This window comes from Strigops habroptila, chromosome Z (assembly GCF_004027225.2).
Source record: "Strigops habroptila isolate Jane chromosome Z, bStrHab1.2.pri, whole genome shotgun sequence".
In the NCBI taxonomy this organism is placed as follows: Eukaryota; Metazoa; Chordata; class Aves; order Psittaciformes; family Psittacidae; genus Strigops; species Strigops habroptila.
Window position 1 is genome coordinate 84,792,697 of NC_044302.2, and position 72,089 is coordinate 84,864,785.

Consider the following 72,089-nt stretch of genomic DNA (forward strand, 5'->3'; position numbering starts at 1 on the left):
AGCTCTGCTTTGGTCTGTGTCACTTATTTCTGGAAAACTTTTCCGCCCTCTCTCTCTCTCTCCCCCACGAACACACCTTGCCCTGTTTTGTCTGCCAGGAGAAAGAAAAACAAAAAAACCCCAAAACAACGATAAGGGGGGGGGGGGGGGGGAGAGACACTTCAGCAAAAATCCTGTTTTGCAACCTTCCTCCTTCCTTCTCTCCCCCCACCACACACCCCAGGAGAGCCGCGGCGGAGAGCGGCCGGATCGCTGCTCTTGTACTGCCGGTCCCGGAAGACCCGGCCCGGCAAGAGAGGGAAGGCTGCGACACCTTCCCCCCTCTTCCTCTCCCTCCCAGCCTCTGATGAGCCCCGAGCACTTGTTTAGTGGCTCTCAGCCGCGGCAAGAAAGTTCAACGAAATTCAAACGAAACGGGAGACTGACGTAAAAGCTGAATCGCCGGGCTGGGATGCTGCAGAGGGCGGTGCAGAGCGCCTGCCCCGACCCCGGCACGGGCAGGAGGCTCCGGGAGTGGAACCGGTTAATTTTGCACCCCCGCGGCAGATGCCGTGCGATATGGAAAGGTCGGTCCTACACGGGCGAGCCTCCTCCATCCCCCCCCGCCCCGGTGCCTGCCTTCTGCCTGCGCTTCACAGGTCCCGGGAGGTGAGGAGTGATCCTCCAGCAGGGCCGGCACACTGGGAGCTGTTAAGTTTATGTTTGTGGCGCCTGAGCTCAAACAGTCATTCAGTGGCTTGCTCTGTTATCAAGAAAACAACAATCAGGAACAATCAGTAAACAGGATCTCTTTCCAGCCCCTGTATTAACTACTTACAGTTCCACTGAAGCACGCAAACCGCCCAGCAGTGGCACTTCGCACCGTAAAACGCTGCCTGCCTCTCGGGCGTGCAGAGGGGGCGAGGGCGGCTGGGTGCCTGTGAAACCCGCCCAGCACCGCGGACTCTGCACCCGCTCCGGCTGTGGCTCTGTCCCGGGCGCTGCACTGGGGCAGCGGCGGCCCGAGGGCCGGCACCGGCGGGGGAGCCCTCATTCTTTCCCCGCTGCCCATCTCTGGCTGACCCAATGTGGATTTGTTAAAATATGTACGTATACATATGCATATAAAGCAAGCACTTACTGTTGAGATGTTCAACTGATCTCAGCGCTGGAATTCACGTCCCTGGCGTCTGTGTCTCGCTGCTACGTTGGCTGGAGATGCTGAGCGCTAATTAACCTGGTACAAATATTGAAATTAGAAGAGTTTGAATATTGGTCTCTGCGTGTGCAAACAGAATTCTCAGAGAAATTACGTTAGGGTTTAACAGGCCTTACTTGACATTACAGGATGCTGGAGCAAGAAAACTGGAGGACCTGGGTCTGTTAATTGCCGCCTGTATCCGTATCCAAAAGAGGAACCGTAGCAGGAAAGTGCACAGAGCACTGTAAAGACACGCATTTCACCAAGAGGATGTTTTCTCTCGCTTGCACAAATCCTGCCAGAGCTCAGGAAGGGTGTTCTCCTGAAGGCATTAGGAGGGACCGCTCGAAAGTTTGCCTCTATTCCGTGGCGGATAATACTCACTGGAGGTTGGAGGAGTGGGGGGAAATATGCCACAAGTATATGAAGTGGAAAAAAGACCCAAAGGCCATAGAAGAATCCCCTCTCCCCCGCAAGAGAAATGGTGGTGTATTTGGACGAGTTGCTCTTAACTGAATGTTCGCGGGAGAAGGCTCCGGTGACCCCGGGCCGCAGGTCTGCGCAGCGGGCGGCCCGGAGCGGGGTGGCGGCAGCCGGGAGGCGCAAAGACCCCGAAAGACCGCCGCAGAACCGACCACAGCCCCCGCGGAAGGCTCGGAGGGGGCAGGCCCCTCGTCGGAGTGCAGGAAAGAGCCCGGCCATAGGTGTGAATGCAGGCACATCCCCAGCAGGGCTCCCACCCGCAGCCCTCCGAAGACACGCTGCCCTATGTGTTTGGAGGACCAAGACGCTCCCTTTGGCAGCCCAAACGCAACTCTCTGCCTCCCGCCGGGCCGCTTATCTCGGCGGCAGCCCCAGCCGCCGGGAGGGCGCGCCGGGACAACGGGGCGCCGCGCAGCACCGCGCAGGGATATGGGGGCTCCCTCCTGGCAAGGAGCGACAGCCAAAATCCTCCTTTCCCTCCCATGTGGCCCTCGGAGACGACAGACCCTCACGACACGAAGGTCCTGCCCTGGGAGAAGTGGGGGGATGTGTCACAGCAACCCTCCGGCACGCAGGTTGCGTTTCCGCGGAGTCACTCCCGCCCCAGCGTAACCCTGCGCCTCTCCCCGCGGAATGGCAGCGCTTTCCCCCTACGCGTTAGCTCCCGGGCGGCGAAGGGCGAACGCAAAGGCCCCTGCGTTGCCCTGACCTTACAGGTTTCCAGTGACACTTGAAGACACCCCCTCAGATCGGAAAGTAGGTCTCCAACCTCCCCAACCCCCTTCTTTCCCCCGGGTCAGTAAGAGCGACTCAAACAACTTACAGGTTAAACCACCGGAGAAATGACACCCTTTCTCCCTCCCACCACCCGAAACGTGGTACCAAGCCTCTGATCCTGCATAAAAACACAAAGGTTACTGATCACACAGTTTAAGGTAGATTTCATATTTATTTAAATATTTATCAAGTACTCAAAAATGTATTACACTTGAGCATACAAAATGAATCCAGTTTCTAATCAGGATGATTGAAATCCTTGTATTAGACTTTTAGCTTTTTTTTTTTTTTTTAATGTTCTCTGTACTGTCGAAATGGTTTGTCTCTATAGCTGAGCTTGCTCAGGGTGGGCTGAGATGGTGAGGAGGGAGGAAAAAGAAGGTTATGTTAAAAAACCATTAGAGTTTGGAGTAACTATCATGCAAGCCAACTTGTCTTTGTCAGACTAAAAATCTCTGTATATTCCAGTTAAGGGTTTTTTAAAGCGAGCCTTTGTCTTGTGCTGGCCGGGAGCACTAGGGAGCACTCGGAGCAAAAACAACCCTTTTTTTTTTTTTTTTTTTGTCTTTTTTTTTATACTTTTCCCCAAGAAATCGCCCACGTTTCTAGCTTTCACCACCTTCTCCCCCGCAAATTAAAAAAGGAAGAAAAGAGGGAGTGAAGAGAGGGAAGTCGACAGAAAATAAGGAACACTATTCGTGCAATTTCATAGCAATATCCCCATAACGTATACCTCCTGCAGCATTATTCAATCGTTTTGACAGCAGACACTGATAAATAATGGTCATACTTGACTTGTTAAGCAAAAAGCGTCCCTTTTATCAGGAGCTTATATTTAAAGTACAGGTCACTTCAACAATCTCAACAACGAGGCTTTGGTATACAGCACTTTCTTTTTTATTATTTTTAAAAAATAATAGAACTCAGCAAAAAGCCTGAGCTCCCGGTTTTTTAGATGTCTTAACGTTATGTCAGATTATGCCTAGAGTAATATCACTTTTAGGGCAAGGGACGGGGGGACGGGGACAAGAGAGTTTCTAATGTTATCGATTGAAAGCTAAGGCATCCAAACAGCCCTGATATAGTTGTTGAAACGGAAATTTACAAGCTGGTCGTTAATACTTGCAATAAAATATCACACTCCTTTTATTCACTAACGACCTGCTTTGCATGCAATATTTTATTTCAGGTATTTTAGCTGCTAACTTGTAAATATTTAAAAGAAGGAACTTTGTTCATTATTTAATATTAATATTATTATTATTATTTTCTCTATTCTGAATGCTTATTTAGTGAGATAGTCCTGAAGATATAATAATTCTACATATGGCGCTTTTAGTTCACATAATATTTAAGGAAAAAAAAAAAGACAAAATCCACATAGAATTAGACATATAATTCAAAGACCACGGTACAACCTTTCCTTTTTTTTTTTCTTTTTCTTTTACTTCAGCAAACAAAAAATAGTCAAATGACATGAAAAGTGGCAAGTCTTCCGATAATAAATAATAAATTACTTTATAATTTTGCAATGCAAGAGCAAACAAAAGGATTTTTTTTCTTTTTTCCTTTTCATTTTCCTTTTTTTTTTTTTTTTTTTATTTTTTCTCTTTATTTCTAGAGAGTGAGAGAGAAAGGGAAAGAGAGAAAAACAGTCGTTTTAACCAATGACTATACACGTCTTTGGGGAAGGGGAAGGTTCTTGGACAGACACATTTCAAACACAATCCCGAGACGCTTTGTGGCAAAATAGAGGTATAACTTGTTGCAATGTTTTTATAAATTGGTTTTTAAAGAGGAATTCAAAAACCTATTTTTAAATCGCTTCAGACTTGATAAAGAGAGTGGATCTCAACCAAACAAAACCAAAACCCCGCTACAGTACATGCTAGAAGAGACCCAGGAAATATCCCCATATTAAGAGTCAACTAAAAACAACATTGCAAACCAATGCAGCTCCACCTTCCTGCAATGAATCTTTCAACAATTCAGGGCTACATCGTCTCTTTCCTGATGATGGAAAACCTACTGGAGCTCCTTTTGGCAAGGCAATCACCAATATAGAAACAGCACCGTTCTGATTGGGAGAGACTGGATAGAAGGTCCCTCTACCTTGGTTTCTTCCTAAGATGTGCAGTCAAATGAACAGATAATTTTTTTTTTAACTTTTTGTTTTGTTTTGTTTTTGTGAGCCACGAGTACGAATCCTTTACGTTTTGAAAACGTCTTTTCGATCCTCCTCTGATCATTGAATAGCGCGTGGTTTGTTGTTGGGTTTCTTTTTCTCTTTTTTTTTTTTTTTTTTTTTTTTTTTTTTAAGTATTCTGGTAAGATCCCATGATTGTCTTCACAGTGTTGCTACCATATTACCTTGTCTTTTCAAACATGACTCCGTTCATTTCATGGAGCGGTTCCTTGCTAGGTTCATTACAGGGTTGTTAAATACTTTTCCCCCCCTAAATTTCGGAGTCCCAACACGATCACTTTCCCACTCTCTCCAACAGGGGTGAGGGTAAGGGCAGAAACAACAACAGAAATCTGAATGAACGTTCCTCATGCCTCAATAGGACTGGCTACCATGCTGTTAGGTGTATCTGGAAGCTGAGAGGACATTGATGCTACTTCACTTCCAGTAGAATTGGAACCGGGTCCTCCTTCTGAAAAATTAACCTGCCAAAAAAAAAAAAAAAAAAAAAAAAAGGAAAATAAAAAGAAGGGAAAAAAAAGGAAAAATAAGAAAAAGAAGTATTGTTACAACTGTAACAATCAAGGATGAGTACCAGGCAAAGAAGAACGCAAAAATAAATACACAGGCATGCAGCCGAACGGCCTGACATATCTCCACAGGAGGCTGTGTCAGAGTTTGTTGCTTTGTTTAGCTTCCCCACTGACTTCACAGGAATCTTCTTCAGGCCTTCGGCCAAATCACCGGAAAAAAAGCAGGTTAAAAAAAAAAATAAAAAAATCAATATAAATGAAAAATCAAGCAAGTAAACAAACAAACCTATTAATGAGGCCTTCTTCCCTGTCTTGCAAGAGTGGCAATCCCAACAGGATGTTCTAGTAAATTATTTAAGAGTGCATGTGTTTTTTTGACACGAAACTGAAAGGTTACTTTTTTTCTTCTTTTGTGCACATACTAAAATAAATCTGGAAGGAGCATCCAGGAGCAGAAGGCATTTGAAACTAGCCATCCTCTTTCATTTGTGATTTGAAGCGGGTGCTATCTCTTTTTAACGACAGTCTGTTTGATAAAGAAGGTCACACTTCTCCATCCTAACGTGCCCCGCGGCTCCCGTAGGTTTGGGAGCAGCGATGGGTAAAGGCATGATTTGAAGGGTGGAGGTTTACTAATGCAAAAGTTTTTCATTGGCACCTATTTAGCTGGCCGATCCTGTGATTAAGGCCTTCTCCAGATTAGAGACGTTCTTTGAACGGTCGATGAACTGTCTGTTCCATCCACTGTTCTGTATTTTAACTCTTTTCAGTATCGGACATTATGTTATACATATATATATATATCAATCTTGATGTGTCTATCTAAAGGTCTACCTACCTATACGTGTGTGTGTATTTGGGCTATCCATCTTCTGTCCTTGCCCGCCGCCCCTCTTTTTTTTCAGAACTACTCCATACAGAAACTCACTGCATCAGAAGTTTTTAAGGTCACCTATTCTGTTAAGGCACAATAAGTAAGGCAGCCGAAAGAGATTATTTTTTTCTTGTGTCTGCTTGACAGCTTGACTAAAGTAGAAAAACCGGTGGTTGCTCTAGAGGTAAAATGATGCAAACAGCCCTGATTCTGTGTTAAAGTTTCCCGGGAGAGCACAGTGTGGCAGGGGAGGGAAGCAGGCTGCAGCTCGCCACCGGGCAAAAGAAAGCAATCCTGCAAGAGGGAGTGGCACTGAAAAGGTCTGAAAATAATCCTTGACATAGCTACAAGCCTACATCTTCCATTGCTTCATGTCCGAAAAATGCCCAGCAGATCGACAAATGGTCTATATGTTAATTTTTCATCATTAGCTTTTGGGTTTTGAATCACTGAAAAACGTACCTTATTATTTTAAAGATCCAGTTTTAACGCATTTAGGCCAAGAAATTGAATTAAGGCTGAACTTCTGTCCTTAATCCACCTTGTTGGGCCTAAGTGTTAGATTCTATGGTCCCTTATAAGCTACCAAGTGATGTAGGCATGAGGAAGTGAGTTAAGAACAGAATTATTCTAAGAGGTCTGTTTTCTTTCGGCTTGAGGCAGTTTGTTATATTGTTCGAATTTTTCACCTGAATATGTACTAATAGTTCCCTTTCCAAGCAACATTTAATGTAAGCTATATGTATGTATATGTTTGCACGTATATATGCATATATAGCTATATGAAGTCATATCTAGAAGTATCTGCTTAAAACAAGGACTTCAAAACTTTAATTAAGCTATTCGTGTTTGTGTGAAAAGAACAGCTGCACCGGCTGACATTGCAATCACCTATTTAAAATTTACCCTACCTCAGAAAGGCAAAATTGGTCCGAAGGGGGGAGGGGCGAGTTTTAGAAAAGGCTTTCACAAATGTGCATACAATTGACAAGTGAAGAATGTTTTAGTTCTCTGGATCTCTCAGTTTTCAGGGGTGTGCGAGCTGAGTTAAGTCTCAGACCTGAGTCAGGCCTGATCCATCTCTCTCTCACCTCAGCAAGAGCCCTGCTGTGCCCTAAGCTAGGTTTCACACCAAGAGCTGTGAAATCAATCCAGTTCGCCACGTTTACAGAGTGTTGTCATGCTCACCTTGCAATTTCAGGAAAACCCGGCTAGTCTGGATGGCTCATCTCTCTGAGGGCATCCGGTACCTTTAGGGAATCCCCCATTGCTCTGCCCCGGGTACCGGCTGGCCTGCTCCGACTGGGAACCGACACTTACTAGTTGCTGAAAAGCAGGTTGGTCTATGTCACTCTGCAGTGCGAAGTCGCTCAGTACTTTCCAGGGCGGCTGGTAACTCTGCACCTCCACCGGGTTCGCCTGTAAACCACCGTCATGTCTCTCCGGACTAGCAGCCACCATCGGAGTTCCTGTCATCCCCTGGATATTCTGTAAACAGCCCAGCAAAAGATGTTTATGAGCTTGGTTAACTTTATTGTATATAAGCGCTGAGTCAATAAACTGCTTTCTATCTTATCTATACAGTCGCTTGTATTTGCTTTGTTAATCTGCTGTGAATGTCTTACTCTATTCTACTCTAGGTCAGCCTATTTCTACCTGCTGCATTTATCACGGTGGAAGTTTACTTTCTTTCCCTTTAATCCTCCTATTTCTCTCAAGGCATACCCCCTCCACCCCAAGCTTTCTTAAACACGAACACTCTCTATCTTGGCTGCCGAGGCACAAGAAACGGTTAATCATGCTGCCTTCCTATGCCTTTCTATTTCGCATCCAGGCGGGTTTTGTTTTGCGTGACCTTAACTGTATCGTATAACCACGGGACGGCACCTGGGGTACGTCTATCCAAAACACAAAAAAAAAAGAAACTTCAGCTCTCCCAGTACTCCCTGTGGTGCAAGCACTGTGTACAAAATAACTCCAAGCCTCGACGAATAGATTGTTAGGGCGAGTTAATAACATCGTGTTTTATTGCATTTCAACAGGGTAAAATGAAACTCCTCAAATTCCACTTAAATAGGCAGCCTTATGAATTAATAGTCATTCTCAGGTCAGTCAATATACACAGGGAGAAAAACAGACTCTTCTTCAAGTGGATTAACAACAAGGAGGGGGGAGGGAGGAGGAATTAAAAAAAAAGTTGGCTTAAAATGGAGAGAGCCAGTTTGCTCTGCTGTGCCCAGCGCTTTCCGCTTGTTTGCAGCACATGTGCGTATGTCCACAGGCAAGAACTCAATATATTTTTTCACCATGACTATATATAGTTTAAGTAACTTGTAAACACGACGATGATTCCAAAAACTTTGCATTGCATTTGCCTTTTTCTACAGTAAGTGAATTGACAAACACACACATGCACACTGTAGTATGTAAAGTGCTAAGAAAATACATCAAAATTCCCTTTTACTCATGGGTTTTACTTCTGGGTTTACTCCCGCGTAAAACCATTGAAGAGGGCGAAAGCATCATTTTCCCCTCGAGGACTGCTTTGCGTTTGCAATATAAATATCACACAAGGCTGGGCTTATTATATCCCATAAGCTCTGCAGGTCGCAATTCATGCTGCAGAGAAGTTACTCTAATCTGCTGCGTATCCTTCAGCCCCACAAAAAGACATGCGTTGGCTTGAGCAGCCTATACCGGCTTCTCGCTGTGGTTTGTTTTAATTGCACTGGCGACAGAAACAAGCGGATGATAGTTAAGCAGTATCATTTTCTTTGTTCTAAGGGAGCTCCCGCAAAATCAAAAGCGTCAGACCGACCCCGGAGGCTGGCCAGGCTGGACGCAGCCCAGGCGTTTCTCCTTGGGAAGGGAGGCAATGCACGGCCAGAAGCTGAAGCCACTTACAGTTTTGTCATTGGGTTGCTGCTGCTGAAGTTGCTTCATCATAATGCTCCTTTTTTTGTCCTTGCACCGTTTGTTTTGAAACCAAACCCTGATGACCCTCGGGCTGAGGCCAGTCATTTCTACCAGTTGCTCCTTCATGAGGGCGTCAGGTCTGGGGTTGGCAGCGTAGCATGTCCTCAAGGTGTGAAGCTGTTTTTCATTAAGGACAGTCCGGACTCGGGTGGTCTTCTCGGGCTGCTTGTGAACGTGGGGTCGCAGAGCTGGCTGTCTGGCAGAGATAGGTTCTGCTGTAAGGGAAGGGGAAGGGAGGAACAGAATCCCCATGAGTAGGAAGCAGGGAGTCTGCAGAGGCTATGAATCTAAGCTAGTGGGACAGGGGGAGGCGAGGTAGTGGGGGGGGTGGGGGGCTGTGTGTGGTGAACCCTCTTTTCAAAAGGCCTTTCAAGCAGCCAGATCTATCGGAGCTCCTGTAGCCTCCTCTGCTTTATACGCCGGTAGAGTGACAGGACTGACATTTCTGACTCCACAGATAATTAATTTGCAAAAACAAACCACCCCCCTAAAACCCTTAATGACAGAAGCTTGAACCTGTGTGAGATTTGTCAGGAGAGGGCGAGTTCGCCAAGGTGTGCGTGCGCTAGGGAAGGAGGGGGAGGGTTTTATGTATTTATTCCCTGACAAATCACCAAAACAGATTATTGGCCCTAAAATTAATGAAAGAATACTTCTTATATTAATCATATTTTGGGTCTGCTTCTTGTATACAGAACCTAGCTCAGTTTAGCCGAAGGCCGCGATAACGTGCAAGAGCTCCCGGCACTTTGATGCTTCCAAATAGAAGCAGAACAAGCCAAATCCACTGCATCATGACGTTGGAGGAAAATCCTGCTACAGCCCAGTATCCCAGAGCTTGGAAGACGTAGTCTATCTTAGAAAGTGGAGGTGCTAAATTAATTTATGTCGACTTTTGATAAATACTTGAAAAAAATAGGAATGTTTCGACAATTCTTTAAGCGGGAAGCAAGCCTAAAAACTTGTGGAAACCGCCAAGAAGGGCTTACCTACGCGTATTTATATCAAGAACTGAAAGTATTCGTGTGATTCTGGTATTCTTATGTGTATTGTGTAGCTGTACCTATGTAGATGTAATTTGAAACACACACACCCCTTCCCCCCCCCCCTCCCCCCCCCCCCCAAATCTGGTTAGCTGATATTCAGAAGTGTTCGCTTTTGTACAGTCGGGTTCCGACTTTTTTGACTATAACAATAAATCAGCAAATACTGATAAAGACGATACGAAGCTTCAGATCTTAGCAGTGTTGTACCTGCCGACACAGTATGCCTTTCGGAGACATGTACAAACATGCTGTAGGGAGCACGCAGCATCTCTACACAATTCTGCCGTGATCAGATACGGGATTAGTTCTCCCTGTATGTAGATATGTCACTTGAAAGTGGCTCAGAAGCGGGAAACGAGCCCGTTTAAACAGAGCTGTGTTTGTAAACAACTTTTCGAGTTACATCTACTTGCACAGCAATAACGCCGGCCAACCTTGCTTTGTCCAGCCTAGTTTACCTCAGAAGGGTGCCCTTCCTAAAGCTAAGCGTCTCTGAGTATCCGATGTGCTCATCGAGAACTAAAAATGTAAGTAAAGTTGTAAGGTGGGGCGACTGTGAAGTTACAATGCCGAGTTTTAAGATTAAATTCTCATCAAATCACATAAAACGTTTCAAGAAGGCAGAGTCACTTTAAAAGGCAATTACCGAAGATTAGCTTGTTGACAGTTTTAAATTACCGCCTAAGTGCTCGCCTGTAGTTATGAAGTCTATCTCTCCTCGGACCTCGCTTCCTCGGGTTCTTAGTTCCACACGCTCCGGAGGCAGAGAGCTCATTGCCGCAGACCTGTTCCCTGCAGCGGCTCGTCCCTCTCCGGCTTAGGCCACCGGCCTGTCCCGGGATGGGGTGGGGGGCACACACAGGACCCCCGCACCGGGTGCGCGGCCGGAGCGGGGGAAGGTTCGGGGGTGGGGGGCCGCGCTCCGCACAGGTGTCTCCACCTCACGCGCACCGCATGCGCGGGCTTTTCTCGTGGCCGCCACTCCGCGGGCGCGCACGCCTGGAGCCGCCTTTCCGCGGGGTTGCAGGACTGGGTGCAAGCGGCGGCCCCATTCCCTCCACAGCGGACGCCGCTCCGGGCTGCGCGAACCCCGCGGGGTCCCGCGGCGCCGGGTGCGGGGCAGTACCTGCCATCTGCAGCGGTCGGGCGGGGTGCAGTGGGCTGAGCGGGTCCCCGGCGCCCAGGCTGGCCCGCTCCACCACGTCGTGGTCCGCCCTGCAGAAGAGGCCGTCCTCCCGCAGCGCGAATTCATCGCCGGGGATGAGCTGGCGGCTGCAGGCCACGCAGCGGAAACACTCGATGTGGTACACCTTGGCGCGGGCACGCATCACGAAGTCATTCTTGCTGAAGCCGATGCTGCACTTGGCGCACTTGATGCCGTATAACCTGAGCAGGGCCCAGCCCAAATAGAAGGAGAAGGCAGGGAAAGAGAGAGAGCACGGGAGGGGGAAGGGGGAGAGTAGGGAATAGATGAGGGGGGAAGGAAAGGGAAAAAGAAAGAGAAAGGTTTTCACTCCCGCTCGTGGGCAGCCCCGTGGCCCCGCGTAGGCGCGCCACATACAGTCCACTAGTTAAACAAGCCTTAAAAATACAGAAGCCAGAAGACGAAGGGAATAAATCGGGTTTGTTTGCTGCCGGTGCCCTGCCGTGAAAGGCGATGAGGACCCGGGCACATCGGTGGGTAAGGAGAGGGGGTAGGGAAGGGGCGGCGGAGATAGAAGGAGAAACAGGGGTAAAAACAAAAAATCGACCCCCTTCCTTCCCGAGGAGATGCCGACCTCTCCCTCCCGCCCCAGCGCCCGGGCTGCAGCAGGCGAGGGGCCGTCCCTGCCCTCTCCTTCCCTCCCTCCCTCCTTATGGCGGGAGGACCTAACCTAGCCTGGGCTGAACCGAACCGCCCGGGTACACCGGCTAAACGCGAGGCTCGCGAAGCTGCCATCCACTCCTCACGCGGAAACATGCCAGCCTCTAAACCTAAAGGTGTTATTTTTGCAAGGAACGAACTCGGTACTTCACGCTTGATGCATGCCGGGGCTGCCGGCCACTCAGCCTCTGGGACCCCGCGGCAGGGGCGACTCTGCCAGCGGCGGGGGCCTCTTCCCCTTGTCCCCTGTCACCAGGTTTACTTTATACCCACACCTTCTTAGATATACATATATGCACGCTCACGTATATAGCAGTGAAAATCCCAGCCGCCCCCCACCAGAAGGCATTTTAGGTGCCTTGGCTCTGCAGCCTGCCCCTTTCTCAGCTCCCCCGTCCCGACTCCCCCACCCGACGCTCCCACCTTGCGCCGGGGCTCAGGCCCTCCGGCACGAGTGAAAAGGCAGCTTCTCGCTGACAGCCCCACGCCGCAAATAATGGGTTTCTGGCGTGAGCAGCAGGCGCCTCGTCTCCCGTGGAGGAGAGTGGAACAATTCAGCCATCAGCAGATGAACGTGAGAAAACGCTCCAACTCGGGTGCCTAGAACTGCAGAGTCTCTCGGCTCCCACCGAGTGCTCCTCTGACAGACTCCTTGGCATTAGGTAACATTAGCATCTTTCCGCAAATGTGCGAGTACACGCACATATGCACGCACACGATCGACAGAACTGTGAAAGCTTTTCCTAAAGCTGAGCTAATATTCAACCCATTTCCTCACCGGTACACTTCCTTAGAGATAGTCTGTAATGTATGCATGTGGGTGCAGATGTTTATTTACACACAACTTTATCTGCTGTGTCTAGAGAGGTGTACAAATCTATATGTAGAGCTACATATTTCTGAATTAAAAAGTTTTGAGAAGAACCCCCCTCCACAAACAAACAGCTAAATAGAAAAAGAACAGAGCGATTGCAGAGTGTATGCATTAACAGGTACAAAAGTTGGGGGGTGCCCACATGTCTGACAATTGTAGATTGGGTCACGGTCTAATTCAAAGACGACTTGCACGTAACGTACCTCTTATTTTAAATAATTGTAGCAAATTTAATGTTCCGAGTATTAACTTAAAAGAGATGCCCTTTTTCTTTTTTTTCACCCGCTGAGTTCTAGCAGGAGGTAGGTGAGCACGTTTCAGTACAAACGTTTTCCTTTCATTTGAAATTAGAGAAAGGGCAATATTTAAAAGCGCAGTTCCAAAGTGCGTTTAAAAGTAAAGAAAGAAATAAAAAAGGGGGGGGGGGGGAGAAAAAAAAAAGTGGTCTGTTTTTTGCTATGGTAAAACTTTGAGCAATTCTCACAATAGCTTGAAGGAATGAGCTGTTTATGAATTGTGCACTGGAGGAGTCAAGACTCAAGTGCTTTATTCAATTCAGGATTACAAAGAAACTAGAAAAGATACCTTCGGTGGATAGGTAGGTACTTGATCCCAAAACTTTCTGTAAAAAGATAAATACTGCCCATACCTCAGTGTCAGGCAAAGTTCTGGTTTGGCAAACCCAGTAGGCGACACTGAAACGGATCAGCATGACCCAGGAGCACAAATAATAAACACACTCGAAATTCCTCCTTTGGTTTCTCTATAGTGTCAGGATTGGCAACTCTCACATTTTATCAGTTACCAGATTTTAATGTGAGGAAGGAAGCAGTTCCATTATCTAAATATACCCAATTGTTCGCGAACAGATGATGGGCAATTTGATCTGCTCTGTCTAATTCATCAGTACAGATAAGATAAGAAAGAAAAGGCAGTCAGATATCACCAAAGGGGTTAATATTTAAAAAGATTAAATGTCAGTTATTTTAGAGAAGAAACATTTCGGTCTAGGTTTTAACCTCCCTATAAAAGGATCCTTCATTCTAAAGGAAACTTCGGTTTTGTTTTTGTTTTTCTTTTGCCTTTTTGTTTTTGATAGGCCGAGGTTAAATAGGGGGGGTTGTGTGTGTTGGGTTTTTTTTTTCTTTTTTTCCCCTGTGGATTTATTTTGCGGCATACATGCTCGAAGTACCTTTCTTATGAATGCCTTTATGCCTTTGGAAAAACTCAGAGGCACACATTTCTCAGGTTCTGTTAAAAAGCTATCAGTTCCGCGTTGCTCTTGCTATCTACACTAAGAAAATATGCTCCATTACCTACGATTTCCCACTTTGTTAGAATCACAGGATGCATTGCCCAAGTCCTCGAGAAGGTCCCAGTCCCTAGCTGTTCCGAAAGTGGGGTTTTTATACAGAAATTTGCATTTGAATCTGTGGAATAAAAAACTTGACAACTCTTTTTTCCTTGCCTGTATATCTATGGCAATATCACTTAGAAACATCACAGTTGTCTTCTCAGCCTCTTTCTCACAATTTTTCCTCTTCCTGCCTCCGTCAGATTTATAAAGTTAAATAAAAATTAAAAAGAGAAAATCACCAGAGAATTAAACAACGTAAATGGCGTACCTGATATAATCTCTTTTACAGTAGGTTTTGCCATCCCTAACAAAGCACGTACAGGTCTCGTCCAAATACTGATTACACTCTGCACACTTCAAACACGCCGCATGCCATTCCAAATCCGGAGAAACCCTCAGAATATACTGATCGTGAATTTGATTGCCGCAACCAACACATAGGGAAATCAGGCGTTTTTCTGGAATGAAAATAAATACATGATTGACTAACCGTTTGCTCTCCTACAGAGATAAACACACTTTTAGTGTCGTTCCCTTATAGGGCGTACTCTGGGAGCGTTGCTCTCTCTCTCTCTCTCTTTTTTTTTTTTTTTTTTTTTTTTTTTAAGAGTATCACACTTTTGGATGGTAATTGAAGTGTGCCAGCAAAACCATGCCTCGTTCAGAAAGGAGGCAGAACATATGCTAAAATGCAGATGTGAACAGTCTTCGGGGTGAAGGTTCTCATTTCGCAAGCCTTGCACGGAATCAAAACTCTAAACTCCCTTGTTGCTTTATTTTCATTTTATTGTTTGCTTGTTTGCATGCCTTGCCTTGCGGGGAGAGCACCTGTATGTTTGATTTCATTTTTTAAGAGGCTCTGACTGGAAACGATGGACGCATGTCTGGGTGCACTTCCCATTCAGCCCTGTGCCACCGAAGAGGGGACTAGAGGCTGCCGGCAAGGACAAGCATCTTTACGGTTGTCACTTGCTCTCTTTTGCAAGTCTAATGCCAATTCCCCTACACGGACGAGGTGCTGTGTAGTCAGACAGCCTCACTGCGGTCTAGCAAGAGAAGAATTTAAGGCTCCATGCTTGGAGATCCCGTTTAAATCCTGTCTGCTCCCCAAACTTTAAAAAGAGAGCAGGACCCCAGGCTATTAACATACAAGGCTAAGAAGCTAAACCATAGCAAGCACGCAGGCATGGCAACAAAGGCACCTTCTCTACCATTCAAATGAACTTCAGCTCTTTAGCAGTTCGCCTGCCTGACACGATTACAATAGATAGTACATTTATTCCAACAACGGTAAAAATTCCGCCTTACTTTTTGGTGGGTCTCCCATGTCTCCCATATCTGTAAGAGGGTGTAATGTCCACAGTGAAATGGTGTACGGTTTCGTTTTAAGACCCCAAAGTAGGTTTGAGAGCTGTCGCTAAAAATGAAAATAATAATTTAAAAAAAAAAAAGTAGAAGTATTAATAACAAAAGCGAAAAAAAAAATAGACACTCGAAATAAAAAAAAAAAAAAAATTAAAAAGCAAAACAAGACACCACCGGCGCGGGAAATACTGTCAGGGCTGTGGAGAGAGAAGGGGGCGTGCGGTGCGGGAGGGCGCGGAGCGGTGCGGGGCGCGGCGCCGGGGGGCGCGGCGGGGTCCGGCCGCGCGGCGCGGAGCGGTGCGGTGTCGCTGCGGTGCGGTGTCGCGGTGCGGTGTCGCGGCGGTGCCGAGCTGGGCGCTGGCGGCTCGGGCACTCGCCTCGCCCTTATCTCTTACTCAAACTTCTCTGCTCCAACTCAGCCCTCTCGCCATTGGCCTGACGTCACGCGCGTGGACGTCACGCCTGCGCGGCGCCCATTGGCTGCGGGCTGCGCGGCGCAGCTGCGCTGATTATCATATTTCAGCGTCTGGCGGCGCGGCGGCTCCGGCTCGGGCGCTCGGAGGCAACTTTTCCTCACTCCTCATTTGTATTTCCCTTTATACTTTCTTCTTGTCGCTCTCCTCCATCCCCGGCGCTTATCTCCCGTCACACCTTTCATTCTTCTTCCCGGCCCCGCTCCGGCTTCTCCACCCTTCCCCCTCTCGTGCTCGCCGTGCCACATTTACCATTTCCATATATATATGTATAACTTTTTTTTTGGTGGTTTTTTTTTTGTTTGTTTTTTTTTTGTTGGGGGGTGGTGGCGTTAATCCAACTATTTCCTTTCCCGGAGTTAATCTTTCCTAGGCGGGAGCCGCTGCCCCGGTTTGCCCAGGGGACGCTGCCCTGGCCGGGGAGCGCAGGGTGGGCTGGGTGGGCATGGCCCCAGCCCCTGCCCCGAGGCGGGACTGTTTATGTTTGTCCTCCAGCCTCCTTCTCTCTTAAAATCGCGGATAAAAGCTTCATGTATTTCTGTTAAACACAAGGTCGAAGAAGGTGCAAATATTTACCTTAAATTGTCTCTCAACACTCCCTCCGTTCTATTTACGTTTTCCAATCCCTTTTAGATCTTTTTCCTTTCTTTTTTCTCTCTCCCTACTCCTCCCCCCCCCCCCCAGTCTGCAAATAGAAAAGCATCCTGTGTTTAGGCGGTTTTGTAGATGGCTGGGAATGGAGATTCGCGAAGAGAAGTGAAGAACTTCTGCTTATATCAGTGGAGAATCCCCTAAAATTCTTATTTAAAATTAAAAAAAAAAAAAAAAAGAAGAAAAAGGTTGGGGTGGGGGGAGAAGAGGCGGACTGCGCGGCTCTGCGGCGCTGCTCCCTGGAGGCGATGTGGGGAAGCGGAGACCCGCAGTCGGGCGCGGTGCAGTGCCTGAGCTCCCAGCTGCTCACTGGCGCAGCGCGCCCCGCAGTCCGCCCCACCAGGCAGCGGACCCTCATGGCTTTGGGCTCCAGCTGCCCGTTATCTGAAATCATTCCGAACCAGGGAAAAGGCAACTTCCCGGTGGGCACGGATTTCTTTGTGTATGTTTTTCGAAGGGCAGGCTCCGCTCAAGCTGTATGGTGCCTTTCGTCTACTCTCTGCGCGGAACTGTACCCTCACTCCAGCGGGTCCACCCCAAGCTCTCCTAAATCCTCCCCCCACCATCGTAAACATGTCCTCTGAGTTTGTTTAGATCCCACTTTTGTGTTCTCTTCCATATGGACTATTACACCGCCCTCATCGACGTCGTGTGTAAGTGCCCTCCAATCACTACTCATCAGGAAAACGTATTTTTTTCAAAGTCCTATTTTGTTTTCTAAGAGGCAGCCGAATTTGAGTGGAAGAAAGGCAAAGCCATATTCACAGGGAATATCTTCCCTCGGGGAAATCTGGTTGCAATGAAACAGCCAAGAAAAAGTTCTGAAACTCACATTTTCTGACGAGACAGCTACTAAAAAACGGACCTCCCTGGAGTCCTAACTTAGTTTGCAAAATATTTTCCTTCCCAAAGCTGAGGGAGCCAACGCACCCTCCAGCTTTATTTCAGACAAAAAATGGGACCCAATGTTGCCACTTGTAGAGATAACTAAGCTGGCTTGAAGTGATCTCAAGATAGTGTCAGGACGTAAAGATACGGTTGCAAACACACACAGAGTTGTTTTACATATTCGACGTTTAAATAAACAGTAGGGAATGCAACTCTGCTAGTTGATCACTTCTACATCCTAGAAACTGGCGATATGCGTATGTGTGGGGGTGTCTCTCTACATGCGTATAAGTGTGTGTATATGTATATAGACAAAAGAGACTTGGTATACGTATACTTTATAATCCCGCCTGTTAGGTGAGTAAACCAAAAGCAGTTATCAGGAATTACTGCCGCTGCTGGCAGCTTCGGACAGCCTGGCACGTGTCTGGACGGGGCAAACCTCTAGCGATGGCCAGTTTCACCTCAGTCAGCTCAGGCTGCAGTGCCGGCCCGTGCTCTCCCCCGGGCTGGGGCAGCTCCGCCGTGCCCCCCCCTCCTCCCCGCGCCCCGCCGCCGGCAGCGGCTGGACGCCCACCCCGCACCCCCCGCGGGGCCGTACTGCGCGTTCCGGAGCTCGGCGTGAGCAGAGCACCGTCGTGGCGGGTCGGGGGGTCGCGCCCCACCGGGGTCCGGTCCACAGCCTGGTCGCCCAGTCCCCTGCCAGGCTCTCCCCGCCCCGGGGCGCGCAGGCAGCGCGCAGGCAGCCCGCAGGCAGCGGGGCGACCTCTGCTGGCCGAGAGACGACCAGCCGCGGCCCCGAGCGGTGGGCGCGTTTAGGACCTTTTGTGCCTTTCCGCCGGGCACTCTGCAAGTACCACCCGCTTCTCCCCATCCCCTCCCGGACGGGGCATGGCGAGACTCCCCTCCGGCCCCCCCGGTGACCTGGTGGTGAGTGAGATGGCGGAAGATGCCAGTAATTAACAGCAACAACAAAAGAGTCATCGCAGTGACTGAGAAAAAAAAAAATCAGCGGATTTTATGAGACTGAAACATCGAAGGTGCTTTCCCATACTGTGTCCTATGCATTTTCCCCCTGTGGATGTTTGTATTTCTTTAAAAAATTGGGCCTGGTTAAAGCACCCTCCCTCCCTGCTCTGATATAGCGCTTCTTATTTTCCACCGTTATACCTTTGTTTGAAAATAATTCAATATGATTTTAATTCTATTAACCCCCTACCCCCTAACTTTGGAGGGTTTACCTACTACTCGTGGGATAGGTGACTGCACTTTAAGCTTGATCTTTGCCAATGATGTGCAATAAACGAGAAACATGTCTCCGCCCCAGCAATACAGAATTGGGAAGAAAAGGAGGGCTTTGATCAAGGGTTTTTTTTCCCCTCCTGTGCCACTGATTTGCTTACTGTGTATTCGATTCGCGTTCCCAGGAAGGCGAAGCTCTATATTTAGCCACCATCAGAATCGGGTTTAAGGGAGTGGAATAATGAGTGGAACTGCCAGTTTCAATGAATAAGGTATTTAGAGAAAAACCCTGCTGAAGGATTTCTCTTTTATGGTATCAATATACATGTGAATGGGAAGACATAAACCGGGATTTGTACATATTTGAGACACTTCCTAAAATACATGTTAATGCTGATTTGATCCCCCCCCCCCCCTTTTTTCTCTTTGTCCTTTTCTTATTTATTTACTTTTGGGGAGGTAACTGGGGGAGCCAGCAAGAAGTCGGTGGCTCTACACAGCAATCAGTAGCTTTCATCACGTTGAGGGGCTCAAATGAGATTATATCCATCCGAGGGAAGGGAACGGGGAAGGGAAAAAAAAAAAAAGGAAAGAAAAAAAAAAACCAAACCCCAACCCGACGGTGGCGATTAACCCTTTCCGTCCCGTAAGAACAGCTATAAATTCTGTACTGAGTTTGCTTAGTGGCGAAAACTAGGACGGCTTCTCGGGAGGGGGGGAAAGGAGAAAAAAAATCTGCTTTGGGAGATGATGGAAGAGGTAGTGCTGGCTTCATCACGGAGGCACCGCTGGGGGCTGGGTGAGATGCCCTTGCCTGCCGAGCACCAGGAGCGGAGGGGCGGCGGGGGCTCCCCACCCGCCCGGCCGGGCCCGCCGGCGTCACCATGCCGGGGGTCTGGGCGGGGGACTGGGCCGCGGGCGGCAGCGAAGTCCCCCCGCACACGGTGATTCCCACTGCGCTTGGGAGGGCTGGTTTTGTCCCGCTGCATCTAGGTGGCTCCGCGCAGCCTCGCCGCTCGGGCACTGGGAAAGGCTCCTCCGGCCAGCTCCGGTTTAAAGCTTTTATTGACGAGATTTGGGCCAGAAAGATGCTTTGCAAGAAGAGTCAGGGTTCAGATTTTCCCTTGCTGCCTTAAGGAAAGCGGCGAGAAGACCAGGGCTAAGTCCTTGCAATGTGCCGAGAGGGGAGAGGGGTTTCGCGCTAGGCTGAAACTGGAAAGAACGCCGCGGGGAAGTCAATCACGAAACGTATTAGCTCCTCCAGAGTGTAGGCTTTGACTCATGTAGAGGTGCGCGATCTTTAATCTTCGAGACTTAGCTACTGCATGTGAGGGAGAAGTGTACCGTAACAGTGCTAAATCTATCAAAACACAAGAAAACCGTCAGTGGGCTTCTGCGCGCCCAGGAAACCCTCGTGATTTAAAAAACCAATTTGGCTTATTAAATCACTCTATGAGTTCAAAAACCAAAAATTAAAACAGCCATCCTTTCTGCCTGAGAGCCTTCCCGAAGTGCACTAACTGCCACAGGACGGTCCAGCGGCGTCGGCCCCGCTTTAATCCGGTCAGAAATAGGCACACTGTAACGGGGAGGGCAGGCAGGGAGGAAAGGTCTTTGGCAGTTGGAAGAAAATAAACCCTCAAAAATTCGGGGGTTGAGGTGTTGGAATCCCCAAAATGGTGTTAAGAAGGCTGCAGAGAGCGGGTCGGGCCGAGCGGTCCGGTCCAGGACAGAGCTGGAAAAGTCGAGTTTCTTCTCAGCCGAGTGCCGCCTGGCCTCAGCGGCGGCAGATACGGGCGCACACGGCGGACGAGGCGGGTCGCCGATATTTATTGCTTTAAACTTTCCCCTTTGTTATCTTCCCCGTGTCAGGAAGTGTTCGAGGACAGGAAATACGGCGGCGATTTTGTCTCCGGGGTGAACAGAAATCTATGGGTAGCGAGGGAGTTTAAGGCCCGCTTTCCAGTCCCGGCTCTGGAGTGGGTCCCTCCGGGGGAATTGGGCCTTTTCGTTTTCCCCGCGGACCGTGGGGAGACGTGGGGGGCCTAGGGGAGGCAGTGAACCGACCCCGGTCCCAAAGGGCGCCCAGCTCACTTCGGGGGGACAAACTGCCTGGAGGGGGGTGGAATGCAGAGCAGCGGCATAACCCTGTTCACCCCCCCGAGTCTGTCCTGCCATGAGTGTGAGTGGGGGACAGCCCGTTCTCATGCCTTTGTAAATAGGCTCGTTCTCACTGGAAAGTTTCCTGGCCAAAATAACGTAAATCAGCGTCCCGGCTCACTGCTGCTACAAGGGTCACTTCTTCAAGTCTCAGGAAAAAGACCAGGCGCCCGGCTCTGGCGTGCGGCTTTGGAAAGAAAAGAAATAACAAAAACAAAAAGAAAGCAACAACCACCCAGACAAACTCCCACCTAAATACTTAATAGCATCCTCCTCATCAACAAGAGTAACACAGCACCACGAGCAGCAGTCGAGGCGGGCGTGGTGAGACGCTACTGTCGAGGCCTGGTGTCGCTCGCAGGCTGCGGGGCGGGCTGGGGGCACCTCGCCCCGGCCGGGGTACTCCGGGGTACCCGATGGATCGCGCCTCTCTGGGCAGCAGGCAGCGGGCAGCTCTGCTCTGCTCCGCTCCAGGCTCCGCAAAGGCGCTGCCCACCCAGCGCAGTTCCGCGGGGGAGCCCGGCTGCGCGGGCCGCCCGCCCCGCTGCCCAGGCGAGGGGCGCAAGGCGGCGGGGGGAGCTGCAAAGCCTCTCGGTGCGAGCGGCACCAGCTGCCGCGCAAAGAGCTCCTCCTGGCTGAGCGAAGGCGCCGTCCCTCGGAGGCAATTAGGCGTTCATTAGTGTCACCCACTCCTGATCACAGCCGCGTCTTTAGTGCCTCGCCAGCTCTGAAAGCGGTGTGGAAGGCACTACCCGGTTGTCCTTCCGAGGGGCTCGCCCTCCTCCCCCGCGCCTTACTGACCTTCGCAACGGGGTTTCAAACGGTACCAGAACATTAACAGGACAGCAGCAAAGGGGAAATAACACCGAAAAAAGGCGGGAGCGTAGCAACTAGAATAAACTAAGTTCGACGACTGGCAGCAGATTACTTGCCTGACGGGCAATGATCTACTTTAGACCTAGCAGAGGATATACCACCCGTCTTTGGTCATTATATTTGTTGCTTCCCAAAAAAGCACAACAAAATTGACAGCTGCAATAAAAAAAAAAAAAAAAAGAAAAAAACCAAGCAAAAAACCAAAGCAAAAAAAAAAAAAAAAACAAAAAAAAACACCCAAAAAAACAACAACAAAAAAAGCCCAATAAAAAAACCCCCAAACCAAACCGAACAACACCCCCCCCGCCCGAAAACTCCCAAACTCAAACAAAAAAAAACCCCAAGCAAAATTCCAAACCACAAAACAAAACCCAACAAACCACCACTCCCCCCCCCAAAAAAAACCCAAACCCAAAACCTCATTTTAAAAACAAACACACAGTTATCTGCATGGAGGCTAGACAGGTCGAGTTAACTAGTCAAAGAAAGTAGATATGTGCAAGCACAAAATGATGCCCTGTTAAATTAGCTATTATTGCTTAGATCCTGAAAATAAATCTTGCAAAATTAATGACCAGAGAAGCAGTAGGGAGACGTAGAAAAGAGATGAAGTCTAAAGAGGTAACAGTTAGAACTCAGTGTACATAAATACTGTAAGTACGGTGTGCTCACATGAATATCCCTCCAATGCACACATTTTGTTATACTTGTTCTGAGGACATGTTGTCTCACTACAACAGAAAAAAAAACCAAACCAAATCAAAACAAAAAACCCTTAAGAAAATTTGCATGATGCCAACGCTGCAAGTTTCAAAACTTGTTAAAGTGGCTACATGCAAAATAGGAGAATCCTAAGTTAAAGTAGTACAATCAGCATGTTAGAGGGATGAATTAAAGATATACCGTGACCTTTTGCACAATCATTTCTCATGCATGAAAGCAAAAGAAAGGGGGGGGGGGGGGGGATTTTTATGTACTGTCCACTCCTCAGTGGTCTCTGTTTTGAATGGGGGCAAATAAAAGCCATCAATAAATCATAAATCTTACACTAAGAACAAGCACGCACAACATACTTACAGCTTGGCATTTTTTCCCTCTAGTGGGACATATGCCATCCATTACATATGAAGATGAAAGCTATATCATACAATACAGTGGTATTAGGTTATATACGCATATAGATAGAAAGACAATCAGAGTATTAGTGCAATAGATTCCACCAATACATGTGTTACACATTTGTAACATTCATCTGGAGCATATAATCATTATTAAAGCTACTTGTGCTTTCCTTCTTATTGCTCAGAATCCTGCATTCAGCCCCAGCTCATGAAAAGAAATATCGTGAGTAAGTGTAGCAAGAGCTTAGGCTGCCTGTCACTGTGCTTTTTCTCTATAGAATGTGGATTTAGCATCACAGAATGGTTTGGGTTGGGAAAGACCTTAAAGATCATCTAGTTCCAACTCCTGGCCATGGGCAGAGACAATTTCTGCCTGTGTGGTTATTTACATACACATATTGTGACTTTTCTAACTCTGTTGCATGGCACTTCTGTTTTCTTGTGTGTGTAAACAAACACGTAAAGGATGAATTGAGCATCTTAAGACCCTGAAAGTATGATGTATACTTTAACAGTTTCATTGTTAAATATGTGTTCTGCAGATCAGGAATTTTTAAATGGTATCAACTTCCTATCTGCACCTAAAATATATCGCCTGAACTGCAAATCAGAGGAAATCTGATGTCTTTACAACAGTTTTCCAGTTTGCCTGTAGATTGTCTGCTATGCACTAGTCCACTTGGTTTCATGAAAGATTAGAAAGAAAAGAAAACCTCTTTGGAAGAGACAGGCCAATAAATCCGGTTCTAGCCCCAGGACTGTACTTGATGGTATGTACTCTGGGCTGTGTTGCAAGTGTAATTAGTGAAGAGGCCATGCCATTCCCACCATTGTGAAGAGCACCAAAATGAATGAGGGCCTTGAAAGAGGCTAGGCATGATCCGTTATGATCTGATCTGAAGACCATATGCCTTGATCGGAAGACTGTATTTGTGCCATGTTGTAGGACAAAATCTGTGTGTGAGGAGTGACTACAGTAAAGAGAATGAAGGCTAGCAGAAAAAATAAAAAAAGGAGTAATGTGACTGTAAGGTTAGGAGAAGCATAAGCAAAAGTATAAGGAGGGATAAGTAAAACCACAGAGGGGCAGAGGTGAGAGAAATAATTAATAAATTGAATGTAGTCCTATAGGAAACTGATAAAATAAGGAGGGAGGAAAGAAACTGATGCTGAAAATCCTACTAAAGAAAGAGCATGGCAAAAAAAGGACTGAAGGGAAGGAATTTGGAGGCAGGGCAGGAAAACATACAGAAGAAAAGCTTCTTCCTTGGAGATGCTGTGTGTGTCTGTGTTTGATGCTGAGGCTGTGACAAATCAGATGCTGCCACCAATGACAATGATTTGGCACTCAACCACAAAAGTTTTCCAGTCTCTCTGAAAATGTTTTTTTTTTTTTGTTGTTGTTAGGGCTATAATCAATCTTAATATATTTGGCATAACAAGGCTGGGTTTACATTCATTGTAACAGTCTAATTGTTTAATTATTTGCCACTTTCAGATTTGCATAATATTTCTTTCTCCTAAAAAATAAAACACCTTTTTGTTTGTTTTGTTTACTTTGTTTTAAGAAAGCTTTGCTCTTTTAAAAGGAAATAGCCCCTAACCCCCCAACCTCCCTCCCTAAAAATTTCCCTCTCTCTGTAACTCCTGTAGGTCAAAGAGGACCCCTGCTCCACATATGTGCAGAAACTAGCAGGCCTATAAAAACTTGATGTGAGTCAGCACTGCTCCATAAAAGGTCAATTGCAGCTGAATCAAGCTACTCTTAAAAGGCATCTACCACAAAGCAGAAATACGAGACAGACAGGAACAGTATAGAAAGGGATAGGTATTAATCAGAGCAAAAGGTAGAAGGCAAAGAACAGAAAACTCTGCCAAGCCTTAATACTTTTCCACTAATATGTTCAACAATATCTGTATATCCTACACAGGCTGGCTGGCTAAGGGCAGGTTGATCTTAGCTATGCAAAAGGAAGCATCTGTCAGCTATAGTATGTGGCAGATGGAGAACTCTTATCAGATTTTTTAAAACCTGAAATTACTTTTTTTTTTTTAAATTTAGAAATTGATCTGCTCTGTGATATTAGAAACCCTAATACTGGCACCACATGTTGCAGTGAACCATCTTCCACCTCTGTGTGACAAGATAAGAATGTTTTTATGATGTGTGTATGTTTGCTATACGTGGATGTTCAAAGATAATTGGAGTCAGCCTTATTTGCTTCAGGCCTCCTACCTCTTCATCTGGACTGTGCTACAAATATTACTCTGTCGATACTGAAACTATTGGGTTTGATAACATTTGCTTTCTGGTGGAAAGGAAAAAACAGTTTTATTGTAGGCATTATGATGGGAGGTCAGAATAGATGAGCTGAATAGTCCTCCCTCTCCTTCAAATCTCTGTTAGATAGCTGGCACTGTTTCTTGGTGGAGCTTCACTGATATTTGTTGTAGCACCCAGGACTCAAAAGTTGAGCAAACAGCTAACATTTTAAGGCAAAAATGAGATGTGTCAGATGCATGAAGCACCTGTTTAGAAGAACAACTGAATGTGATTTTAGAATATACTTTGAAACAAGGATGTAATTGTTGGCTTTAATGATAATGATAATACTGTGCTCATCTGTTGATTTCTCAGGGTCTCAAAGACTCAACACGGTCGTCATAACTTGGGGACTCAGTCCTTCATAATAGGGAATTGTGGATATCTGTGCACAGAGGGGCATCTGCAGGATTCAGTCATAAATTTTTAGCTAAACAACATGGTGAAGCAGGCAATAATCATTATACCCATTTCACAGATACACAGAACTGTCCTTCAGGTGAAAGAAGGTGAAACTCTACTGCCAATATTGCCAGTGGGAAGTTGTTATTGATTTATAGTGCAACATCCTGACATCTTTCTCATCCTTAAAAATCAACTGTCTCTGCATCTTTACATTTCAGCAAATAAATGGTATAATAAGGACTCCTGGGCTTAAAAGCTCTGTTTATAAAATGGCTAAGCAGTTGCCTATTTTTAAGGACTCAAGTCAGTCCAGTCTCATAAATAGCCTGAAACATAGGTTTGAAGGTAGGCACATAAAGTATACAGCTTCATGAATCTCTGTCACCTTTCATTAATTTACAATATTGATATAATTAATTCACACAGTTAATAATTGTACAATAAATTCGAATTATCAATAATAGTTACATATATAATATATAACATACTGTCATCATCATAAAAATCAAATTTTTAGTTTATTTGGGTGAAATCTTGCCTCTACACTTCAGAATTCTTACGAAAGAGGAAGAAAGGGCTTTCTGAAAGTCAGCAGTTTGAACTGTTAGTTGACTTCATGTCTTTCCTTCTTTTGGAAGAAGTGTTTCGATTATACAGGTTGGCTGTATCTAAACTCATTTTACATCTGGAGTCTTCTATAAATTTAAGAGCTCAAAAAGAAACACAGCCATGTATTTCAGAAGGACTGCTTTTTGATTTAGAGAAATAACAGAACAATAGTTTCATGATCTTTATAGAAAGCCAAGCAGGTATTAGGCAAAGGGTCTTGCAACTTGCTTCTGTTGTATGAACGTGTTTCACCTTCATTTCCTGTTATCTTTTCTTTCTGTGAGTTACTCCTATTCAGTACAGTTAAGTGGAAGAAAAATGAATGATTGAACATACACGAAGACAGCTTAGATTAACAGGAATATCTATAATAGTCAACCATGACAGTCCAGAACTGTAGAAACACATATTTTGGGGTCTAAACATGCAAACCTTTATTCAGATGACCAATGACATTGATGGCAGCCAGGTTATAGCTTTATTCACTTACCAGTATCTGCGTTATAAAAGTTTCAGTACTGAGTTCTGTGGTCTTAGTAAAAGGCTCTGTTTCATTCAGGTCAGAGCAATTTTCATATGAGAAAAAACCCAAAAGCGTAAGTATTTTTTTTCATCTAATATATGCTCTACAGCTGAGGATTTTTCTTTTTTTCTTTTTCCCCCCAGAAAGTAACAAGACTGAGTATATCACAGTCATTAGAACACTGTTCAACTAATCTATGTCCAGTCACAGAAACAAAATTTATATAAGCTTCATAAAATTGTACCTAAGACAAAACCAATTTGTTCAAACCAATTAACAAAAGTGCTTTTATAGAACAGAAAATGAGCACTGAACATTGCTTACAGACAGTCAAAATACTGTTGAAAATTGAATTCTTAGGCTTAAATATATATTAAAAATGAAGCATAATTTTATGAATCCTTTAATGTATTCCAATTCATGTTCTGATGACATAGAATCAAAATGGAAAAGAAACGAGGAGGAGATGAGAAGTGAAATGGAATTAAGTAGAGTCATACACAAACTACAGTCGATTTCATGGAAGGAGTATCTTGTGGCTAGTGAGTGGTAGTAGAATCATATATAAGTAGGGGAAAAACTGATAGACTAGCAAGTCTACTTTAGTAGAAGAATCCTAAACAGTGAGAATAGTTAAGATGTACTACTTTTTTTTTTTTTTTTGGCTTGTTCTGTCCTTTTTTAAAAAAAAAATCAATCAAATGTGCAATTAATCTGTCAACATCAACAAGATCTTTAGAAAGCTTCCAACACAGAATAGGCATTTCCACGTGAATATTTACCTTTTATGATAATCCCACTACCCCATACTACTCTTAAAAAACTTTTGGTTTGCTAAGTAAGTATCTTGATGCAATCTTCTTCATAAATTTTCAGGGACAAAATGTGTCTAGTGAATAGAACACATATAGTCTGTATAAATCTGCCAACTCACTAATATTATCATTTCAGTATCCTCTATGTAACCATCAATAAATTCTGACTTTGTAGCTAGATCTTTAACTGATTAATTGCAGGCTTTTACAAAGAAAGTTCCGCACCCCCCCCCCCCCCCCCCCCGAATATGTCTGTTACAGAGCTATTACACTCACAGACAAAAGAGTGTGCTGATACAACATTTAGCTTGCAAAACTAATTTAACATCATGGCAAGCTTTTTTGGGGTATGAAATGTTGACTATCTGAGACAATTTGCACTTTGGTTTTCTTAGGTAATGCAGGCATACGCAGACAAACTCTGAGAAACAGGCAAATAATCATTATGACTCTTCATTTCCTTGTTCTTCATTATATTAGCTAAGAAAAAAGAAAATATCCTCAATTTCTGATTCCTGCAACTGAGCCATGACAAAAAAAAAGTATAGGGTTTGTGTCATAGAGTTGTGTTTTTGGGACCTGCTTTTATAAACACTGAATACCAGGATCAATCCTACAGCTGAGCTTAAAATCACTTCTGACTAACAGCTATTGATTATGTTGCAAAGATGAACTGACCTCTGATGTGAATGTACTGCAGGTTATTTTCCTGGTGAAACAAGATTTGGCTATATATGACCTATAATTTATTAAAATCTCATTTTTGTATCCATTTAAAAGTAGATATGAAAAGACTTCCAAAAAGCTGAGGAATTGGCAGATATTGCTGTATGCACATGCTTGTGAAGAATCTCTGTTCAGTGCAGTGGTTTATGACTTTGAGATCATCCTTCAAACTCCTGTATCTTGAGATCCTAAATGCTGATGTGAGAATGCATGGCACTTTTTACAGGACTGTAGCACCATGTGTGCTCCACTGGAGTACAGTGATGCTCTGGTCACAGAGCATATCTTCAGCATGTCTTAGAGCCAGCTGCTACTCAGTTTTCTGTGCATCTGGCTGAATAAAAAACTTAACAGCTTCTGTGCATCACTGACATGAACAGGGCCAGAGTGGCCCTCAGGGTATGCCTCAGTACATTTATGATGGATACAGAAAAGTACTAAGGCAATATCAGTCTTCCCTTCTTTAAAAGCTGTGTTTCAGGTTGCCTTGAACATCATCTGAGATACTATTAGCATTACAGTCCCCAGTGGGAATCAAGGCATAGTGTGTTTACCACCATAAAAACATAATAATAAAAAATAAGTCTGCCTCAAACCTTTTAGGATCTATAATACTGATGAAGGGAAGGAGGGGAAACAGAAGTGGCACAAAAAATGAGTCTTGGAAGATTAAACATCATAAATGAAAAAAACATGGAATGAAATGGGGGTTTCCCGAGTTTCATGTTGTGGAATATCTCTATATACTGCATGCTGAATACGCATGATTGTAACTACAGTGAGAGCTAGATACAAGAAAAGTGGTGTAATCACAGTACATTTATATCTTTTCCTCCAAATTTTTTTTTTTTTTTTTTTTTGTGAGGGGTATCTGTAACCCTGGGTTGGGTGTCTCAGCTTGCAGGGGTGGAGTGCGGTACATGATCCCAAATGCATGACCACCATAATAATGTCTGCCTGCAGACAGCATGCAGATCAAGATGTTAGGAGTTCCTGCATGGGAAGCTCCTGAAAACTATTAGGTCTTCAGTCCTTTCCCTGTTCATAGCTCACCTACTCAGCTCTGGCTGAGAAAAATCTATGTATCACTACATGAGGGCCTGTAGTGACAGGAGAAAAGGGAATGGCTTTAAGCTGAAAGAAGATAGATTTAAATTAGACATTAGGAAGAAATTCTTCACTATGAGGGTCGTGAGATATGGAACAGGTTGCCCAGAGAAGCTGTGGCTGCCCCATCCCTGTAGCTGGACTGGGCTTTGAGCAACCTGGTCTAGTGGAAGGTGTCCCTGCCCGTGGCAGGGGGGTTTGGAACTAGATGATCTTTAAGGTCCCTTTCAATCCAAAGCATTCTACAATTCTAAAAAGCACTTTAGTCTATTTGGGAACAATAGCTCAGTGATCTCACCTATCACTTCTGGAAAAGCAGATCAGAAGTCCCTATTAAAAACAAAGAAACAAAACCAACAGAAAACAAAGCAAATCACAACATACTGCTGTCAGACACCTGTTATACAATAACCTAGAGATTGCAGGGCTTGGCCCACATGTATCTGAGACGACTCAAGATGACACCTTCCGTTTCCCATGAGAGGGGTCCTATCATCTTGCTGTTATTACCCTGGTGGAAGCAGGGGACATGGAAAAGGATAAGCATCTTCCAGCCTGTCTGCTGAAGACGTACAACTGTGAAGAAGAGATGAAAGTGAGAACAGGAAGAAACATGATTCTGAAGCTCAGTGATGGGTCACTGACCTGGATGAAGAAAAACCCAGACTGTGATCTCTGTCTCAAGGCTTATAAATACATTTTACTCATGGATGCATCATACAGTGGTTGGACAAGGAGCTAGGAATATGATCTTCTATGCTATTCAACCAGCAGATTAAAAAATCACGTTCCTCTGTTCTCATCTTTTGGACCTATAAATCTTTAAAATTCTTTTCTGATCTCCAAAGAAGGCAGTTAAAATGTCAGAAAGATTGTGCACACTGCACACATTAGTACAACTCTGTGCCCTCTCAGATTAAGCTCAGGTGACGCTACGTGGACCTGGGGTGGACATACTCCAAAGTCTCATCAGTCTGTGTACTTAGTTTAAGAATTTGTAACAGTACCATATACTGTCTCCTGGTAATATATCAGTAAGAACACAACAGAGAAAAGAATATTTTAAAACTGAAAGGTTCCTATTACTTGTTCACTTATTTACTGTCAGATATTTCCGAGAAATAATTGTTTGTCAGTGACACATAGCATTGTTTCTCATTGTTTGTAAGCCAAGAGAACACAAATGTGCAGTGAGCAACCAGCAACAAGGTACTTTCAATGTGACTTTTGCAACAAATAAGTGTCTGTGCTATGAGTGTATGCAGATTTTTTCATGAGTATCTGTTTTACATTAATGAATGCTTAGAAACTGCAGCAAGCAATGAATAGACAGTGGAGAAATCCCATGACTGCATCTCTCCGTTCTCCACCAACCCCTCAATGAAACAGAAATGTTGACTGAATGGTTTTATAATTAACCCATTAACAGCAGTCGTGTTCTGATGGAGGGATCCAGCTAATGGATGTTTTTATAAGAGAAATCATTATTTCCTGCCCTTATTCTTCTTCCTGAAAATTGTCCTTTTCCCTCCTGGTCTTTCCCTGCTATTCACACACTCCTGGTCTGCTCACACCTTTCATCATCATGTGTACTTATCAATTCCTTTTCCTTTCTATTCTTTTTTCTGCCCTTTTTCTGCAATTTTTCAGTATCTTGTCAGAGCATTCCCAAATTTCATTCTGGCAACAGAGGAGAGGTAGTGAATTGCCAGAAAGAAGTAGGAGAAGGACTACACAGTAGCCACCTTTGCTCCCAGTCTGCACTTCTTCTTTCCGAATGAAACTTTCTTCTTTATATAGGAGAAAGGGAAAGGTATTGCTCAACTGCAGGGTACTGAATGACAGTGGTCACATTGATCTCAACATCATTAATGGTTTCCTGGACATCTCAGTTCCATTACAAACACCAATTATTCAGGTGTTCTGCTCCTCAGCTCTTCTTTTTGTCTCTCCCAGCTTTCCCTTTCTCCTCAGATAATGAAGGAACTGTTAGGAGCTTCACAGCCTCACAAAGACCAGTCTTACAAACCACGAATTTTGGGGAGGAAGAGTGGGAGACAGAGTGAGAAGTGACAAATTTTAATTGGACTATCAGTCTACAGTGACTTGTATTGGATCACATTTTCAAAGATGTCTCTGCAAGGAAAAGGACCTCCTACTTGACATGGATGCTAAGATTAGCTTTGACATTTAGAACATTTCACAACCAGTATTGACTTTGTAGGTCATCAGAGCCATCTGGGGCCTGATTCTGTAACTGCCTTTATCAGCAGTTAATGGTTTCTGGGACTGAACATGTTATGAGCAGTGAGTGGAAGTAGATTCACACCTAATGTTAGATGTACATCTAGAAGACCTTGTATTTTTTTTTTTTTTTCCCTTTCTTTTGAAGGCATATGACCACCCTGAATTTCAGGATTAGCAAAGCAGAGCTGTTCCTGGATTGCAAGGTAGTAGAGATTTCCAGTTGCTTCCATTTGTTTAAGAGGCTGTAGCCTTTATTTTCATTACTCTGATATGGACCTTGTGCAGTTATTCTTCCCATTATAAATTCTGCTGGATGATTTCAGAGATTGCTTTCTGAAATTGCTTTGAAATCCACTAACAGTATGAGAGTAGTTCAGAGCACAATTTATTATCTAATTAGCATTGCTGTCTATAAGGATTACATTATCTCTTTTCCCACAGATTTCTAGTTTGCTTGCAGGTCAGTTCATGATGCCAACTTTAATCACTAATTTCCTACATGGTTTGAGTCAATTGTACCTCAGAAACACGTTCCTCCGCTACTGCAATTTCAACAGCTCTGAGCTTGTTGGCTCTCTTGTCACTGTATGCGGCATAGTTCTCTTCTAGTATGTGGTGGGACTCCTCGCTTCCGTGGTCTGTGGTACAGGCTTTCCTCAAAGCAGATCCACACAATAAGACAATAATTTGTAAGTTGTGGGGCTAAGTCTGGATCTGTACATTTATTCTTAAATTTATGATGCCAGGCCTATTCTTTAATCCCAGAAATGCTTCTGTGCAACCCAGGCTGGATCAGTATCTGCACATTAACCACCTCTGATCTGCATGTTTCTTGGTATAATCTGTTCAGATTGCTTGCCACTGACTTAATTCTCTACGTTTTCTGGAGCTAGTGAACCTTAATAGCAAGTTTACAGTTTCTGCACATCTGTTCTGCAATGTAACTGTTTGGGCTACAATTCTGGGGACACTTCTGATTGAATTGTGCCTTGTTTGGCCCATCATACTACTCTAGTTTATGACCAAAGCTGAAAGAGATGGCAGGCTGTAGTAACTTTCACTGCTAGAGTTACTCAGTGAGACAATTTTTCTAAACACAGGTTCTTAGAGTCTTGTGTGTTTGTGCATATGGTATATAAAGGAGAAACTACCTGGAATACATGAAACTACAAATTAATTCTAAGCAGGAAAATTTTAGTAGGTTTTACATTAAAAAAAAAAAAAAAAGTATGGGTACCAGGGAAGAGACATGAGACTCTGTGCACAGATATTTGCCAGAATAAACCTAAATAGCATAGGTTACTCTATCTACCCTGAATATTTCAGAAAAATGATGATGAAACTGCAATCCATAACTGAACCCACAAGTGCACAAGTGGTACTATTCTGAAAAAATATTGAAAGCCAGAAGTAAAAGGAGCTGATTGGAGAAGTCTGGAGGCAGCTACTGGAAATAGATGGCAATACTGACTTAAGACTCAAGGAAGGGTTACTTCAGAAAAATAAAATAATCATCAAATTAAAGAGTGACAAAAACCATTATTGTGTATAGTATTGTGTATTACTGCGTCCACTAGTGCGAGAAGTGATACGATAAATTACTAACATTAGTGTGTTCAGATTTCTTAATCAATAAACAATTGTTGCTTAATCAATAAACACTGAATTTTCTTAAACAGGTTATGTTCAAGCCTATAATATAAAGGAGGAAAATGGGATTGGAGAAGTAACAAGTAAGCAAGAAGAAGGTAACCCATGAAGTAATGAATGTATTTCACTTGCAGCAGGAACATCAAGGCTATGTTCAAATTTACCTCCTAGTTTTTATTTAGCTTGAATGCTTAACCTGATACTTTCTTTAACCAAACGGTATGAATCTAATATTTGTAGTACAGCTTTATTAAGGTTCAGCCTTTTTGCAGCACCTAGAGCTTCAATTTATGATTTTTACCTAAATTTCTGCCATATTCTCCTGAAGTTCCTTGACAGTTCAGTAAGCCACTGTTGTGGCTGTTGCTATCTCAACCCTTTGTGCCCCACATTGGGTGCCAGAAAGGACTGCCATGGTTTAAGCCCAGCCAGCAACTCAGAACCATGCAGCCGCTCCATCACTCCCCCTGCTTCTTCCCTCCCACTCCCCGTGGCATGAGGAGGAGAATTGAAAGAATGTAAATCCCACTGGTTGAGATAAGAACAGTCCAGTAACTAAGGTATAATACAAAACTACTACTTATACCACCATAATAATAATAATAATAACAACAATACTAATAATAATAACAAGGGGAGAGAATATAAATCTAAAAGGAGAAAGAAAAGAAAAAACAATAAACCCAAGTGATGCATAATACAATTACTCACTGCCCGCCAACCGATACCCAGCCCGACCCAAGCAATGATCTGGGCCTTCAGGATAACTCCCCCCCAGTTTATATACTGGGCATGACGTGCTGTGGTATGGAATACCTCTTTGGCTAGTTTGGGTCAGGCATCCTGTCTCTGCTTCCTCTGCTTCTTGTGCCCTCTTCACTGGTGGAGCATAAGAAACTGAAAAAGTCCTTGATCAGTGTAAGCGCTACTGAGCAACAACTAAAAACATTGGTGTGTTATCAGCGTTGTTCTAAGACTAAAGTTGAAAACACAGCACTGCACCAGCTACTAAGAAGGAGAAAAACAACTATTACAGCTGAACCCAGGACAATCAGGAAGGGCAGAAGGAGGCTTATTTTCTTTTGGTATCTGTTGCTGGTGAATTATTAAGTGAAGTTGTTGTTGTGGGGTTAACTAAAAGGGTTTTATTAATGATTAATTGATGACAGATAATCAAATGGTGATTAACCAATAGCTGAATTGTAATTAACCACTTAACAATTATTTGACAATAATTTAACGATGATTTGACAATGATTTAAATGTTAATTTAAACAATTTAGACAGTGATTTAATAGCAGTCAATCACTCCACTACTTAGTACGCTTCTAATAATTAAGATATTGCTGAGTATACAAAAGTTGCTGGAGCACAATATAGTTTTAGGTCTGGTGTAAAATGTTACTTACTTTGTTGTAGACATCAGATACGCAGTAAGGGGTCTCTCAACCTTGAGGAGTAATCCTGAGAGGTGTCCCTGCTAAAGGAGAGATTACCACTATGCAGCCCAGTGCTGTACAGGATTGCTCAGCGGGCTCAGAAGGCTATAGACATCCATAACATAAAGTGATTTGCTTATAATCAACCCATCTTTGATCTGTGTGAGGTTGTGCAGCCATAGCAATTTTAGTTTTGTCCAGTCTTAGCTCAGGATGATACTGTTATCTCATGGTAAGACCTAGATTAGATTCCTCGGTTCTGAGAAGATATGGTCTAGCACAGTTCTCAAGATTTGCGCAGCAGGGCTGATTTCAGTCAGGCCTACTTGTTGGTGGTTCTTGTATCAAAGTACTGCTCACTCACTCAGAGTGGAGACATCTGTCTCAGTAGCCTTGTGTAAAAAAATCACCTTTTTTTTCTTTTTTTCCTCTCCACACAGTCAGTCTGATATGCTGATAAAGATTTGGAATCCACTCTGACTTTAAATGAAGGCAGCATCATCATGTGTGAGTTATATGTTACATACAGCATAGCATAAAAAGGGCTGCTTAAATTTACATTTAATTTTAATGTTGCTTTCAGACAGTTACCAAGGAGCCACAATTGTTAAGTGACGTGTCAGTGATTTGATTTTAGTGGGTACACTTTTATTCCTTCTGTTCACTTTGGTATTTCAGGTTTTAAGAACCTGTGATGTTAAACTTCTGTCAACAACTGTGAAAATTAAAATCTCTCAGTATGTGAAAGCCAAGATCCTTCTATAACACTGATTCCAGGACTTAGTGCCTAAGTGAAATATTGTGACTGTGTCAGTAAAATCCTGAGACCTGGCAATAAAGTTCATCCAGAAATTCTGTGCTGCAGCCAAAATCACCACAGCTTGATTAAACCTAATCCTCACCGCATCTCATTAGCAAAAGGTTGCATTAGTGACTTTCCATTTCCACCATTAGATGGCTAAATACTTAAGTTTTCAGTGTGTTATAAAAGCCTGGAGAGTCAGATAGACGGCAGAGTACTCACTGAAAGGTAGACATCTGAGCCATGCTGTGTGATATATACAGGCTGAGCCCCACAGGAAGATGTTTCTTTATCTCCTTTCTCACAGAGAAACAGAAGAAACTTCAGGCTCCACCTGTGTGAATCAGCCCACCAGAGTGGGAGCAGGCACCTCATTTCTGCCTCTGAGCTTGAAGGAGACACAGATAAATGTACCAGAAAGATGACGACAATTAGACATGATTGTCTCCAGCAATATTAGAATTGATTTGGCAAAAGGTCTCACAACTCCAGTAGAGGTGGAGATATATTTAAAAGAAAACACATAAGTTTTCTTTTTGACTTTTTTTTTCTTCTTAATTGCATAATAGCGATAGGGACAAAACCTATTAGCTACCAAGACAAATTACAAATTATAGCTAGATTTGAGGGGACTTTTCCTGTGCCACTCCAGTTTCATCCTTGTTTTTGTTTCTGCTGCTGTATATTTTCATTTATGTGCACGCAAGTTCCTTAAGAAAATGTTTACTTAAGTTTGACAGTTGGCAGCTTTACAGAACTAAACCAAACTAACTTCCTTCAGACCTGCACTATTTTGCATGTTCCCTGCTGACTGGATAATGTGAAATACTTTATTTAAAAATCTAATTAAGTTTAAATTAAAATTCTTTAGGTTTTTAATAGATGAAACATTTTGTTGCCTCTTTTATTTCAGTGTTATATTTATCAGCCTGCCTGACCAACCTAACATCGTTTGCACACTTTATATTGTTATTTTTGTGGGTTTTGGCCTTGAGACCCTAGGAAAATGACACCTTTCTCTGCTTAAAACTATTTCCTCCTAAGTTTAGGGTCACAAGCTTTAGAAAGAATAAATAAATGCAACAACCTTGCAACATAAAAGTTCACACCTTCATGGTACTAGAGTTTTTCTAAAAACATGGCTAGGTATGAAGATTTAAGTTATTATACTATAGCCTTCATCTAGGGCTAGGTTCCAGCTTCCATTACATTTCTACAGTGCCACAGCTGCCCACATAGTTAGATGAATCTGAAGGAGTATGAGCACTCTTCAGTGACCATATTCATCAAAGTACAGGAGTGTGGAAAGCATGACCCATGGAGGCACAGCCCAGAAGTCTGCCGTGAAGTGCTGCTAAAGCTTGCAGGTTAAGGGGAGAGGCAGTTCAAGGCTATTCTTTTTCTCTCTCTTTCGAGCACATTCTAAGGATAGGAATGATGTTTCAGTCCCTGTGTATGATCTTCATAAAGACTGAGAGAGATTTTCAGCCATGCACATGTGAAAATACGTTTTTCATATATCTTTGAAAATTAGGCTTTGTGTTGGCTTGAGATAGAGCAATGTACAGAAAATTTCTAGTAGCTCTATGCAGTAGTGCCATCAACTTGCCATTTGGAGATACAGAGGGCTGCGGGAGAGCATTCCATACAAACCCCCTCTTTCCACCTCCTAATGCCTATTCCAAGTTTCTCATGGCTTTTGCAGGCAATTCTGGTCTCACTGTGGTGTTGTTTATTTTAACTGGGCATCGTGGATGAGGTAACTAGTTATTCCTAATTGGATGTCACTGCACTACCAGTCCAAATGGTTATTGATTTGATGTTTTTAGGACAGCATATTACAAGGATAATGTTATTAACAGTGTGATTTAATACATGCAAGAGCAAAAGTAAATCTGTAGGAGCATGTATTATTTCAGTAGAATATATTCATATTTTTATATCAGAGAACAATATAAATTTATTTACTAAGTTAAAATATTTTGTGTTGCTAAAATTCAGAGGAAGTTTCTTTCACTTCTAAGGAATCTAGTTTAGACCTGCTACTTTACACATTATTCCTGTGGGCATTTGGGACCAAACATCATTTTGACTGGGTTTTCCTCGCTTGTCTTATATCAGTGGATTTGTAAGGATTAGAATCAGTTGCAGCTGTAACAATTAGAACTACAAATAAAGTCCTAAAATTCAGATTCTCAGCTCTTTGGTTCTTAAAAAAATCTATCCAGTTATTTCATTTTATAAGCTGTAACATTTTTACTCTTACAATACATAGCTGAACATACCTTTTGATAGTTTCAGATACTCTTTTCACTCTCTCTTGACTGGAACTCATGGTTTTATCTTCCTGAAGTAAAAACATCTGAGACAAATGTTTTTTAGGACATGTAAAAAATGAATTTAAAAAAGTTAGCTTTTACACTCTTTTCCTTTTTCTTCCCATTTGCTTTCATGACTGCCACTCACAGATTTGCTTCATTGTCCCAAGAGTCTCTTGTCTCATGTTTCAGGAGGCTTATGGCTGACTACAGTCACCCAGACACTATGCCCCCTCCATGAAACTGCTTCAGATCTGTTCCTGTAAATCTAATTGTTTTTATCCTTGGTTATTGCCTCTGCCTTTCTCAAAGTTTCTGGAATGTAAAATGTTCCTGCTCATTTTCTTGCATATACTAAAAAAAATATTTTGAGGTCTAAATTACACCATTGAGCTCTGAGGTGGATTTCAAGAGGTCCTCTTCAGTAACACCCATGCAATGATCTCTACTACCTGTGGTCAACCTCTTATTTTAAGACACACTGATGTTGCTTAATGACACCAGAAATAAAAGGTTAAAGCCGAAGCAAATGTAGGGCAAAACATGATATTGCCCTGGGCATGTTACTTGTGGTATATTGTTTCCCATGGGATAGGAAAGGTTGTAGAGAGTTTTACAGTCTGCATCAAAGTTTCTGGTCATCTGTTAATCATTTTGCTCCTCTGTGCTTCCCAATGGGGAATTATTTGAGTGTTTCTCTTTATCGGTTTTACTATAGCTGATGAATTCCCTGTTTCTCTCCTTCAGCTTTAGCAAGGGCCAAATCATGTTTTGCCCAGCTTTAAAGTTGCTTTAAAACTGGCATTAATCCCCAAACTGTCATTAATACCTATATGCCAAACTGTTTCTTTCTCTGGGTATGTGTTTTGGGAGAAGTGTATCACCTGATCAGGAAAAGAGATCATCCTTTTCATGAGACATGTTTGCCGTGGCAAAAGGGCATTTCTAGCAGGCCTGGATCCTAATGGTCCAGACCAAGGAGACTGTCGTTAACATGCTACAGTGGTTTGCTGTCTTCTGTAACCATTCTGCTTTGTGTGTCGTCAAAGTTTGATATATAGACAGTTAATGTCTGAGCCTTGTCACTCAGCATGGAGTCAGAAGGAGCCTGGGATGAGCTTCTGGATCCTGCCCCACATCTGTAATTAAGTATAATGGGAATCTTCAAGGGATGGAATCTCTTGCTGCAGAGAAGTGACTATTTTGTTTTTCTGGATCCTTCCTGGGAAACGTGATTCCTGCAGGATTTCTCTTTTGATGAGGAAATAGCTCTGGTTTTCTCTTGTATTTCCAGCTGGAAATTCCACAGCTTTAGTGTCATCTGACACTGGGGATAGAGTGGTTCTTTTAGGGACTCCTGGCAGAATGATGATGGCACTAAATCGCAGTTACAATTAAAGTTTTATTTTCTTAACAGGATTTTATGATTAGTATAGCAAAGAATTTATGATCAGAATGGCACATGATTCCTACAAGCAGAATCAATGTAATATAATTTCTAAGTAGTGTAATATATAATTTATAATACAATTCAACTTATGATTTCTAATCACCTCAAGCCTCTGCAGATCTGGTCAGATTTTATACACGGTTTACTGCATCAGTATAACAATCACAGCCTAGATTTGAAAATGATATGAAAGAATATGAGCCACTCAGTCTCTGGAGGAGGCAGAGGATGGTGAAAGCGTCTCTGGCCACTGGGGATTAGTGGCTCTCACTGTCCAGCAGTGGTTTTGTTCCAGGTTTCCCACTTAGGGATGATGACTGGTTCACAGACAGTGCTCTGGGTGTTGTTACACTTCCCTTTTCCTTAACAGCGTTATCACCATCACCAGGCTGGCTGGGTGCCTGGGACCTGCAAAGACAGTAAGGAAAGGAGTAATCAGCCTGGTGGCCAGGAATCTTGAGACTAGTAGGCAGAGGAAGAAGAAATCAGTTTTGTCTACGGGGTTCACAAGACCTTCAGGACCTGATAATGAAGGAAAGGGAACAAATATGTGACTCACTCAGCCACAAAGAATGCCTGCTTGCCAGAAAAAATAGTGTTAGTTATGCTAACCACACTATCAGGGGTTGGGAGCAGGGTCGTACCAGTCAGACTGAGTCATCAGCCCTAGAGCTGGAATGGTATAAGAGGCTATACATTTGCCAAATTCTTACTCTTCCACAAAAAGCATGGGGATAAAAGGACTCTGGTGACAGAATGCCTCTTAAAGCCATCCTCACATTTTTACCTCCACCCACAGTTGTTGCTTTATTAATCTGGATTTATTTGGAGCCCCTGCAATGACCACTGTGTGAGATTTCACAGTGCAGGTGTAAGGGCTAGTAGTTTGGTCAGGCAGAATCCAAGAACCTGCTGGTCACATTCTCAGTACACTCTTTATTCCTGGCTGCAAGCTGTTCACTGATTTGAGCCTCCAGAGCCTGCCATGTGTTTGCAGCTTAGCCAAAATTAAGGTTTTTTAAATCTGTGATGCAGCCAGATTCCTAACAGAGGCAGATTTTAAACTACCTGATTCATTCACTGCCTGACCTTGACTAATTCTGAACTTTCTTTAGTTATTTCATTTAAGAAACTTACTTGAGATTTTTGCTATCAGAGAAAAGACAGGAATTTGCTCCCTGTGGTCATTCTATATACATGTATCTATTTCTAGCTACATTGTGCCCATAACCAAGGGAGATAAGACCTTACCGAATACTATAGAATTCCCTTTGACATCAGGCACAGTATGGGCACTATACATCATCAAAAATAATGTGAGCTTATCTGCATGCATAGAGAATGGAACATAGAAAAATGAAAGTAATAATAGAAGTATTCTCTTTAATATGCTTCATATTTAGGATCGTTTGGGAACTGGTGACATTTTAGGTTTAAGTCAAACTTTAATAACAATCTTATTCTAAAGTCAATTCCTGGAAGACCTGCTTCAGATGCTATTGAAGGGGAATAGCTCCCATATCATCTCCATCACTACTTTATATAATGCCAAAAAAAGGACTCAGGGACTCTGGTTCTGCAAAGCAGTCCATCTAGTATTTTCACAGACCTATGCACCAGCTGATAGCATTGTCTGTGAGTTCAAAAATCTATCCTGAAGTGCCTAAAGGATCACAGGATCACAGGTGTTAGACTGCTATTTATCTGAATACCTTCATTAGATTTATCACTCCTTTTCCAAGTAAATAGGCACCCCTCATACATATTCCTCACAGACCTAAAAGTGACATCAATCTGCATCTTTTTGAGGAGCCTGAGCTCTGTTCTTCAAGATTTTCAGGGTACCTCTGAAATAGGCTCCTTGTTTCTGAAAACAAGCTTGTTGCCTGAAAACAAGCTGTGACTCATCACTGAGAAAGGAGCTGTGGTGTTCCAGTGGCCATCCAGTCCAAAGCAGCCCGTGCTGCTGCTGGTCCCTAAACACACCAGGTGCAAACAGAGGGCTTCAGGCTCCAGGAATGCATGTCTTGAATGGCACAGATCAGACATTACGTTTGTCCCATCCCAATATGTAACCATAGTACCTTCATTTAGCATCATGTATGAGTATTTATGTTTTATACGCTGTGTTATGCACAGTAATACTACACAAGCTGGCATTCCAGCTGCTTACCCCCATGGGTACAGCAAGGAGATCATAAATACACGCAATCCTGCAGTTTCCATGGGTAAAGCAAGGGCTAGAGTGAGCACAATACTTTGAACTGCAACAGTTTTAGAGACCCTCCACTGGAAGAACAGGGAAAGGCATTTTGCATACCTGAAAGTTAATTACCTAACACGACCCCAAATATTCAAAAATGCACCAAGTACATTTTAAAACTATTAGAAAACCTCATTAGAAATTCTCTTTTTTAAGTGGTATAAACATATCTATGATTATTTACCTCTGTAATTCCAAAAATTGTCAATATGCTGGTTGGAAATGCTCAGGAAAATCAACATCTACATTTCTTCGTCTGTTTAGGAACAAGTTATATTTTAATAAAAAAGAAAATGTGATAGAGCCAGCTAACTTTTCAAAGACAAAAGAAGCTGTTTATATGTGAGAACTGGCAATAATTTCCCAGAAATCTTTTTGGTTTTGTTTTTTGTTTTTGTTTTCTTTAAGATGTGAGTAAAACTGGAAAACATCCTGTTCAAACGCTACTACTGGATACTATAGAAACTGAATAGTTTCTATAAAGACTACAGAAACTGAAATTATTTAATATATTTACTGAACTCAAGCACTCCAGTGCTTTTTTTTTTTCTGCCTAGTGCAGTAACATTTCTACAGTTACTAACTACATAGAAAATTAAATAATTTTCTTCAGCTAAAATTCCCAAATCAGTCTCCCAGCATTCAATACATTCAAACCCTCATTTAATTTAATGTAAATATGTAGTTTATACATTTTGAATATAATGTGTGGCCTTTCGTACTATATATCGATAGTGTTAGTGTTTCAATAAACTGGTGGAAAATAGAGCCATCTGCTGAACATAGAAATAAAATTATGCTTTAATGCAACCGTGAAACTGTGGCATTCCAAAAATGGCACATTGCAATACGTCCTAGAGCATTAAATATCTGTTAATCTTTTAGCAGCTTTTTGAGCAGGACATCTCTTTGACCGTGAATGCTTGTTCCCAAAGAGACCATGCCCTTGTCTTACTGGGGAGGTTATGAAGACTACTGAAGAAATTTGTCAGGACACCAGATTTATTATCCTTCTCTTTTTCAAAATGTACCATGTAATCACTAATCTCTGGAAAACTTTGATTTAACATGTCATCTAAAAGATATTACTGTATTATTACTAACACACTAGCCAGAATGCAAAATACAAGGGTGAAGTAGAAGGAATGTATCCCACGTTTCCAGACATGACTGGCCACAGTCTCCTGACACAGCAGTGACAGTGGCACTTTCCAGTCAAACTATATCCTGCATGTTTAAATGTATTATCTCCACTAGCATAATTTTGAAGGATTAAAAATCTGAAGCTTTATAAGCATAGTTTTAGATAAGCTGAAATTTTGTGGAGACAAAACACCTATTACAGTAATTGCAGATACCTGAAGTTTTCACATGCATAAGATCTTTTGACTGTAAATAAAGATCTGTATCAAATTTAAATCTACTGTCGTCAGAATTCGTTTGTTTACAATGCATACTTTTTTTGCAAACATGCAGGTCCCACAGCCCTCTGATGCATAACCACTCCTTGTCTACCCAAGGCTTAGGGCTGTAGGAGACTTGGTCCCTGGAATCCTGCAGCATAGTATCATGTTGAGGCTTCAGAGAAAGAAATCAAAATGGCAAGATGCTGCTTAGGTAGGGTGTTCACCTCTTCTCAAGCAAGCTGTATATGTGTTGCAAGGTACAATATCCTGTTTATTCCCTTTGCAATGTGAGTTAATTTCTTCCCATTCTTCCAAATGACAATGATAAAAAACTGCATCACATCCTTTTCAGTCCTGGTTACAACATACTCATTACAGTTAGTTTTTACAGGTGTCTGCATAATCAGTTTCACAACATACTTCTGCATTTTTTTTTTTTGCTTAAGAACAGGGTTTTGAATGCCATGCCTTCAAGATGTGAAATGCCACATCATATGAAACAAAATCCATTGACTGAAGGAATTTTAGAGTGTTATAAGATTATATTTCATTTTATAATGTCAAAGGTTCCATAGGCAAAAATTTGCAACAGTTAACAAGTATGACCTTTAAATTAGTCACATGAAATTCAAGGCATAAACTTTAATATTCACTCATGCACAGCATATTTTTGCCTAAAGAAGTCTGGTAGAAAGAATGAATCCACCAGTCCCTAGTAATATCACATTGGTGGGTGATACCAGAGTGGTGCTTCAAGTCTATAGCACAAACTTGAGTAAGTAAAAGAGCAGAATCAGGCCAAATGAAAAAGACGACCTTTAAAATATTTAGATTTCAGCTTCTAAATCAATCAGTGGACATATCCAGCATTAAGTATGTGAATAAAGTCTGCTTTTCAGCTCACTTCTTAAGCATGTGCTTACTTGGAAATCCTGGTGGGCTGAATCATGATGAAAATAATCTTGTTAGGTCTGTTCACACATTTGTACCATGTATAAGTAGATGATAGTAAAAATTTTTTTTTTTTAATTATTTTAATTGCAGCGCAGAATTTAGAGTCCTTGTTAGCTACTTTAGATCAGTGATATTTGAAAATGGATTTGTCAAAAAGGATAAAAATAACAGATAAGAGAGTATACATTGAAAAAGAATCAGCTTTGAGAGACCAACACCACCTGCACTGTCACCTACACAAATACGCACAAGAATTGCGAAATATGCAGATGTGTCAAAGATGCCTCCCACAGCTTGGACAGAAAATCTCAAAGTGAGGCATGTTTAATACAAGGCGTGTAACCTTTTCCACTAGTGCTTCTCATGAGAAGTTGAATGTAAACATAATCTCTTACAATTCACCAAGTTAAAGTTAACTAAGTACCCACTGAATTTAATGAATTCATCTGGCATCACTAGCTATTATTTTAATGTAGTATGTTTTATAAGACTGAAAAATAAAGCTATGAAGTAGAAATAATCCAAAGTGGCCTTTGCTATTCAACATGCTAATCCTACTGTCCAAGCTCTAAAGAATATTTTGTACTTCCATTTTAATCAGGCAAGAACTGGGTATATAGTCCAAATCATGCACGTGATACTTCTACAGAAGTTGCTGATGCTGAAATGCTGTTTATACTTTTAGTATTTGCAGTTGAAAAAGGATGCTGGAAAAGTTAATACAAGATAGGAATTAGCCTTTGTGTGACTGAATGAGTGTAAAGCTTCTCAGTGGGAAGCTTAAAATAGTTCAGTGTATTTAGGACACCAAAAGCAAAACTGCGAGTTGAGTTGCATACAGTGTCTGAGTGCTTTCACATGGAGAAAATACAGCCATATAACGAGACTTTTAAGAAAAAAAATGACAAGTTTCAGCACAGCGAACCTGAGGCCAATCAAATTTTCATAGGAAATGCGACATTTTTAAGAGTGAATTGTAATCAGTCACTTTAACTTCCATCAAGATAGATGTGGTTAATTCCCAGATCTCAGGAGGGCTTCAGACATATATTCAGAAGACATGTTTTGACTAAAAGCAGGTTCATGACATTCAGCACACTGGTAAAAGAATGAAATGTATGATCCAGTAATATATTTGAAGAGGGACTTGGTAACCACATAGCTTGCTGATCCTGAACTCTCAAATTATATTTACATGACCAAATCGTTTACAGAAGTAAGAAACACTGAAGATATATGCCAGCCTTAAGTATTTGCTTTCTGTTTATGTTTCACTTTTGAGGATTCAAGATGAGCACTTTGATTTTTCTTCATATTAATATCCCTTTGGAGAGTTGGGTTAGTCAAATAATAGAATAGGTCCTACCATCTCATGAACTTCAGTAGTTAGATTTTTTTGCTATATTTTCTATATGCCCACACATTTTTTTCCTGTGTAAGGGTTAGGGGATTTTATTTGGTTGGTTGGTGGTTTTTTTGGGTGGTTTCTTCCCCCCCCCCCCCAAAATAAGCTAAGGGAAATATGCAGTGGTATTCCATATCAAAAAAACCCCAAAAAACCAACAACAAACCACTAAGACTGTTTGAATGTCAGACTTCTCTACACCATAAACAAAATAAATGTCATTTAATATCTTAAGGAGGATTTTAATTCATACTGGTGTCACCTTATATTTATATTGGTATGCACCTCAAATACTTGTGAATTTTTCACTCTTTAAGAATCACATTCTCTACAGTTTGCTGTGTATGAAATGAGGTCCTAAACAAGATTTTACAGTTAATTGCTGAGCTTCAGTCTTCCATTTCAGCACTTCTGTGAAAAGTGTGGGACAGGAAGGACAGACTGGAACTCTCATGAGAACAATGTTATGACTGTGAGAGCACTGAAGAAGACGGTTTGTGCTGTCCTCTTCAGATAAATTCGCTGCAGGGCACGCAAACCTGAGAGAACCATGGGTTGCTGCAGTTTACGTAGGCTGTGTGTTACGAACAGAGCCTCTGCAAAACACAAATAAAGGAGATATGTACATCCTACAGTTTTCCCAAATTTACTGAACAAGAGTCTGACAGGGCCAATCCAGTATTCTACATTGTTACGTGTAATGTTTATCAGCTTCAAGCAAGCCAAGTATTTGCTGGTTTTATTTTTCAATGGAAAATTAGTGCACACATAGCAATCAACTATCAGTCTTTAAAGTTCAATTTGGTGGCTAATTCCACAGACATACAGTGAGAACATGGAAACTAAACCAGTCTCTTGCTCTCCGCAGAGTCAATCATCTCTTACAATTCCAGCACTGGACAGTTTAGATGAAACAGTGCCATCCCCTACTTTATATTCAGTTACTGTCTAAGTGGTTAAGCAATAAAAATTATAATTTTTGAGAAAAAGCATACCAGATAAAATGCAGCTTGTGATAGTTTAGTTCTTTCCAGAAAGAAATGATCTGGAACTAAAGGTTAGGCAGAAGCAAGTGTGGGAAACCTTGATAACTCTCTGTTACTAAATAGCATTTTACGAAAAATCTTCAATGTTTACTTCAGATTTCAGAATAATAAATAAAGATTAGTTACCTTTTTACAATTAATATATTCTTTAACAAAGAGGAAGACAATTTATTTTCACCAGAAGTCATTCTTTACATCTTATATATGTAGATCTATACAGGGATTTGTCTAGGTTCTAGTATCTAGGTAAAATAAAATATCTAGTTATTATGCATTTTCAGGGTTTTTTTGCATATCAGAAATTATTTAAATGGTCTGATTCACAGCCTTGTGTGACAATGGTGTAATCTGAAATAATGAGTAGAAATTAGTGAGTTGGAATGCTTAGAGGGCAGTATCGTTAAAACTAAAACACCTATTTTACTTTCTCTCTTATTACTTAAATGTCACTATGTGCTAGCACTGTACAGCTGGAAATAATAACCATCTTCAATTACCTCATCTTTCATGCTTGCCAAAAAATACATGCAATAGCATGTTTAATTCATCATGTTTTGTTTGTACATTAATAAAAGGAAATTGCACAGACAGGAACTGCAAAGTACTGTATAACAGAAGTAATGAGTAGACAGCAAAAGGTCTGGTTTGGAAGTTCAATGTTCATTTACAAGCTATAGACGTAAAATAAAGTATGGTTCAAAGCAAACTGTGGCTGTGCATTTAATATTTGAAAAATAGATTAAAAGTATAGTTCCTTTTCTTGAAACTTTTATTTTAAATGAGTAACCTTTTCCTCTGAAAGTAGTACTAGAACTTTCAGCTGGACTACCAAGTTGTTACCTGATTCATTGATAACCTTTGTGGGAATTTTATGAACATGTTCTATAAAAGAACTGGATTAAATTTGACAGGTGAAGCTACAAGCTATCACCTAGGGTTGAATTCGATATGTTGAATTCTAAAGGCAGTTGTTCCTATTTCATTCTGCTGAAACAACAGAGAATAATGGAGGTCCTTTCTGAGTAGGTCCTTTCAGGTACTTATAAGTTCACAAACTGAAACTCTTTGTGACTGACAATTTTTGCATCCTTTTTTTTTTTTTTTGGTCAAATTTCAATTTCATTTGCCATTCTGAGACTGTTGAGGTCTTGGGAAACCTTTCAGTCAAAGGAAAAGAAATAGGCAACTAGGAGCAGAATTAACATTTTTCTTTATTATTATCAGCAGCACCCAAGTATGGGAAGGAAATGGAGAAAGAAAGAACTGGGAATAAAATTTAGGCTTTATTTGCATCTTTGCACAATAAAGAGCTGCTTCAGCTCGTTCCCAGCAGGAAATAAAGTTTTTGGTAACTCTTAAAATGGGAAAATTTAGCAGAACTGTAAAGTAACACCTGAATCCTATGTTTATAAGGAGCTCCTCTGTGAATCAATTCTTCCACCTATTAAAATGCAGAAAATTTTCTTTCTTGTGACACAGAGCAGATGCCAGCTATTGTGCTGTGGTGAACCTGGGAATCCCTGCCAGTGTGCAGGAAAAGACATGGTGCTGTACAGCTGTGTCACAAGTGCAGGCAGGACCTTGTGTGGTCTGCCACTTTGGGTTGTCTCAAGTCACCTGTGTGTTTTTTCCTTTTGCAAAGGTGCACAGCACACAGAGTGGAAGGAAGCACAGCTGAAAAAGGGGTACTTCTGAAAAGGCATGGTCTTTATGGTCTGAGGAGGAATTTAGCTAGCCTCTGCCTAAGTCAGTAGTACTCATCTCTCCTTCCTTGAGTGCTGTGATGCACTCTGCTCCTTCCTCTGCAAATCAAATTCAGCACATCATTTCAAAATCCAAGTAAGTCTAGTATAGAAGTAAATTTGAGAGTTCAAAATGTATACTGAATTAATCAACTGCAGAGTATTCCTGTTGGATTTGAATATTTTGTAGTAATACGCCAAGGAATATGAAATCTCACAGTGAAGGGAGGTCAGGATTTCTTCATACACAACATTTGCTGTGGATTAACTGGAATTACATTACGTTGAACTACCCTGAATCTGTTCTTTGCTTTCCTTCTGGTGTAAATAACATGTCATTTTATCACAGATTATTAATCCTTCTTTTAAAGTAGGTTTCCTGAGATATGATCTGTATTCATTCTAATGCAACTGCTTTGGATGCTGAATCCTGAAACAGCTGTCACACTAGTAGTCCACTCTCTTTTGCAGGCTACCAAGGTCAGGTTATCAGTCAATCTTAGTCATCTGTGATCATAATGCATGAGTATCACCTTACAGGTTTAAATGCAAGTGCATGAACTTTTGTATGCCTTTAGTCCAGAATTCACATGTACTGTACTATATATAGCATTGAGATACACCTTGTACATGACTTTGAATTCCTCCTGATATCTGTCTGTCAGGGAAAGAGTGCATATAAGTCCATTCAATGATCATTTAGTATACGTATGCACACTAGCACCTCCAAAGTAGGCATCACAGGCAGGATCATAGTCTCTTTCTATGATATAGGAATATTAAGATCAGCAATAAAGCTTCTGGAATATCACCGCAGAGCGTAGAAATCCAGTTTCCACCTCTTCCTCTCCAACGTACAAAGGCACAACAGCAGTTAATTGCTCATTATATATTAATTTGCTGCTCTTGTTCTTGCTATTTTCTTTTTCTCCATATCATCCTGGTGTAAAAAGAAAGTCTTTCACCAAAACAGCTGATGGCAGATACGAAGAGTTGCACAGTCCTTTTAAAGCACATGGCATTCAAAGAAGAAATGTACCTGACTGCAGCTACCTGGTTTCTTGGAACAGGGACAGAAAACTTTCTGCCAGAGCATAAAGAGAACTGAAATGCCCAGTTTCATTGTACTACAGAATTTAGTTTCACTGACTCCACAAATGCATTCTACAACATTGCGGATAATAAACCAAAATATTTTTAAAAGTCCACATCAATAGTTACACAAAGTTTGATAGACTGTATGCATGAATGATAAAAATCTTGTATTGCAACATGTTTGAAGGATATATGTGCTGAACTTGATTAGTGCTTCCCTCAATACTCTGTAATTATCTCTACAATTTAAAGCATGAACACAGATCATGTTTGATGGTTCAGCAGAGGAATTGCAACTTCTTGAAGGATGTTCAAATGAAAACAAGCAGAAAGTATTACAGCCTTCCAAGAGAGCGTGAAAATCGTGAGACTCCTCTTGGCATACTGTGTGCAGTTTTGGTATCTCCAGCATAAGAAGAACATGGACCTGCTAGAGCAAATCCAGAGGAGGCCACAAGGATGATAAGGGGGCTGGAGCACCTCCCACACAAAGACAGGCTGGGAAAACTGGAGCTGTTCAGCCTGGAGAAGAGAAGGCTGCATGAAGACCCCATAGCGGCCTTCCAGTATCTGAAGCGGGCCTACAAGGATGCTGGGGGGGGACTCTTCATCAGGAACTGTAGTGATAGGACAAGAAGTAATGGATTTAAACTTAAACAGGTGACATTTAGGTTAGATATAAGGAAGAAGTTCTTTACTGTGAGGGTGGTGCGGCACTGGCACAGATTGCCAAAAGAAGTGGTAAATGCTCCACCCCTGGCAGTGTTCAAGGCCAGGTTTGACAGAGCCTTGGGCGGCATGGTCTAATGTGAGGCATTACTGTGCATGGCAGGGGGGTTGGAACTAGATAATCTTAAGGTCCTTTCCAACCATAACTATTCTATGATTCATGATTCTATGATTTTAAATCTACAACAAATTTCAGGTGTCAGCATTATACATGCTCTTAGCTTCTTGTGAGGTGGGTTTTTTATACAGAATGTGATGAGGAACAAAAGAGATCATTACTTCTAGATGGACATAAGCAGATTTCCATGAAACAATGCTTCATTAGTTGGAGGCTGGTTTTCACCAGATTTTCAGACCAATTTAACATCATTTTACAGGTATATTTTGCAGCACATAGCCCTGGGTATAGTATTCTTGATCTATAAAAAATTCAGAGACTTTTAAAAGTGGAAAAGTAAATATAGTTGATGCCAACCAGAGACTCAGAGACCTCAGAGGTAGAAGATTGTGGTTGCTTATTTTGTTGCGTAAGACAAGGAGACTTTTTGGAGGCCATAGCATATATCTGAATAAAAATACAGAAATCTTGGTAGCCTGAAACGTTTCCTTTAGAATACTGTTACTTAAGAAAATTCAGAATAACTTAGGCCTCCCTCATGCTCCCCTTCAATTTAACATTGTCAAGGGTACTTCTGGGGTCAACTCCTCATTATCTGTGGTCTCAGCTCTCTGTGAATATTTGTTTTAGTAGCTTTTCTCTGAATATTTTTCTTTAGCTACCTGTATACACTTAGTGTCTGGGATATAGTTAATCACTTACGGGAGTTCTCCTCTTTTCCCTGTTGAGACTAACAGCCATATCTATGCTATTTTTATGGCAAAAACATAAACTTCATTGAGAATCTCCTTAAAAGGGTCACTTCAGAACTGTCATAACCATTTGTCTGAAATGTAAATATAATAATTTATACTTACTAAGACTTTTGGAAACAAAGTTTGAGAAACAATTGCTAATGAACAAAGTATTGTGCAAATAGTTAAAGCCAAGATTTCTTCCTGTCAAAGTTTACATCAGGTCTTTGTATCAGTCCTGAATACCCAGGCTTAAAAACCAGGGTTTTGTGCTTATATAGACAGTCAAGTAATTTGGATGGTAATTGTCAAGGCTTGAATACTGCCTTTTAGCATGTCTTGGTTTGGTCAGTAAGGCTATCTGCAGTTTTCAACTATGAAAAAACACAGCAACAAGTCAAAAGTATAGTAAGTATTTGAAATTGGTGAGCCGTTTATATCCTGTGACATAATTCCATGCAAGTGCACTAGGAATTATTTTTGCTCACACAGGTAACATTATCATCTTCTGTTTTTAAGCATGTTAGCAATAATTAATTTTAGGGACTGCATATGAGATATATGTATCTCAGGATTGTTCTTGGTGTTTTTTTTGGGGGTGTTTTGGTTGATTTTGGGTTTGGGTTTTTTTGTGGGGTTTTTTTTTTTTTTGAGGAGTGTGGGGAGTGGGTGGTGAACTTCAAAGGCTCTGAGCTCATATCAAAATTCAGGCTTGTGAGAGAAACTTAACCTGTAACAGTGACTAGGGGTTTCAATTGGTACTCCAGCCAATGGAGTTGTTGATGGATGGCTGTTTAAATATACCAGCCATGAAGGCACCTACGTGCAAGTCAGAATGATAGAGCTTAGGTCAGTATATTTGCCTGGAAGCTTCCAAAGGCAAAGTCAGATAGAAACAGGAAATTCAAAGCTCTTTGACTATTGTAATTTTATCTTATACCTGTTGAGTACTTAGCAATAAAGTCTGTCTTTTGAACCGCTCATCTATTTCTTTCACATCTTATTTGGTGTAATAGTTGCAGATGACTAATTTTATGGTGAAACACATTTTTGTCTCTGAACCTAAAAATCTTTGCCAAAACATTTGGGTTCACCTTATCCATTATTTCAACAAATGTAGAGCTAGGTATTTTATATGTTGCTGTTGAAGGCCCCTTGTTTATACTAAACTGGAGATGTGTACCATTCTTTAAGAGGCTTGAAAGAAATTATGTAGCCATAGGGAATGCCTTTCTAACTTCATAAGCAACAGGGGACCACTCAGCATGCCATTTATTACAAGCTCCATAACCTTTCTACAACACATTTAAACAACTACTTGCAAACATATGTCAATGCAATATTATTTTAATTGGTGTTGAGTTTACCTCAACCTATTTTGTTGCTTCATAGTTTTATTTAAAAAAATGCAAGGCAAAAGCAACAACAGGAGTATATTTGTTTAATCCAGGAGTTAAAAGGTTTCTATGCTACTGATAAATTTTCTTTCCAATAGGAAGTTGGGAGTTTATTAGAAATCTGGTGAGCATTATAATGCTTTTTCTCTAGAGAGGTTTATCAAGATCTGAGAAGTCAGTAGATGAATACTGGGGATCTAGGTTTTTTTCAAGCAGGTCTTTGAAGTCAGTTACAGTTGAGCTACTGAGTTCAAAGAAAAATGGAATATAACTAGATAATATTTCCTTTCTAGTAGACAGAAGTTTTTTTATAAACCTTAGTGAATTCATGAGATCTGATGATTTCAAAACAAAGGTGTCAGAGGAAGTGAATGACTGTCTCTCCTACACCTGTCTTTTGCACCTAAAAGAGAGTCCTTAGGGAGCTTTTTTATGCCTACATACATACTCAGTCTATCTGTTCAGAGACAGTCCTGATCTTCTAGACTGCAGGAATATTTATGGAGCAACTCGCTGACTTAATGGTATGTAGCATTTTTTTTGCTGCTATGAAGTTATATGTTTGACTATTCAATGTTTATGTTGAGAAATTAAATTATTTTAGTCTCCATAAAATTATGTTCACTAAATACATTTTTCAGTCTGAAACCTTGATCTTTTGATAAGCGTATGAAACATTCATCAACACCATCAACAACTTTAATATATGCATACTATATACTATATACAATAGTTTTGAGTACAATGTCTATTAATCATTATCAAAAGAAATGACTCTATCATTTGCTTTTTAAACCAGAGACCATGTATTTATTTAGTCTTCTTCAGAGCTATTCAGGTGCTCAAGGTTTCACAGATAAGTAATAATAAACAATTCTTGCAAAGACTGACAATAATGTAAAACAAATGAAAAAATAATCACCAAGGAACAATTTGACTCTTGATTATGTTTCTATTAGTTCAATATTTACAAGAAGAAGAGAACTGATATTAATAACTTCGTCTGAAAAGCACTTACGCAAATTTAAGTGTGTGCCCTTGAGCAACAAAATTCTTTTTAACGAGATGATTTCTGGCAGTTAGTTCAGACATAATCTGAGGATAATTTTATTCTCCTCTGCAAATCCTGAAACAGCAATAGTTCTTTTACAACCTTGATGCTTGGTAGTTTACTTGCCCAGAGAAATATGAAGTGGATTTTTCACTTATTATACAATTTGAATGGAGTTTCTAAAACTTTGCAAGAGTTTGGAGGAAAAGTGTGGGTAAAACACTTTATGATGCTGACAATTTTTCCTGTTTTATATTTACATTCTCATGTACCTGTATCTACCTGATGTCTCATATTCTGTGCTGAGTTACTACATCTCTGGTGCATGAGCCATCTTTTTGTTATAAACTTGTATAACTGGCTTTAAATGCACCACCTTCGTACCTAGGCATTACTGAAATAGAAAATCCAGGTCCATTCAGCCTTAAAATGGAAGACCTATTTAATGTGCATGGTTGTAGCATACCAGCTTATGTAACCACTAACACACAAACAAATTGTGTGACTGATACTCATTTTTGTACATCTTTGATTCCCCAAACAGTCTGGCCTGTTACCCACTTACATTGGCAGACGATCTCCAACAGTATTCCTGAACATCTTGATTTAAAAAAGAGTAGAAAAGATCCCAGTCCTGTCTCTGCATTCATAATGTGAATCTCTAAGTCATTTGTCACTAAGCCATTTTACAGTATAAATTAACAATAAGCAGTTAAAATAGCTTCATTACACCTGCTTAGGATTTGCAAGTAGAAACAAGTTCAATCTCTTCAGCAAAGAAACACCATTAATCAAGCCTGTGTACCAATGAACTGAAGAATTGAACTGAATTTCATTTCCAACTTAGGATAGCAGACGTACAATACCAGCTGCTTTTGGGTTTCCAGCAAAGAAAGAGCTTTCAGCTTATGATTAAATTATCCTAGCAGCCATCAAAGACATGCTCAGAAAGGTCTTATAGCACTACCCAACCTTATCCAGTTTGGAATTTGTGCTCTTTGGCATCCGTCTCATTAAACACTGCTTTGTAGCATTGTGATAGCATTTATCATGATAAAGTATTTTTTACATTGGTATTCTGGCATATTTAAATTTGTAACTTGGAACTTGAGTTTAAAATGGCTGCACTGAGGCAGTTTAAAATGGTTCAACTAAGGAACATTAGAACAACCAACAGGTGGATCAAGCTGCTAAGATTGAAGTGGCTTAGATGGATTGAGATTGGCAACATAAGGGTGAACTATTTTTAGTCTGGCATCATGCTGCACGGAGTAAATCAGCTGCACTAATTACACAACGAGCTTGAACAGGAAATCCCAGTTAACCAGGAATTCTGAAAGTCATCATGGACTGGCCAGAGGGCAAAGGTTTTGGAATGTCACCAAGGAGGAGGTGATGCATGCTGAAGAAACCCCACCATATAATACACTGTCAGAAAGTGAGAAGTAATATGCCTTGTTTACTGATGGGTCCTGCTGTAATCAGTCCATGGCAGATGGTAGGGCTGTGTTTCCACCTCAGGGGCAGTTGATTCCAAGTGTACTGGATGTTCCCCCAAGTACAAGTGAATTGTGGCCTGCACTCTGCTGTCAAAGTAATTGAGAAAAACACATTGGTAGTATCAGTTGTGGCATACCACTTGGCTGCTTTTGACTCCAGTTCATATTGAAGTTCTAACATGTTCGGTACGGCAGCACTCTACAGTGGTGTGACTTCATTCAGGCCATGAATGTTGTTAGTCAACAGCTAATATTGTATATGGCTTTTGATGGTTTCTATATCATACTGCATTGGATATATCAGTCAAACTAAGAGTACTGAGAAGCTTACCTGTTTTTTTGTGCTATATTTTATCAGAATTGAGTGTTTTATGCTTTCCTTTGGAACCTTGGGGGCTCAGAGTGGCTCAGTCTGTGCTTCAGCCTTCTCCATCACTTGGTTCTGTACAAAATGCAAGGCTGTCTATCACATTCCCTTCAAGTTGCACTGCAAGTACTCTTCCTACTCATTGCACAATAATTCGGTGGATGAATCATTGACTGAGGGAGACCTGGGTTCAATTGTTTCCTCTGTCTCAGGAAATTCTAGGTTACATCTTCCATCTCCAGAAAAAAAATGATTATAACTAATTAAAAGTGTTAGTTATAATGATAAAGAACATAGGAATTCACAACCTCTTTTTTTGAAAATGTTCCTCTCTGCTTTTAAAGGAAGAAAGAAACACATACATGAGCAAAACATTGAACTGAGCTGTGAAAACAAACCTGTGTGTGAACACAATCCCACTGTAGTGGCTAAGATCTGGCCTTAGCCTATACCCCAGCAACCACTTACGTATTTTCCATCAAATAATCATTGAATGAAATATAAAGGTTATCCTTAGAATTGATTTTGGCTTCCTCTTTCCAAGGAGAATGTACTAACCTCTGGAAATCAACCATCCCTTTCTAAATCATTCTGGCTTGCTTTCAATTCCCTTATCCAGTTTTTATCTCTATTACTCTGTGCTTTGTTATTTTGCCATTAATCTACAAAACTGTAATTTACACTGCAATTATGTTTCTTTTCCATTGCATGGAAAGAAAAGAGAGTCACATCAACACTAGATGTAGAAACCTTATTGTGAGGTGACAGAACCATATAGCTGGCTAAAGATCCTGTGACAGGTCCATGCTAAGCCTATTTTTGAGCAGCAGGAGGTGGCACAGGAATTGCCACTGTGCTTAGCATCACATTATTTGAATGTGTAAACCTTCATTTTGATTCATCAATAGTAATACCATACATATCTTCCAGTAATAGTACAATGTTTGCAAGCTTAAACAAATAGATTCATGCTCTCTGACCCAACTCATTGTTCCACTCACTGGTTCCCAAGCCTAAATAAACAGATTAATGTTCTCTTCCAAGTTAATATTAATAAATACCCTGTCCAAGCAAGGGAAGAAGCAGTCTTCCCCACGGTCACTGATGTTTGCTTATGCTGAGTATTGCTGAGGGCTGGGTTTTGATTTCTGTGACCACTTGTTCTCATTGCTGCTGGGTCATTTTGGCCTCACCAGATGAATCCAGCTGCTCTGAGTTCCAAACTTTCCACTGCTCTTCTGAGCCTCACAGTGTGGCTCTGCACTCTGTCACTAAAAAATTCAACATAGATGTGTACATATACATACATACATATATATCTTACAATTTACTTTTGTGTATAAATACATGTTTTATTTACTCTTTTTTGTTTTGTTTGATGAAACCAATAAAAAGGTGCTGCTTTCGGCAGAAAGGCCTCCTTTTTCTGTTTTTATCCACTGGTAGATGCCATTCACCCTTCTGCATTTTTGCATTAGCTATTAGGAAGAGGCTCTTAACTGGGAAAATGGACTAGCTATATGAACGTTTCATAGTTTATCCAATTTTTATGCTATAATGTAGTTTTAAGAGATCTGGAGTAACAAGATATGAGCATCTTATAGCTATGTCTTTATTCATTTTTAAACGTCTATTGGATTGTTGTGTTTTATTATGTTTAGATCTATCCACAATTGTACTATTGACTTTGACAGTAATGTGATCTGGACATTTCCATGACTAGCCTCAAAGTGCACTATCATTACAGTCTGGATGTGCTTGCATAAGCACTTCTTTCGATTAAGTGCTGTGATTATTTTTTCCTTCTTTCTTTCTAGGATGCTAATGTTTAGCCTCAAACTTGAATACCAGGACCCTCTCGTGAATGGGCTTTTCTACCACTTTTACTCATATTTATGATTTTTTGCCATTATTATTTCAATAACGAGAAGAAACATAATTAAGTTCTTCATTTAAGTTTTCCATCTTCTCTATAACTTCTGGAAGCTTCTGCCTTTAATGCAGCTTCTCGCCTATACGTCTGAAAAGAGCGTTCTCTTGGAGCATGAAAATATGAAGTCATTAAAATAATAGTTTTTTGTGGGACAGATTCAGACATTCTTCATGACACATTTAATACAGAAAACACCAACCCTACAATAACTCAGGGGAAAACAATACCTCCTAAGAAGCTGGGTAACTCTCCCCTGTAACTTGGGATATTTATATAAGTGCTCAGATCTCCTACATCTGAGCACTAAGCCTGAGTCATTCTGCTGATGCCTTTTCAGCCCTTGCCTCTTCAAGTTGCTGTGGTGGGTGCTGCCCACCTCCTGAGGCCCCTTCTGGGGTAGCCTTTGCTACCCTTTGCCTCATGTGATCATTTTGGAACTCCAGGTTCAGTGGCTTCACTGTCTGCCTGAGTCATAATACAAACTAGGTTGTGTATACCGAAGCTGAATGTCCTAATCATTGGACCAATGAATCATCTCCTCTAATTTTCTGGCCCAATGTCTCTGTTCAATTATTTACAGAATCTCTGACCTTTTCTGCCACAGATGAGCATAGCTGGTGGTCAGTGCATTTAGCTGTAATGAAGGAAACTAAGGTTGAAGACCTTTGGCTTGATTCAGATTTGTTCTTATTTGTCTGTTCTTGTTTGCTGTGGGTCAATCTCTCTCCAATTTTGTTCCCACAGATATTTTTGTCTTCCTCACCTTCAAGTCTCAAGCGTATGTCTATATAAAAATATTACTAGTTTTAATGAATAATTTCTGAGGCGGGAAAACAATTTCCCTCACTTCCAATCATAGAATCATAGAATCATAGAATCATAGAACAGTAAGGGTTGGAAAGGACCTTAAGATCACCTAGTTCCAACCCCCCTGCCATGCGCAGGGACACCTCGCCCAAAACCATGTGGTCCAAGGCGCTGTCCAACCTGGCCTTGAACACCGCCAGGGGTGGAGCATTCACAACTTCCTTGGGCAAAACATTCCAGTGCTTCACCACCCTCACTGTAAATAACTTCTTCCTTATATCTAATCTAAACTTCCCCTGTTTAAGTTTGAAGCCATTACCCCTTGTCCTACCACTACAGTCCCTAAGGAAGAGTCCCTCCCCAGCATCCTTGTAGGCCTTCTTCAGATACTGGAAGGCTGCTATGAGGTCACCACGCAGCCTTCTCTGCTCCAGGCTGAACAGCCACAACTCTCTCAGCCTGTCTTCATACGGGAGGTGCTCCAGCCCTCTTAGCATCCTCGTGGCCCTCCTCTGGACTCACTCCAACAGCTCCATGTCCTTTTTATGTTGAGGACACCAGAACTGTACACAGTACTCCAAGTGAGGTCTCACAAGAGCAGAGTAGAGGGGCAGGGTCACCTCCTTCAACCTGCCGGTCACGCTTCTTTTGATGCAGCCCAGTATGCAGTTGGCTTTCTCAGCTGCAAGCACACACTGCCAGCTCATGTTAAGCTTCTCATCAACTAACACCCCCAAGCCCTTCTCTGCAGGGCTGCTCTGAATCTCTTCTCCGCCCAACCTGTAGCAGTGCCATCATCAATGTTTAATAAGCAGCACCTTCACTTCCTATTAAAGCTGCTAATTTTGTTATTTGTATTACATTTTCTGTTCTACAGCATGCCTTTTTAATGGGATAAATGGAAGAACTTCTTGGGTGCTCAAGAAATATTCTTTTTCTCCATAATACTCTTTGAGTTTCTACTTCATATGATGCCTAAATTATATGGGTACGATAAAAATAATTATTTTTAAGTGTTTTAAAATCACTTTCTTTAACTGGATGTATTTTGACATGTAGTACATTGCAAAAAAAATCACTATGCTACTGTCGCTGTCCTCAAGAACCTAAAACTCTGGGTAAGCTCTCAAAACCATGAAATGTCAAAAAATATTATCTTTTGGATCTTTTTGCTAAATTTTTTAATATTCTAAATGTAACTCAGGTTACATTTGCAAGCCTTTCTATAACCTGCCCTCTAGTCTCTCCTAGACTTGAAGACTCCCTTCAAGTCTAGGAGTCCATGTTTATTAAAAGAAATTAACACTGACACTCATGTATTAATGTAAACCCAGAAATCTGGACAGAACTGTCACTAAAATTTACAAGGCTTGTGATAAAACCCTAAGAACTGCGGGTTCTGTTACCCTCTGTTACTAAGGCTCAGAAAATTTCTGCTGTAAAGTAGTTCTGCTGAGGGGTTGCTGTTATTTTGTTTTGGATTATGAGTTAGCATAACATTGCTGTCTGTTCATGGTACTTTGCAAGTAATGTTCATGTAGTACTGTGGTACTGAGTGTAAGCCTATTTATTCCCTGAACATTTCCACCCTAACATTACTGGACTGTGTTTTTTCATATTTGTTTTAATTCCAGAAACACTCAAAGGCTAGACAGGTTCCCAGCACATAGCGATGGACTAAAACTACTTCCAAAAAAGCTAATGGTCTCATACTGAAGTTTTTCTTTATGTCCATCAACCTATCTGAAGAGCTACTAGGCTGGGTGTGATCAGGCATGCTGTTCATGGCAAACTGTGGGTCATGTACATTTTAATGTGAGAATATGATTCAGGAAATCTTGGATTATCTGCTTGTACCAGGCAATTCGGTTAGAGCTTCTGCATGTACCTTGACTATGGACAAGCTAACTGATTTTAATTGTCTTACATTGTTTTATTTTTATAATCTATGTAATATTTTTTCTTCTATTTTTCACATTCATCATCTTTTTACTTCAGATTTCAATTTTTTTAGACAGTTTGGTGTTTAACTATAATTCAAACAAAGCAGCATTCTTTTTTTTTTTACCCCAGTGATAAGCTAATATTTTAGTTCAGCGATGTCTGTATTTTATTGTCAGTCTTTAAGTCTGAGTGGTGCATGTTCAGGAACAATTAGATTCAGAAATGTATATTAAGACAGCATTAGGTCTGGAATACTGCAGGAAGAAATGCAAGGGAAGGCTCCAATTTAGATTCTATCAACATCATTTAACCAGTCACACTGCACTTCTTATAGGCCATTTTTACACAATAGTAGATGGTTACTCCATCATTAATGTTAACTATTTCCAAGCTCTGTTTTCTTCCAAGATCCAACATTAGCACTTTGTTTTTTAAAAATAACACCCCTAGAAGCACCCGTGCAGTTAAGATTGATATGCAGTATTTTTGAATGTCAATCCACTGAGAACCCTTACTTTTGACATCCGGGTTTTCAAATCTTGGTTCAACTCTCCTTGCTTTTACTAAATTCATTAACAGCACTGCAGGCTCTTTCAAGTCATCATCAACATTCAGAAATGGGTAATATGTTTTTTGCTTTATTAATACTCAGTTTCTTGGCTGACTGACACTTCAAAAGTGGTGTGGTTGGAAAACAAGCCCAAGTGACATTCTGACTTTTTTCTTTTTTTTTTTTTCCCCTAATTGCATACTATCTTGAGAACTTGCCAGATAGCTCCCTGCCAGCTTTTCCATACTGGACATATTATTCCCTTTTTCTGTCAAAATGACAAAAAATCAGTTGTGGGATTTAGGGACTGCTAAGTAATTAACATCATCTCAGCATTAACTGTGTAGAAAATATTGTGTTCTTAATCTGCCTGATCTAGAAGGTCAAGCTGTGCCCACATGTTGCCTTCTTCTAATGGCTCAACACCAGGAGCATTGGTTTTGCCAGAAGCAATAAATCCAGAAAAAATGGCTTAAACTTCTTTCTAATACTATCTTTCTAGCTGTCTACCTACATATCTAAAGTACCTATCACTATAATGTCAAGGTGCCAAACTTCGTAAATTACAGAGCCACCCAATAATCTGAGTCTTCGTATCTACTATTTCGAGCTAGATTAATTCCTCCTCCTGTTTTAATTCATTTAGAGAAATAACATAATGTGAATAACAGCTTAATAAGGAGTATGGGATTTTACTATGTGAAGATAATTCCTTCAAAAAAAGCAAATTGTGATTTTGCTATTTCATTTTTCCTATTAGCTTGTCTCAGTGGGGAAGGAATTTACAAAAAACAGTCCACCTGTTTATATAATTTCCTTTAGGAAGATCAACAATCATGCAGCTCATGCCACATTTTGTAGTAGAAATATTTCCTCAAGCAAGGTGAAATCCTGTGTGAGTGATACTTTGAAAAACAACTTTCTCTTTGAAAAGGTTGTCTTCATGAGGGTGAAGCCAAATAAATATTACGATCTGAGCTTGGGTTTTGGGGATTAAATGAGATTATATATGTATTTTATTTAAGAAAAAAGTGTCCAGTGAACAAAGAAAGTGTCAGCAGAGGCTTTCTGTGCATTGGTATCAGAAACAAAACTGATTTTTGAAAGTATAAATCTCTGCAATTTTATGCAAAATAGCAGTTCATTTCTGCTTGCTTGAAGAAAACAGTTTGCCTTAAAAAAGCAGTTATTAACTCTTTTGTAGTCACTTGGATGAGTAATATACATCTACGTCTGGTAACCTAAGACAAATCTACCCTAAAGTACTTCAGATGTGAATGTCATAGGTTCCATTCATAGGTGAATGTAGCCTTGTGCTCTTGTCCAGTTGAAATTAGTTGTACTAGACAAAGAGAGGTCACTCTGAAGGGGACTTAATATCAAACATCCCAGTGTGTTAAAGAGCTATGAAAGTGTATACCTACCCTCAACAGCAATTCTACAAGCAGTGTGATTCTTATGCATTTACAGATTGTCTTTATTTGTATTGTTCCTTTTTCAGTAGCTGATATAAATTACATGCCATTGTGGTCCAGCCGCAAATAATGAAATGACACCATCCATGCCACAGTGCAGGCTGGCATTCATATAGCTAGAGGTGTTAAGAGAAAAGACAGGGTATTGTAGCTGAGTGCACCTTAAGATGGAATGCTCTAATAGAGATTTAATATATTTGTCTGCCTTCTGAAGCCAGCAGCTATAACCACTGCAAATGGCTAGCTGGCCACAGTTATTATCTGAGCAATCTAAGTAGTTATGTTTAGAGCTACAGGGTGTTGAAGATAATAGTTCAGTCTAGACTGAATGCCTACATAATGGTAGACTGCCTTCTCCTCTCTACTTGCTGGTCAAGCCCAGTTGATGATGATTGATTTAATAAGAATCAGCTGGCTCATAACCTAAGGAATAAGAGGACTGTTTACACAGAAGAACAGTATCATGCTCCTTGGGGGAATTTGACTGATTTTGTTAGTTTTGGGTCTGTTTAACTCTTTGTACTACAGTGGTAACTGTAGCAAATTGTCAGTTAATGCTGTCTTCGAGGGATTACCGAAATCACTTGTATCTTTTACGTAACAACAAGTGAGTTACTGCCCACTATGTGCAGTACATTCATCTTGCTATTCCATCCCTTTTTTCTCTTCTTTCTCTGTTTGTTTTATTCCCCCTAGTATGTTTTGTTTACATCTAGATTCCAATAAATATGTCCTCATTGAATGATGTTCATTTCCCACTGTTGCAGGCAATGTATATATGTGCATGTGCAGGATCCTTTCATAAAATTCTTCCCCATACTTTATGTTTCAGGGTTGCCAGTGCATATTTCACTGCCTAAAACACGAGGTATGTTTTCCTGTTGGGCTCCAAGAAAGTGGTTATTACTCCTTTAAGGGATCCCTCCCCCTTCTCCTTTGTTTGGAAGAAGAGGTCAGGGAGAAGAGGCATCACCTGAACTCAAGGGGCTCAGGTTAGGCTTTCTGGGAGATTTTATGTAAGCATGACTAAAATGTTTAGCAACAGTACTCAGGTTTGCATGGAGTAAAAAAGTCAATACTCTGTCTACACCATGAAGAGATCAAAGATTTTATAAAAAGCCAGACATAAAGAGGCTAATGTTTGGGTCAAAAATATTTGGAATTAAAAGAAAAATAAAGTGTCACAGTTATTTTCCCCTTAAACTTAACATTTTTGCTAGAATGGACTGACTAGATATACATAAAATTCAGCCTACTACTGAAGTGTAGCTGAGATCATACAATACTGGCTAAAAAAATGTAATTCTATCTGGCTGAAATGCTAAAAGCTAAAAGCAACAGCATATAACATGTTCCCCCCACCAAAGAACCCTCAGCAAGTCACAAAGATAGACTTTGAATACAGAGGCTATGTGAATAGCCTTCAGAACATCCTTATTCTTGACAAGATAATAAGATTCACTACGTGGTTCTAACAAGCCAGACTACATTTCAATAAAGCTTCACTGGCTTCGATAAGTTAACAGCATAATTAATTTAACCCCAAGACTTTTTTTTTTTTTCTTTCATGAAAAGGAAACGTTGTTAATTACCATAATTGTTTATTTGCTCTTGTTCTAGCATGACTACTTTTTGACTTTATCCTCATTGAGCTGGAGTAAAATATTCTACTTGCCCTTAGGACTGAACACATTTCACCTGTGTAGTGAAGGACATTCCTGATTTTCCACCATTTTTGAAAAACATTATTGTAATTTCCCTGATTTTACCCCATCTTTCTTATATTCACTGATGATCTCAAACCAATTTTTTCCATGGTACTGCAGTCTTTTATCTCCATGCTTCTTTTCAGGAAAGCACATTCAGAAGTGAGATCTCTTTGTAGTTGTCACATTGGGGATCAGGAGTAACATTTAAGATGACTGTTCTGCTCCTTTGCTCATTTATGCCCTGACGGGAGTGTTCCAGAAATATGGGAAGAAAAGCAAGTTGTATTGAATGTGTTTGGAGCAGCCAGCAACTCTATCAACACACCTGAAAGCTGTGGATAATAATGTGAATGGTACGAATTGTGTTCTTTCCTTATTGCCACTAGGTAAATGTGTACCTTTATCTCCATGGCCTTAATAGAGCTAAGCAAGTTAGACAACATTGTCCCCTGAATTCTGTTCCATTCCTTCACTTAGTACTTGAATACTGTCCCTTAAATCCACTTTTACTACCAGTTTTCTCTATGTCAGGGAGGGTTAAAGCTTTATCATCACTCTTCAGTACAAAGGGATCATTTGGTCACCAGCAGATCCATCTGTTCAGAAAACGCTTTTCCATCCTACTTGCTTACCAGTGGAAGAAGGGGGAAAAGATAACCCTAAGGGTGCTATTTATTGTTCTGAGTCCAGAAAGAAGCAGAAGTTATGAGAATGATGCCATGAGATCCCTTATCACGGGCTAAAAACTACCTTGTCAAAAGGCAAAAAAAATGTCTTTTTGACTTGCCAGTTGAGGATACAAATACCAAAAGGTTTCTGCTTTAGTGCTTTCAAATTCAATAATCATTCATTGGCTTGTTTTCCTTCTGTGCTAGGGAGGACAGGTAGTCAGAACAGAGAATTACAGATTGTTTCAGTCGGCTCCTGTTCAGCTGATGATAGTATACACAGCTGTATGAAAACAGCGCCTGCCAGCAGAGGCCTGACCCAGACAATTAACCTTATATTAACGCCCCTAATGGTGATCATCTGTTGCCATATGCCTGCAGCCTCAGCTCTAAGTCAGCAGTGAGGCCATCCACTCCTCAACTCATATCTGATCCTTGATCACAACCTACTGAGCTCGAGTTGATTTTATAAATGGATAGGGAGCTGATTTTTAAAATGTTTATTTGTGGCCTGTTCATTCTAGGGAAGAATAAATCCGCCTGAGAAAGATAGTAATTACCTTAGGAAAATCTGTGAAACCCACTTGCCTGGAGGTAAATGATTAGACAGATTATTCTAAAAAACTGCTTAGATTGTTCTAGCCTCATATTTTTCCTTATCTAGAACTGTATTCTAATCTAAAACCAAGGATAAGGTAGAGAAACTCCTTTCCTAGCTAATTTGTTTTCTGGACTGAACCTTTTTGCCACTCTGGTATCAAGTCTACTTATTGTTCTAGGAGTAGCTATTGAATCCAAAAGCAATTTGAAATACCAAGTGTGTGAAGTAATTTTTCTTGTACTCAGGTTGTGATATTTAAACATATCTGTGCTAAGACTAGTATTTGCTGCACCACTGCTGGTGTTAATCTTTGTTTATACTGTGAGTAAGCTGCCTGGCAGGTGTTACATTTTTATTTCAAATCTCTTGCTTTCTTGGATTTATTTTCTGTATCCTTGTCATCCTAAACAATCTCTTTCTTTTATATCTCCAGTAGCAACTCAGGTTTGAATATCTACAAGGACAGCCACAGTGGAAATCTACTACAACATACCAGCCTTGCTATATCATTCATACAATCAAGAAGAAAATAGCACTGAAGCAAACAGTGCATTAATAAGAAATAGAAGACAAATGGGTGTTTTAAAAGGTGTGACTTGTTTCACTATCAAAAACAAAAGGGGCCTTTTTTGCTATCCCCAGTATCATATTTTATGTGTGATGCTCCCATGTACCTCTTCAGTCTGTATGTACACAGTAGATTATTGATTGTTTGGGCAAGATATGCCTAATGCTTACTACTTTGCCCATTATCGTAAAATCTGGAGGGGTAGAGAGGCTATTATACATTTGTATATGTTCTTGGATAAGTACAGAGAAGTTTTATTAATAAATCCCACTTTAAGGTTTGCTGATCAGTAGAAGTTAGTGTGACTTAACTTGTTACAGCTAAAAATTCAGCCCTACAAAAATTATTGCATGTTAGATTTCGAAAGTAATATAAATATGTTTGCTTACAGCCCCTTTTCAGTTGTCAGTATTCGCCACCACAAAGAAGCAAAGAGGATGTTGCACACAGTACAGATAAGAAAGCTTTACAAATCGTTCAGTAGCAAGAAAACATACATTTATATGCAGTGCATATAAAAGTTATCCAGTGTATATTAAAAGATTTTAAAATCCATTCTTGCAGGAATAAATGAAACATATAAAGTTATTTTGTTCCCTAATCCAGCTAATACACTTCTGAATGCAGTGTTTACCACCATGAATAATACTAAAGAAACATTAAGAATGAGGTAGATAGGATTTTCAGGACTGAATCTTTATAACACAATGTTTTCTCTTTTGCACACGTATTGCATTTTCTGTCTAGTGCTGATCCTTTCAGGTATTATGTTCTCTCAGTTCTTTTCAGCTTCTTTGAGAAAATGGCATTCAGTACTTTGCTGCTCCCATAAAATATATCAGGATTAAAATCCTGTCTCCACTAAATTCAGTGGCAACATTCCAATTCCCCGTAAGCAAGATAGCTTTTCTCCATTGATAAAAGTCTTTGCTGCAGAAATAAAGTATTTGTAGAACTTATGCACACTGTTCAGAACATCAGCACAAGCTGCGAACGTAAGAGCCTATTCTTAAAGTCCGTTCTAGAATACACTGTAGGGAAGTAGGAATATTTCAATAAAAATGTAGAAGCTCTGAAGAAACATTTACAGAGTGATTGAACTCAGTCTTTCACCGGAGAGCAGAAGCAGCATTGTATTCCATGGAATTAATATCTACTCTTATGAAATTATTATTTTCTAATTAAAATTCCAAGCAAATAAAATCGTAACAGAATGAGTCAGATAATCTGTAGAAAAGTAGAGTTCTTTCTGAATATTGTTTAGAGTGTTCATCCCTGAAACACTGATAGGGACTCCTTGGTGACTTATCAGGTGGGATAAACTTTTGTTATTCAAACTAAAAGCTCAACTCAGTTTTTAGCTTGTCAAAATGTGGTGGTAAAAGGGAACATCTTGAGCTGTCAGTTGGTTATTAAAATTGGTTTGTGTCTGACAGAGTATCACAGCTGACTACACAAATGGGAGGATTACTTCACAAGGAGGAAAATTCTGTGAAGTTTCACTAGGTCATTTTTGTTAAGGTCTCCATGATGATGACAGAGGTGTAGTAACTAGATAGCTAGGAGAGAAAAGGGAAAAAGCATGCTTTCATATTAGGGTAAGTAAGTGTAATGAAAACCTGGAAGTGAATGTGTCTGATAAGATATTGAAATGGAATACTTCTGGTTTTGACAGAGCACAACAGAAGTGAGAGTTTCTAAGCTTGAAATGACCCAGAAAGGTACATCTGAAAATATCACAAAAACTTCTGTAAACAAAATTAAACATTGTATATTGTATTTGCTTACATTTGAACAGCAACTGTATACAATATACAATTATAGAATTAGCAAAATATATTTAAAAATCAATTTACATTAAAGAGCTGTTCTTAAGTTTTTCAGGAAAAAGGACCTTCCAGTGAGCTTGAATGTAAGGGGATTATTGTGCAAAGAGGGAAAAAACACAGTTTTATTATTTGTCTGATTTTACCCTACAATTAATAGAATAGTTAAGTCCCACTGGTATTTCCACTGGAAAAATTAATTTTACAAATATTTTTGGTAAATTTTTCACTTTAACTCCTGAAATGCAAAATATTTAGACCATTTAATAGTTTCCATAGCTGTGCGCCCTCTCAAATCATAACTTTAAAATCCATAATTATCCACGCTCATGACCTGTAGAGTTATATTAAAATATTTTTTGCTGTCAGGTACCTCAGTAAGTCTGTGACTTATAGTTAAACCCATTTTTTCCACATAAACTTTGAGTAATTTAGATGTATCTGGGAGTGAGACACATGAGTTCCACAGGGGAAAAAATGGTTATGGCACCAGGAGAGGCACAGGGCAGGTGACTCCTTTCACCCCCACCCACTTTCCCACTATTTAACAAGCTGGTGGGAGAAATATTTGCCCCTTCTCTGCTTTAGTTGTGCCCTGAATATAAATAAATATGCATCCTTCAGTGCTCTGGGGCAAGCATGGGGCCCTGCTGCTGTAAAATGAAGAACACTCTTAAAGACATCATTCCATGGTCTTGATCTGATTCTTCCAACAGGGTGTTAAACCCTGAGGAAGCCCTCCTACTCAGAGGTGAAATTCACCACTGAGGTTTCAGGCTGACTTCCAGTTATATATATTTCTTTTATCTCTTTTAAAAAAAGATGTAATGCGCCCTAGGAAATGTGTAGCCATTCATCAGAACAAATAAACTCTGGTATATGTTGAATGAAAGCCCAAAAACATCACCAGAAGTGCTACTGAATGGAACAAGAAATCAAGGAGGAAGCCAATTACGAAGCCTGAGATTTTTTTTTTGTGTGCAATTACTATACTTTTTGACAGTTGCTTTATTTCTGGAAAGCATCTTTTACTCACTTATTTCCCCTGACTTAATGCTGACTTGAGTAAAAACAAATCTTCCGAGGTTTTTTTAACTCGCTGAGGACTGCTTTAATATGAATTTCAAGGATGTGGTTCTGAACCTGGCTTTGTGTTTCAAGCAAACAGACTTCCTCCTACCCACACAGTGAACCTGTCCATCTTGTTTGGGCTTCTGGAAATTTTCTGTTACATGATTTGAAGGTACTGTGTGGATCACAGTGCCTACATAAGATGGGGTGCATTACAGAATGAGTAACCATCTGTTTCCTTTCTCTGTTAGTTTTCTTTGCAAAGCAAACTTACTTTAGCATATTGGTTTTGCATTTAAGGGGCTACATTGTTTGCAGAGAGGCAAAGTGAGGTGTCTTTAACACATATGAGGGTGCTTCTGAAGGTACTGAAGCAAATGACACTCTCATCCTAGGGACTAGCATCTTGAATATATTAATGCATAAATACTGTGGTTCAAAAGTCCATTTTAGTCTATGCCATCTTCAAAAGTACATTTTTATTTGACTTCGGCTTTCCGAGCGTAACCCTGTTACAGAGTCAGTGTCCATTTGAACCTTTATGGGACTTGTTCTAAAGGTACCACTTGTTGATCCAGATGCAAATGGTGATCTGCTTTCCAGTGTTTGGCACTAGCCAAGTCACTGTCTTGTATAGTGGTGGTTACAAAAACTGGCACAGCAGATGCATGCTAGCCTCATGTACCAACTCAGAACGAGTGCAGCACGTCATCCTTTGTATCCTTTACACAAACTGTACTGACTATGAGTGAAATGATGTAATGTATCAGTGCCTGTCTTGCTTCTCCTTTAATTCACAGACTTAAAGATTAAACATAGGAAAATGAATGCAAAAATGTGCTTATGCATCATCAAATTCACAAATCTCAAAAATTGAGGACTGTAAAGTCTGAAATTTCAACAGCAATATAAATTTGGTCATAAAAATCATGTTGGCTTCTCCGTTTGTGCATGTACGTACACTAAAGAATTCTTTATTGACCTATAAAAAAATATACATGGTGTATTTAAATCTATGCATCTGTACATGCGGAATATCACAAAGTTAGAAATAAAGTGGGAAAATTAATTGAATTTTTCTTTTGTCTTCTGTGCAATGAACTTCTGTGTTTCAAAGATGCAGAATTGCCATACCTAAGTAGACTTTCCTGTATATGCCACTCTTCGAATAATGGTCAGCCTTATCACAACTTCAGGGAAATTTAGGCTCATAAAAGCCAAAATTAACTCTTAGGTTGTCTTTGTACATGAACAAATTCTAGTAAATCAATCTGTGTATTGTAGAATAAGGACCATAATTTTCATTCCATGACATCTATTCTTACTCAAAATTGCTTTTTCAAGTTCTAAGTAATTAGATGTTATTTTCCTCTATGAACATAGAATTCACATCCAAAAATGTCTCAAACCCCCCCACATTTCACTCTATTTTGGTAATTAGACAATAAACAACTACAGAAAGTCAGGATAAATTGTGGCCCACAGCAAAAATAAAAGAACCAAGCTATTTAATCTAGAATGTTTTAAGTTACTAAAAGCACCTCATGCAGGTTCATATTTAAAGTTCAAGTGAATCTTTCCATTGGCTTCAGTAAGCTTTATTTCAAGTCCGTATGGAAAATATGCCCCTCTAAATAAAACTATTCCACTTCTGTCATGACATTATAGTAGTCACTGTACTTTTTTCAGACATTGTTTGGTAAATCTTGCTGTAATATTTCTGTCTAAGTAAGTTCCCATTTTAGTCTAATATTTAGAGAATCTTCTCTTTTTCTATTTGCAATGTATCACGTAAACATATATTATGCTAGGATACAGGCTTAAAGGGTCAGCAGTGTTTTAGAAACAGTTGTCAGTCTCAAGTAAAACACCTGGTGTAAAGCCCTGTTTCTCTCCCTTTCTCCCTTCCCCCTCCTTTTCTTGCCAAAATATTTTCAACATCAGTACCACAGGCATACTACAGTTTCTTTTCCTCTGCCTTTAAAATGCTGCTATGAAAGAATATAGTAATTTAAAACTCCTAGGCTTTAGAAATAAAACCTGAATTATCTTTCTAACTCACATTTCCATTTTTAACTAACCCTACGTTTAGGAGAAATAAACAGAGAAAATAATGAAGAGGTAGCTTTAAAGAGCTGTAAAAGGATTTACACTATGTTAATAAAACTTCAAAGATTGTTTAGAAAGCAAAAATACGATAAATAGAGCTTTATAGCTCTAGAAATGTAACTAGAGTCACAGTGAACAGTTCAGGAGGGCTTTGCAACTTTAATAAGCTTTGGAACCAAGCTTTAAAAATCATGAGCAAAATAGCACTTCTCATGAACAGTTAACATAAAAAGCCCCCGTAGTGTTTACCTACCAACTTATCAGAAAATTTCACAAGCCAATTTGGCTCTCAGGTTGAGCAGAGCTTCTGAATCAATACAATTATCTTCAGAAGGCTTAATGTGAGAGCTCTTTCAGATCTCATTCAAACAATTGATATGTGAACTGAAAAAAGCATACAAGAAGCATAAATTAACTTCTGAGATAACACATGAGTGTTTTTATTTCCTCCAATGTTAGTTGAGAGGGAAATAAGAAAGAAAATAAGGAAGTGGTGGTAAGATCCTGAAACATTTAAAAATTTTGGATGGTGTCATCTGTGCATAACCTGCGTTTGCTGAGTAAGCAGAGGCAATTCTAAAAAGAAACTGCTGGAAACTTGCCTTTCCATCCAGAATGTAAGTCAATTAGGTCGTAAAACATCAAATGATTGTGACAATAATAGTTCCTGAGTTATATAGTGAATACTCAGAAGATATTTGAGTTACTTCAGATGGACTTTAATGTGACAAAACAGGCTTTATTGACCTCACAGTGACTATCCGTCCTTTCATCTACATAGCAAATCATGCTCCAAGCCAATTTCCAAAGCAGTAATCTCAGAAATAATGCCAGAATGTAGAAGTAATTTCATGGCATGATAGGTGAAATGTCTTCATTATCATAAATGTTCATTAAATGAGGAATTATGATGTGCTTTCTTTTTCTGCATTAAGGAAACTCACTGCAATTGCTTTGCTTTAGTGCTAACTAACCAGCATATTTGAAAATTAAGAAAAGTTTTGTGGAAAAATAAGGGGTACTGTTTATGTATTATAATTACCAATATCCAGTTCTGCTGCATCACTTTGTCTCCTGTATATCAAATCAGTGCATAGAATTAATAACGTTTATTGTCATGTTATTCAGAAAGTGAAATCTTCAAGAGCAGAGTCAGGAAAACCATTACACAGCATAAAATCCATTTTGCTAAATAATTGTGGTGGTATTTACAAAGGCAGACAGTAATGTTTTCCGGGAGGCGTGCATTCTGAAATCTATCATTTTAATTATGTTGATTCACTTAAGATAAAGAAATTGGAAGAAAGTTGCCCAATTCAAAAACAAAACAGGTAGGAAACAGGATCTGTGTAACTACCAAAGTGTAAATCACATATTAGCTAACAATTTCCTATAAAACCAAAAACAGAACAGAAGGAAAAAGAAAAAACATTTATATTGGAAAGAAAGATTGTGGTGCCATTGGTCAGATGGTAGGACATATTTTAAGTAGTGGGTAAAAAAAAGGAACAGGGAAAACTGTTGTAAATTCTGGATATCCCCCATCTTTATGTAGAAACAAATAGAGAAATGTTTACTGCATTTGTGGGAAAAAAAAAGTTATGAGAGCTTTTTGATCCTACTTGGCAAAGCTTTATTCTGGCAGGTTTTTAAACCACTTGCTGCTTTAGAAATATATTAGCA

The 72,089-nt window shown here is 40.8% G+C and overlaps 1 protein-coding gene across 4 annotated transcripts; it reads right to left on the reverse strand.

The window, feature by feature from the left end:
- Positions 1-4,629: 4,629 nt before the first annotated feature.
- On the reverse strand, positions 4,630-15,870 carry ISL1 (ISL LIM homeobox 1). 4 transcript variants are annotated; one of them, XM_030470541.1, is made up of 7 exons: positions 15,689-15,870; positions 15,458-15,566; positions 14,418-14,607; positions 11,181-11,440; positions 8,937-9,223; positions 7,353-7,520; positions 4,630-5,110 (listed from the first exon to the last, which is right to left on the reverse strand). In XM_030470541.1, the coding sequence occupies exons 2-7, from the start codon at positions 15,483-15,485 to the stop codon at positions 4,994-4,996; spliced, it is 1,050 nt and encodes a 349-aa protein (XP_030326401.1). In that variant the 5' UTR covers positions 15,486-15,566; positions 15,689-15,870; the 3' UTR covers positions 4,630-4,993. The 4 variants fall into 4 exon arrangements, with proteins under 4 accessions (XP_030326401.1, XP_030326402.1, XP_030326400.1 ...); XM_030470542.1 differs by having other exon boundaries at positions 8,937-9,220; positions 15,689-15,859; XM_030470540.1 differs by lacking the exon at positions 4,630-5,110 and having other exon boundaries at positions 5,228-7,520; positions 8,937-9,220.
- Positions 15,871-72,089: the final 56,219 nt, after the last annotated feature.

What these genes read in the sequence shown, in the direction of transcription:
- ISL1 (XM_030470539.1), bottom strand. Translation starts at nt 15,485, where the DNA reads ATGGGAGACATGGGAGACCCACCAAAAA. An exon ending in TGTAAAAGAGATTATATCAG is followed by an intron (nt 11,441 to 14,417) that starts GTACGCCATTTA and finishes GGCCCTGCTCAG; the next exon opens with GTTATACGGCATCAAGTGCG. An exon ending in CCGACCGCTGCAGATGGCAG is followed by an intron (nt 9,224 to 11,180) that starts GTACTGCCCCGC and finishes CTTCCCTTACAG; the next exon opens with CAGAACCTATCTCTGCCAGA.